This window comes from Hypanus sabinus, chromosome 7 (assembly GCF_030144855.1).
Source record: "Hypanus sabinus isolate sHypSab1 chromosome 7, sHypSab1.hap1, whole genome shotgun sequence".
NCBI lineage: Eukaryota > Metazoa > Chordata > Chondrichthyes > Myliobatiformes > Dasyatidae > Hypanus > Hypanus sabinus.
In genome coordinates, this window is record NC_082712.1 from 77519483 (window position 1) to 77591571 (window position 72089).

The following is a 72089-nucleotide window of genomic DNA, read 5'->3' on the forward strand; positions in this document are numbered from 1 at the left end:
AGTGGTGCATGGAAGCTCAATTTCAACATTTAAGAGAAGTTTGGATAAGTACATGGATGGTAGCGGTATGGAGGGTTGTGGTCCCGGTGCAGGTCGATAGGATAACTGGTTTGTGTTGTGTATTTAAAGCTTCAGTGGTATTTGAGTAATCTTGTATATATATTAGTTGATTAAACATTCCTGTTTAAGTAATTTGTTATAGGTTATATGTATACATAAATTACATACATTATCACGCTACCACGAGATCCATACATGCCTCGCTTAAAGAAGACACAAAGTTAGCCCATATTTTAGACTCCTGTGCCTTCCTTTCATTTAGTTTAATGTTGGCAACAAGGTATTTTTAAAACTAACCCAAGACTGCTACCAGCCTGTTAAAGGGCAGCAAGGCATTCAAACTAAAAAAAACACGGCAAGTTAAAAATGCAGCCCAGCATATGCAGAGGCATTGAGTTTTTAAAAAAGGCTGTAAACAGAAGAATTCAGGGTTCATAAAGAGCAAGTACTGTGTGATAATAATTATTTAAAAAAATCAGAAATCGCTGGCTACATCAGAAAGATTGACGAGTTTGATTACACAGTGGGTAATTGGCTCATATATGCTGAGCTATTGGAAAAGTATTTTGAAGCAAATGAAATGGCCAATGAAAAGTGAGCATCAGTTTTGCTGAGTTCATTGGGTTTAAAGGGCATACAGTTTGCTTCAAAGTTTGACTGCTCCAACGAAACCATCAGAAATTAGATTTGTTGATATCATCAAAGTAATGCAGGAACAACTAGACCCAAAGCCATTGTTGTTACAGAATATTTTAGGTTTCGTAGTGCAATCACAATCACATCCATGTACGCGGGTGAATTGAAGAGAGCATTGTCAATGCTGAGATTGCCTGAGCATTGTCAATGATGCTTTGAGAGATACTTTGTGGAATCTCAAAAGAAAGCTTTCAAAAACAGTTCTTAACTGAAGAACAACTTACGTTCAAGAGTGGCATTGAAATCACCATTTCAACAGAACCCACAGACAAAGACGTAATTGAGTCAGAATATTTGTTCCTTTATTCGAGCAGAATATTTGTTGGAAGTGTCCGATAGGTGGAATGTGGGGATAGTGCTTCCACTAACTGAGGAGCCTATCATCGGGGAATTCCCAGATTGAGGATAGGGTTAGATTGTTCAGGATGGGATGAGGAGACATTTCTCACTCAGGAGGTGGTGATTGTTTGAAATTCTTTTCACCGATGGTGTGGAGACTCAGTCACTGAATTTATTTAGAATGTGTCTAAGTATAAGTGTCTTGTATACCTTTATCATCCTCCTTTGCTCCAAATAGAAAACCAAGCTCGCTAAACTTTTCCTCATAAGACATACTCTTATCCAGGCAGCACCCTGGTAAATCTCCTCTTCAGCCTCTTTAAAGATGAGGCGACCAGAACTGAACACAATATTCCAAGTGTGGTCTAAACGGGGTTTTGATACCTCAATACTTGAGCTCAATCACCCAACTAATGAAGGTCAACACACTATTATGCTTTCTGAACAACCTTATCAACTTGTGTGGCAATTTTGATGGAATCTATGGACAGGGACTCCAAGATCCCTCAGATCCAGATCAGTGATAAGAACCACAGGTTTGATGGGGTGAAGGGCTTGTTTTCGTTCCTGCTCTGATGTTTTCTCATCTCACTGACCCATCTGCCCTATTCCCCCTGGCCTGTTCTTCCCTCTTGCACTCTGCCTCTACCTCCACTCCCTACTCTCTCCCTCCACCTCCCCTCCATCATCACCCTCTCTTCCCTCCTCACTATCTCCAGCTAGCTTCCATCCCTCACCCTTGCACTTCCAACCACCTCCTACCCTCCCACCTCCCCTTTCCCCTCTCAACCCTCAGGCCCTGGAGCCAGTCTGCTGGCTTTGCCTGTCCTTGGATCTGTCAGAATGCAGGGAGTCAGGTGAAGGACCCAGTGCCACACAGTTACAAATGGACCACCAGGAGGGGTAAATATTCCCACCCATTGCCTGCCCCCCCCCCTCACACTTGGAATATTGTGCTCAGTTCTGCTTGCCTCATTAAAAGAAGGATGTGGAGACTTTACAGAGGGTTCAGAGGAGGTTTACCAGGAAACTACCTGGATGGAGAGCGTGACATATGAGGAAAGACTGAGCAAGCTGGGGCTTTCTGTTTGGAGTGAAGGATAATCAGAGACCATATGTAGAGATGTACAAGAGTATGATGGGCATAGACAGAGTGGACTGAGTGTCCAGACAGAGCATCTTTTTCCTGGCAGGACAGGCGCAAAGGCTGTGACCGGAGAACATCCTTTTAAGGTGAGTGGGGAAAGTTTACTGGAGATGTCAGAGGTAAGTTCTTTACACAGAGAATGGTACATATTACTGGGGGTGGCGGTGAAGGCAGATACTTCAGGGGTATGTAATAAACTCTTAGGTAGGCACATGGATGATTGACAAATGGAGGGCTATGTAGGAGGGAAGGGTCAGATCTTCATGGTGTAGGTTTATATAGGTTAGCATAACATGATGGGCCAAAGGGCCTGTACTATGCTGAACTGTTCTATTTTCTGTTTGCTACATTCATGTGGAAGGATACTAATAACTCTGCACCCAGACAGCACAACAGTAACAATCCTTTATTCAAATGATACAAGCATACAAGAGAGAGAGCTCCATTAAAAATTTCCAGTGACTCCACGTACGTTAAGTTTATTCAGCAAGTGCACTGCTGATCCGACCTTTTATGGTTCTGTGAGTGGCCGGAGACACTGCAGCTCCTGCAGGCAAGTATGCTGATAGCAGCTTCCTATCTAACAAGTCTTGTATTGATATCGACTTATTTCCTCTCCCCTCAGTGTGGGTCATACTTGCCTGAGTCTGGCTCATGCCCCTCCACAATGTTCCTATCCATGAACCCATCCAAGTGGCTTTAAAAAGTTGTCACTGTCTCTCCCTCAGGCTTCCCACCATCCACTGTCTAAAAACTTTACCCCTTTGATGTGTTTTCCTCCCCTCACACCTCAGATGTGTGCTCTCGAGTTTGAGACTCTCTTGCCCTGGGAAAATGACTTTCACCCCTTACCTTTATCTCTGCCCCTCAATTTCGTAAATCTCTATAAAGTCACCCCTCAACCTTGTACCCTTCCAAGAGGCAAACCCAGCCTAGCCTTACAAAGGCCTCCATTCCTGCACTGCCTCCTATTGTTATGGCATCTTTCATCAGAGGCACAAGAGAGACTACAGGCGGTTGGAAATCTGGAGAAACACACAAAGGCACTTGAGGAACCCGTGGACAGCCGACGTTTTGGGCCGAGGCCCTTCATCAGGTCTATAGTGCGATGTCTGGAACTGCACACGGTACTCCAGCTGTGCCTGCCCACTGGTTTGCATGACACCGTCATGATGTTCCAGGTCATGTACTCAAGCAGACGTACCAAACACAGCTTCACCCACCCGATCCACCAGTGTCACCACTTTCAAGGAGCAATGACCTTGCAGCCCAGGAGCCCTCTGTACATCGATGCTCCAGGGATCCCTAATAGTTCCTGTGATTAGATGTCCCAAGGTGCACTACCTCACGCTTGCCTGGGTTAAATTTCATCTGCCACTGCTCTGTCCAGCTCTCCGACTGATCTATGCCGTGCTGTACTCTTAGACAACCTTATGTCTAAACCCCCAATTCTCATCCTATCCACAAACAGGCCTGCATCTGATACATGGTTCCTTATTGCTTATCTAGCCTTCATTTTCCTTTGTTAACCATATTTTTCTCAACTATATTTCTGTGAAGGTGACAATATTGTAATCCCATTTGTTGAGTTATATTCTCAGCTCCTCCCCCTACATGTGTCTCTGCACATTCAGTGAAGCCTACCCGCCCTCCCCTGCTTCCCTTCCCATGTCTGTTTTTTTGTCCAACTAAACTGGAAACTGCAGGTAAGCCTACATCGACCACAACATGACTCTGTGCCTAACCAATGCCCCAGGAGTGTGTGATGGGACAGTGTAAAGTGATCTTCAGTCTTGCGTCTCTCTCTCTCTCTCTCTCTCTCTCTCTCTCTCTCTCTCTGCTTAATACCAGGCCCATTTGGGTACTCCTTTGCTTCTGACATTGACACATTCAGTTCCATGCCTTGTGTGATGAATAAATAAACAAACATGAACCATTGACCCCATGACGGGTCAGGAAACCTTAGCCACCGAGAGGAAGGTAACTGTCTCTGAAGGTCTCTTCCTGTTATCCCCTTCAGGGGCTTCGGCCACCCTCCAGCACCCACAGGCCGCCACACTACGCACTGCGCTAATGGGCCTCGTTTCCCGGAAGGCCTCAGTGGTGAAGTAGTACAGGATGGGGTCCAGCACCGCGTTGGAGCTGGCCAGCAGCTGGGAGGCCTGGAAGAGCTGGAGAGCCAGTTCAGATGAGTGGGTGAGCAGTCTGTGGTAGAAACAGAGGAGGGTATGGTAGGGCAGGAAGCAGAAGGTGAAGATGAGCAGGTTGGCCAGGATCATGGCCTGCGCCTTTGGCACCTTCTGTAGCTGCGAACCACTGTTCTTACCTTTCCTCAGTACCCACAGTGCCACCAGAGAGGAGACCAGCAGAAGGCAGAATGGCAGGGCAAAGCCGAGACTGACGGTGACTGCAACTGTGGTCTTCTTGGTAACAGCCTCTAACTGGAGGCAATCCGTGTCCGCGCTGTTGTTTCTGGCAGACTTTAACTTCCAGATGAGGTAAGGCGGAAGACTGGCGCCGATGGAAAAGATCCACACCAGGGCGCTGACCCACGGGGCTGCCCGCTGCAGCTGGCGCATGGGTAAACGGAGGGGGAACAGGGTGGCAATGCACCGGTCCAGGCTGATGCAAGCCAGGAAGAAGATACTGGTGTACATGTTGATGAGGAAGATGAGGAAGCTGAGCTTGCAGATGTTCCTTAGCTTCGGATGGTAGGAGGAGGCAATGTGGAAAGGCAGGAAGCAGACCAGTAGCAGGTCAGCAGTGGCCAAGCTGCGCATGTAGATGGTCGTGCCCGAGCGTAGGCGGATGTGGCAGCTGAAGACCCACAGGGCGCCCGCATTGAACACCAGGCCCAGCACGATGATGATGGCGTAGATCACAGTGAAGGAGGGGTGTGGGATCATGTCGCTCGTCGTGTTTGAAGTGTTCATCCCACTCATTGTCCTGAGAACGGAGTTGAGGGTAAGAAGGGTGGAGGGTGATGGTGAGGTCACATAGACACAGTAGAGATGCACACCCCAATCTGTTTACCAATACCCCATTCTGTATATCGACACCCCAGTCTGGGTACCCAATTCCCAATGTAATTCCCCACTCCCCCATCACTGTACCCACTCCCCTGTCTGTGTACCCACAGCCCAGTCCGTATATCCAAAGACCAGTCTGTGTACCCACACCCTAGCCTGTGTTCCCAATTCCCCAGTACCTGTAGCTACACACAAGTACGTTTCCCAACTCCCCTGTCTGTGTATCCACTCCCCACTCCAGTTTGTGTACTGACACCTGAGTCTATTAATGCATTCCCCAGTCTGTGTATCCACTCCCCAGAATTTGTCCCTGTAACCCAGTTGGTGTACCCACAATCCAGTCTGTGTAACCTCACACCAGTCTGTCTACCCATTCCCCAGTCTCTGTACCCTAACCCCAATCTGTGTACCCTCACTGGGGTCTATGTATCCTTACCCCAGTCTGTGTACCCTCACCCCAGTCTGTCTACCCATTCCCCAGTCTCTGTACTCTTGCTCCAGTCTGTGTACCCTCACCACAGTGTCTGTACCCTTATGCCAGTGTTGGTACCCACACGGCAGTCTGTTAATCCAAACCAGAATGTGTAATAATTCTTCTGTTGGAGTACCAACACCCCAGTCTGTGTACCTCTTCCCTAGTCTTTCTACACACACCATAGTCTGTGCGCCCATTCCCCATTCCCTGTACCCATACCCTAGTCTGTAAACCCACAGACCAGACTGTACCCACTCCCCATTCTCATACCCTCACCCCAGTCGTGGTTCCCATTGCTCAGTCTGTGTAGCCATGGCCCAGACAGTGTACACATGCCCCAGTCTCGGTACCCATTCCCCAGTCTCGTTAAACATTCCCCAGATTGTGTATGCATTCACCAGTCTGTGTAACCACTCCCCAGTCTCAGTACCATTTCTCCAGTCTGTGTACCAATTCAGCTGCCTATGTATCCACTCCTCAGTCTGTGTATCCACACCCATGTGTGTACACACACACACCAATCTGTGTACCCATTCCGCAGTCTGTGTAACCATTCCCAGTCTGGGTTCTGACAGCCCATACTGTGTACCTACTTGGCAGTCTGTGTACTCATTCCCATCTGTGTACGCACACCACAGTCTGTGTACCCATTATTCAGTGTGTGTACACACACCTGAGTCTGTGTACCCAATCACCAGTCTGTGTACCTACACCCCAGTTTGTGTACCCATTCCCCAGTCTGCATACCTATTCTTAAATCTGTGTACCCATTCCCAAATCTGCGTAACCATTCCCCAGTCTGTGTACCCACATGCTAATCTGTGTCCCCACTCCCCAGTCTGTATACTCATTCCCAAATCTGTGTAACCATTCCCCAGTCTATGTACCCATGTCCCACTCTGTGTACCCATTCCCCAGTCTGTGCAACCATTCCCAGTTTGTGTACCCACTTATCAGTCTGTACTAATTTTGCAGTCTGTGCACCCATTATCTAGTGTGTGTACACACCTCCGAATCTGTGTACCCATTCACCAGTCTGTATACCTACATCCCAGTTTGTGTACCCATTCCACAGACTGTGTATCCACAGACAAGACTGCATACTCACTCAGCAGTCTCTGTACCCTCTCGCCAGTCTGTATACCCACTTCACAGTCTTTGTACCCATTCCCAAGTCTGTGTACCCATTCCTCCTTCTGTATACCTATTTCCCAGTCTGTATACCCACTCCCCAATCGGTAAACACATTCTCCAGTCCCTGTACCCACTTCCAAGTCTACCTACCCATTCCACAATCTATGTACCCACACACAATTTGTGTACCCATTTCCCAGACTGTGTAACCATTCCTAGTTTTGTGTACCCACTTATCAGCCTTTTCACACACTCACCAGACTGTGTTCCCATAGCCTGTGTAACCATTCCCCAGTCTGTGTAAACATGACCCCGGTCTGTGTACCTATTACCCAGTGTGTGAACACACACACCAGTCAGTGTACCCAATCACCAGCCTCTGTATCCATTCCCAGTCTCGGTACCCTCACCTGAGTCTATGTACCCACTCTTCGGTCTATATACACATTCCCCAGAGTCAGAATGCTCACCACAGTCTGTGTACCCGTTCCCCAGTCCATACACCCATTTTCCAGTCCCTGAACCCACTTCCAAGTCTGTGTACCCATTTTCCATTCTGTGTACCTACAGCACAGTCAGTGTACCCATTCTCCAGCTCTATATCCATTCCTCAGTCTGTGTACCTACACCCCAGTCTATGTATCCATTCAATAGTCCATATACCCATTCTCCACTCCCAGTATCCACATCCAAGTCTGTGTACCCATTTGCCAGTCTGTGTGCCAACAGCCTACACTGTTTACACATTCCACAGGCTGTGTACCACCAGCCCAGACTGTGTACACACTCAGCAGTCTCGGTACCCTCTCTCAAGTCTGTATACCCACTTTCCAGTCTTTGTACCCATTCCCCAGTTTGTGTACCCATTCCTTATTCTCAGTACCCTCAGCTCAGTCTGTGTACCCAGTCCTAAACCTCTGTAACCATTCCCCAGTCTATGTACCCACTTCCCAGTCTGTGCACCCACTCCTGAGTATGCACTATTCCCCAGTATGTGTACACACACCCTAGTTTATGTTCCCATTCACCAGTCTGTGTACTCGCTCACCATCCTGTGTTCACACATCTCATTTGTGTACCCATTTTCCTGTCTGCATATACACACCCCATCTATGTACCCATTGCCCAGTCTGTTAACTCATTCCCCAGCCTGTGTACACACACCCCAATCCCTATACCTATTACCACTCTGTGCAGCTACGCCCCAGTGTGTTCTGACAGCCTAATCTGTATAGACAATCAGCAGTATGTGTACTCATCTCGTCTGTGTTCCGACAGCCCAAACTGTGTGCCCACTCGGCAGTCTGTGTACTCATTCTCCAGCCTGTGTACGCTCACCATATACCCACTCATCAGTCTGTGTTCCAACAGCCCAGACTGTGTACCCACTTGGCAGACTGTGTACTCATTCCCCAGTCCATATACCCATTCTCCAGTCTCGGTACCCTCTCCCTAGTCTGTATACTCACTTCCCAGTCTTTGTACTCATTCCCCGGTCTGTGTACCTACACCCCAGTCGGTAGACCCAATCCCTGATCTGTGTACTGTACTCATTCTCCAATCTTGGTACCCTCACCTCAGCCTGTGTACCCATTTACCTGTCTGTATACCCATTCCCCAGACTCCCCAACCACTCTCCAGTCTGTGTTGCAACAGCTCAGACTGTGTACTTACTTGGCAGACTATAAACTTATTCCCCAGTCTGTGTACCCATTCCCCCAGTCCCTGTACTCACTCACAAGTCCATGTACCCATTTGCCAGTCTGTGTCCCGACAGCCCTCTGTGTACCCATTCCACAGACTGTGTGCCGACAGCCCAGACTGTGTACACACTCAGCAGTCTCAGTATCCTCTTCTCAGTCCATGTACCCACTTTTCAGTCTTTGTACCCATTCCCCAGACTGTGTACCTATTCCCCTGCCAGTGTACTGATTCCCTAGTCTGTGAACCTATTCCCCAGTTTGTGTACCCATTCCATTGTCTCAGTACCCTCATCTCAGTCTATGTACCCATTCCCCAGTCCGTTTACCCATTCCCCAGTCCCTCTGCTCACTCCCTAGTCTTTGTTCCCATTCTCCTGTCTGTGTACCTATTCCCCAGTCTGTGTACCCATTCCCCAGTCTGTGTACCCATTCCCCAGTCTATGTACCCATTCCCCAGTCTGTGTACCCATTCCCCAGTCCATTTACCCATTCCCCAGTCCCTCTACTCACTCCCTAGTCTTTGTACCCATTCTCCTGTCTGTGTACCCATTCCCCAGTCTGTGTGCCCATTCCCCAGTCTGTGTACCCATTCCCCAGTCTGTGTACCCATTCCCCAGTCCGTTTACCCATTCCCCAGTCTGTGTACCCATTCCGTAGTCCGTTTACCCATTCCACAGTCTGTGTACCCATTCCCCAGTCCATTTACCCATTCCCCAGTCCCTCTACTCACTCCCTAGTCTTTGTACCCATTCTCCTGTCTGTGTACCCATTCCCCAGTCTGTGTGCCCATTCCCCAGTCTGTGTACCCATTCCCCAGTCCGTTTACCCATTCCCCAGTCTGTGTACCCATTCCCAAGTCTGTGTACCCATTCCCCAGTCCGTTTACCCATTCCCCAGTCTGTGTACCCATTCCCTAGTCCGTTTACCCATTCCACAGTCTGTGTACCCATTCCCCAGTCCCTTTACCCATTCCCCAGTCCCTCTACTCACTCCCTAGTCTTTGTACCCATTCTCCTGTCTGAGTACCCATTCCCCAGTCTGTGTGCCCATTCCCCAGTCTGTGTACCCATTCCCCAGTCCGTTTACCCATTCCCCAGTCTGTGTACCCATTCCCCAGTCTGTGTACCCATTCCCCAGTCTGTGTACCCATCCCGCAGTCTGTGTACCCATTCCCAAGTCCGTTTACCCATTCCCCAGTCTGTGTACCCATTCCCCAGTCCGTTTACCCATTCCCCAGTCTGTGTACCCATTCCCCAGTCTGTGTACCCATTCCCCAGTCCGTTTACCCATTCCCCAGTCTGTGTACCCATCCCGCAGCCTGTGTACCCATTCCCCAGTCCGTTTACCCATTCCCCAGTCTGTGTACCCATTCCCCAGTCTGTGTACCCATTCCCCAGTCTGTGTACCCATTCCCCAGTCCGTTTACCCATTCCCCAGTCTGTGTACCCATTCCCCAGTCTGTGTACCCATTCCCCAGTCTGTGTACCCATTCCCCAGTCCGTTTACCCATTCCCCAGTCTGTGTACCCATCCCGCAGTCTGTGTACCCATTCCCCAGTCCGTTTACCCATTCCCCAGTCTGTGTACCCATTCCCCAGTCTGTGTACCCATTCCCCAGTCCGTTTACCCATTCCCCAGTCCGTGTACCCATCCCGCAGTCCGTGTACCCATTCCCCAGTCCGTTTACCCATTCCCCAGTCTGTGTACCCATTCCCCAGTCTGTGTACCCATTCCCCAGTCTGTGTACCCATTCCCCAGTCTGTGTACCCATCCCGCAGTCTGTGTACCCATTCCCCAGTCTGTACCCATTCCCCAGTCTGTGTACCCATTCCCCAGTCCGTTTACCCATTCCCCAGTCTGTGTACCCATCCCGCAGTCTGTGTACCCATTCCCCAGTCCGTTTACCCATTCCCCAGTCTGTGTACCCATTCCCCAGTCTGTGTACCCATTCCCCAGTCTGTGTACCCATCCCGCAGTCTGTGTACCCATTCCCCTGTCTGTGTACCCATTCCCCAGTCTGTGTACCCATCCCGCAGTCTGTGTACCCATTCCCCAGTCTGTGTACCCATTCCCCAGTCCGTTTACCCATTCCCCAGTCTGTGTACCCATTCCCCAGTCCGTTTACCCATTCCCCAGTCTGTGTACCTATTCCCCAGTCTGTGTACCCATTCCCCAGTCTGTGTACCCATTCCACAGTCTGTGTACCCATCACCAGTCTGTGTACCCATTCCCCAGTCTGTGTACCCATCCCGCAGTCTGTGTACCCATTCCCCAGTCTGTGTACCCATCCCGCAGTCTGTGTACCCATTCCCCAGTCCGTTTACCCATTCCCCAGTCTGTGTACCCATTCCCCAGTCTGTGTACCCATTCCCCAGTCCGTTTACCCATTCCCCAGTCTGTGTACCTATTCCCCAGTCTGTGTACCCATTCCCCAGTCTGTGTACCCATTCCACAGTCTGTGTACCCATCACCAGTCTGTGTACCCATTCCCCAGTCTGTGTACCCATCCCGCAGTCTGTGTACCCATTCCCCAGTCTGTGTACCCATCCCGCAGTCTGTGTACCCATTCCCCAGTCCGTTTACCCATTCCCCAGTCTGTGTACCCATTCCCCAGTCTGTGTACCCATTCCACAGTCTGTGTACCCATCACCAGTCTGTGTACCCATTCCCCAGTCTGTGTACCCATCCCGCAGTCTGTGTACCCATTCCCCAGTCTGTGTACCCATCCCGCAGTCTGTGTACCCATTCCCCAGTCTGTGTACCCATTCCCCAGTCCGTTTACCCATTCCCCAGTCTGTGTACCCATTCCCCAGTCCGTTTACCCATTCCCCAGTCTGTGTACCTATTCCCCAGTCTGTGTACCCATTCCCCAGTCTGTGTACCCATTCCACAGTCTGTGTACCCATCACCAGTCTGTGTACCCATTCCCCAGTCTGTGTACCCATCCCGCAGTCTGTGTACCCATTCCCCAGTCTGTGTACCCATCCCGCAGTCTGTGTACCCATTCCCCAGTCTTTGTACCCATTCCCAAGTCCGTTTACCCATTCCCCAGTCTGTGTACCCATTCCCCAGTCTGTGTACCCATTCCCCAGTCCGTTTACCCATTCCCCAGTCTGTATACCCATTCCCCAGTCCATTTACCCATTCCCCAGTCTGTGTACCCATTCCCCAGTCTGTGTACCCATTCCACAGTCTGTGTACCCATCACCAGTCTGTGTACCCATTCCCCAGTCTGTGTACCCATCCCGCAGTCTGTGTACCCATTCCCCAGTCTGTGTACCCATCCCGCAGTCTGTGTACCCATTCCCCAGTCTGTGTACCCATTCCCCAGTCCGTTTACCCATTCCCCAGTCTGTGTACCCATTCCCCAGTCCGTTTACCCATTCCCCAGTCTGTGTACCCATTCCCCAGTCTGTGTACCCATTCCACAGTCTGTGTACCCATTCCCCAGTCTGTGTACCCATCCCGCAGTCTGTGTACCCATCCCGCAGTCTGTGTACCCATTCCCCAGTCTGTGTACCCATTCCCCAGTCTGTGTACCCATCCAGCAGTCTGTGTACCCATTCCCCAGTCTGTGTACCCATTCCCCAGTCTGTGTACCCATTCCCCAGTCTGTGTACCCATCACCAGTCTGTGTACCCATTCCCCAGTCTGTGTACCCATCCCGCAGTCTGTGTACCCATTCCCCAGTCTGTGTACCCATCCCGCAGTCTGTGTACCCATTCCCCAGTCTGTGTACCCATCCCGCAGTCTGTGTACCCATTCCCCAGTCTGTGTACCCATTCCCCAGTCCGTTTACCCATTCCCCAGTCTGTGTACCCATTCCCCAGTCCGTTTACCCATTCCCCAGTCCGTTTACCCATTCCCCAGTCTGTGTACCTATTCCCCAGTCTGTGTACCCATTCCCCAGTCTGTGTACCCATTCCCCAGTCCGTTTACCCATTCCCCAGTCTGTGTACCCATTCCCCAGTCTGTGTACCCATTCCCCAGTCCGTTTACCCATTCCCCAGTCTGTGTACCCATTCCCCAGTCCGTTTACCCATTCCCCAGTCTGTGTACCCATTCCCCAGTCTGTGTACCCATTCCCCAGTCTGTGTACCCATCCCGCAGTCCGTGTACCCATTCCCCAGTCCGTGTACCCATTCCCCAGTCCGTTTACCCATTCCCCAGTCTGTGTACCCATTCCCCAGTCCGTTTACCCATTCCCCAGTCTGTGTACCCATTCCCCAGTCTGTGTACCCATTCCCCAGTCTGTGTACCCATTCCCCAGTCCATTTACCCATTCCCCAGTCTGTGTACCCATTCCCCAGTCTGTGTACCCATTCCCCAGTCTGTGTACCCATCCCGCAGTCTGTGTACTCACATCCCGAAGCCAGGTTACTGGGCTCTCTTGCTGGGTGAATGGAGGCGTGGACGGTGATTGATGGATGCAGCTGGCTCACTGTCTACTTTCTGCTGGGAGGCTGTGTCTCAATCTCTGTGCAAAGGCTGGTGCCTACTAGAAGAGTAATTGCATAGGTTTGAGTGGTAGGCAGGTCACTGCATGGCCAAGAAAGGGAGACAATGGAAAAGTGAGAATCTTAAGGTCCATTAGAGAGGTTGCACAAGATGTATCTGAGACATACTGTAAGTGGACGTTATCAGGGTCACAGTTGCTGAGAGCCGAGCTTGATCATGAATGTGCAGCTTACTGTGCAAGCAGTTCACTCACAGTATCCTCTCTCAGTTATTGATACGTTGAGCCTGTGTTGTTACTGTGACCCTTGACTGTGCAACAGTTAACTGTTGCCTTGCTAACACCGACTGTGGAACAACACAGCACAGGAACAGGCCCTTCAGCCCACCGAGTTGTGCCAATCTAATTAAATTCACGATACCTAATCCCTTTTGCCTGCACATGGTCCATATCCTTTGTTCCTCTGCAGATTCATGTGTCTCTGAATTTAAAAACCTCTATCATATCTGCCTCTACCATCACTCCTTTCAGCCTGTCCATCCGTCTTTGTCAAAAGCTTACCAACAACTTCTCTTTTTAATGTTCAAGTTCAGTTTATTGTCTTTCAACCAAACATATAGCGTCAAACAAAACAATATTTCTCTGGATCAAGGTGCATGACACAGTACATATAACTCACACAGAACACATAAAGTAATATTACCACAAATAAATTTAAAAATAATAAGGTGTATTTACGACACAAGTTAAAAATATATCGCTACTGTCACTTCATATGTGATGAGGCCTGGGAGTTTAGTAGTCTTACGGCCTGGGGAAGAAGCTGTTTCCCATTCTTACAGTTTTTATCCTAATGTTATGGTACCTCCAGTCTGATGGAAGGGGCCAAAAAGGTTGTTGGACAGAGAAGAGGATTATTGACAATGCTAAGTGTCCTGCACAGGCAGTGCTCCTGATAAATATCTCTGACGGGTGGAAGAGAGACACCGATGATCCTCTCAGCAGTCTTCACAATCCCTTGTGGAGACTTGCAGTCGGATGCCTTGCAATTTCATACCAAATGATGGTACAGTTGGTCAGGACACTCGATGGTGCTCCTGTAAAAACTGGTTAGAATGGTTTGGTGGGGGGGGGGGGGGGGTGCCTCAATATCCTCAGGAAGTGGAAGATGCTCCTGTGCTTCCTTGACCAAAGTGATGGTGTTGAGGGCCAAGTGAGAGCACTCCCAGAAATTTGGTGCTCCTAACTTCTCCACAGAGGAGTCGTGTATTTGCAGTGAAGAGTGGCTACACTGCCACTTCTTTCCCTTTTACCCAACCATGTCTCCCCTCTCCCTTCACCCTTCCCACAGTACAAATGCATATCAGGATCAGGTTTATCGTCTCTCGCACAGGTCATGAATTTTTTTTTGTGGCAGCAGTGCAGTACAATACATAAAATTATTGCAGTACTGTGCAAAAGTCTTAGGCACCGTAGCTAAAGTCTAAGACTTTTGCACAATACTAAATGTACTTTGATAATAAATTCAATTTGAACAAACTTGAACTTGGAACTATAGACTTCGACCCCAAGATCTCAAGATCAATGCTCTTAAGGATCCTGCCATCTACTGTGAACTGTCAATTTACACCCAAATCATTGACAAGCAAACACTGTTCATGACGTTCCTGTCCAGTGGGATTATCACACAAATGCACACTTGGACACAGAGAGAAAAAACACATGAAAACACATTCCATTCTTTCTGGTCTCGAGCTCCCCTGTCTCACCTAATCTCACCGGTCTGAACAGTGACTCAAGCAGAATTGTGAACTCCTGACCTGCAGATGGAAACCAAGGGCAGGTTTAGTTTCTGTTTCACTTGGCTTAGCTCTGCTGTCTCACTTGTTGATCTGAACTTCAGTGCTTGCTCCGCACCACTAAGCATGGGCCAGTTCCTTCAGATGTCATTCAAAGTTGAAAGTTCAAAACTCAACGAGACTTTATTATCAAAATACACATGTCACCGTATATAACCCTGAGATTCATTGTCTAGCGGGCATTCACAGTCAGTACGAAGAAACACAATTGTGGCAAAGAAAAAAGCAATCTGCAAAAGACAACAAGTAGTGCGACGCAGAAAGCAAAACAAAACAATAATTAGAAATAACTGAGTACATGTGTCGTAGATTCCTTAAAAGCAAGTCCATAGGTTATGGGAACAGTTCAGTGTTAAGGTGAGTGAAGTTATCTACTCTGGTCCAGGAGCCTGATGGTTAAGAGTTAATAACTGTTCCTGAACTTGGTGGTGTGGCAAGGATGACCAAGTAAGGAAACTTGGATGGTGATGAATTTAGTCAATAAGGAAAAGGAATTGTATATAAGGTTCAGGAAGCTGGAATCAGAGACCTTGAAGAACATAAAGAAGCCAGAAAAGATCTCAGTAACGAACATAGGAAAGCTGTGAGGGAGGTCGTCCTTGGCAAGAGAGACTAAGGAGAATCCCAAAGCATTATATACATACATCATGAGCAAGAGCATAACGAGGGGGAGGGTTGGATCACTCAAAGAAGACATAGATTTATAGAGTACTTTTGCACCAAAACACACCCTGTGGCACATCTAGTCAGTACTAAACTATTATTCTGCCAAGTCCCATTGACCCAAACCTGGACTACATGCTCCACACACCTCCCACCCATGTATGTATCAAACTTCCCTTAAATTTTGCAATCAAACCTGCATCCACCACTTCTGTTGGTAATTTGTTCCATAGTTTCACCATTCTCTGAGTGAAGAAGTTCTTCCTCAGGTCTCCATAAATATTTCACTCTTCGTCTTTACGCCATAACCTCCAGTTCTAGTCTCACCCAGTCTCAGTGGGAAAAGCCTGCTTACACTCCCCTCCCTATCTATACTTATAATTATTATACCTCTATCAAACATCCCTTCGTTCTGCTGCGTTGCAGGGAATAAAGTTCTAACCCATTCAACCTTTTCCTATAACTCAGGTCTTCAACCCCTGGCAACATCCTTGTAAATTTTTCTGTATTCATTCAATCTTACTGATATATTTATTCTAGCAGATGCCCAAAAAATGCGTACAGTACTCTAGATAGATTGTAGCATTCCCTGATAGGCGTTCTCTCTCTGCTGGGCATGGTCCTGGTCTCCTCTCATCCAGAGCTCTTATGGTGTTAACCCTGCCCTTCTGTCAACGGGTGTCAGTGAACCCATAACCAATCACCCAGTGTTAATAATTTAGATACAAAGAGGTGCAAACACTGGTCACCAACACAAGCAAAATAAGCCAACAACAGGAGTGGTCCTGGGCACTCGACAGGCAGACCTTTTCAACCTTTCACCCTCAAACACTGACCCTCTACTCACCCTCCTGGCACTGCCTGGCCCAGTGCAGGATTTTTCTAGCTCCCTTTTCACTGTATCACCAATACCAGTGCTAGTTATAACTGTCCCAACTGTGGGAAATATCCTCTCATCATCCACCCTGTTAACTGCCCTTTGTACATTGTGTACTTTGTCTAGATTACCTCTTGTTCTTCTATATCGGAGATGCTCCCAATCTGTTCAAAGTTTCTGTATCCCTCATCCATGAGTGTACCAATGTGATTCTTGCCTCTACTGTTGATCATTCCTTCAACACAATTCATAATAGCTCAGCTGTGGTCTCACCAACTTATAGTGGCTCTGTTCACCATCCCAGTGACTTGCCGTGTCCACATGTCCACCCAGACGCTTACTAACAGTAAAGAAAGTTATCACAGATTAAAGTCAGTCACAGATCAGTTAAGAAAGTGCGCTTTGGAGTGCCAAATGGAATTCAAAACAGATAAAGGTGAGATGATAAATTTTGGAAAGTCAAACCAATGCAGTACTTACAAAATGGATTTTAGGGCACTGCAGTATAATGGAACAGAAGGACTTAGGAATAAAGTGTATAGTTCGTTGACAGGTAGACAGGGTAGTCAAAAAGGCACTTAGCACACTGATCTTCATCAGGGAGAGTACTGAGTATAGGAAATGGGATGCTATATTACAGTTGTAGAAGTCACTAGTGAGGCTGCAATTAAAGTATTGTGAACGTAGTTTCAACCACCCTATTATAGAACAAGATGGGATTAAACTGGAAGTGAGCAGAAAGGTTTGCAATGATGTTGGCAGGTCTAGAGATCTTGAGGTTAGCCAGGCTACATCTTGATCCCTTGGAATATAGGAAAATGAGGGATGACTTACAGAGGTTTCAAAACCATGAGAGGCATAGGTAAAGTGGGAGAGAACAGTCTTTTCTGCAAGGTACAGAAGTCCAAACTAGGGGGCATAAAGTTAGGGTGAAAATAAAGATTTAAAAGGGACATGGGTGTAAATTTTCAGAGGGTTCAAAGTTCAAAGTAAACTTATTATCGAAGTTTGCATATGTTTCCATAAACTACCTTGAGATTAATTTTCTTGCAGACATTTGCAGGAAAATAAAGAAATACAATAGAATTTATGAAAACTACACATAAGTAAAGACCAACAACCAACCAATGTGCAAAAGAAGGCAATTTATGTAAATTAAAATAATACTGAGAATATAAGTTGTAAAGAGTCCTTGAAAGTGAGTCTGTAGTTCATGGAATCAGTCAGAGCTGTTGGGGAATGAAGTTATCCACAATGGTTCAGGAGCCTAAGGCTTCTTTCTGTAACTCCTGCCCAAAGTTGTAGTGAGAAGAGAACAAGACCAGGATGGCAGGGGTCTTTGATGATGGATGCTGCTTTCTAATGGTAGTGCTCCTTGCAATTATATTCACTAGTGGACAGGGCTTTGCCAGTAATGGACTGGGCTGTCACCCTAACTTCCTGTAGACTTTTCTATTCCTGGGCGTTGGTGTTTCCATTCAGTATGAAACAAGCTGCCAGGTGGAGTAGTTGAGGCCAGTACAATAGTATAATTTAAGGCTGACTTGGATAGGTACATGAAGGGGGGCTTGGAGGGACACAGTATGGGCTGAATGCAGACTAGCTGGGTGCACATCATGGTCGGCATGGTTGAAGGCCTGTAACTGTGTTGTATTGTTCTTTGATTCTGTGGTGAATGACTCAGTAACTCTAAGTAATGAGGTGCTTTCAGAGTTTGGTCATGAAGCACATCAACTTCTGCCTGAGGAGTGACCTGGATCTGCTCCAATTTGCCCACCATCACAACAGGTCCATAGCAGATGCAGTTTCATTCACTCTTCACTCAGCTCTGGAACATCTGGTCAGTGAAGATGCATACATCAGGATGCTCTTCATTGACTACAGCACAGATTGTATACTATCATTTCCTTAACACTAGTCAATACACTCCAAGACCTTGGCCTCGATATGCGCTTGTACAACTGGATCCTTGATTTCCTCACCTGCAAACCCCAATCAGTACAGATTGGCAACGACATCTCCTCCACTGTCACTATCAGCATAGTGTGCTGATCACTATCAGCACACCACAAGGCTGTGTGCTTAGCCCCCTCCTCTACTCGCTTGATACCCATGACTGTGTGGCTATGTACAGCTCCAATGACACTACTTGTTAGCTGAATCAAAGGCAGTGACAAAATGGCATATAGCAGGGAGATTGAAACCATGATTAAGTGGTACCACAACAATTTCTCACTCAACATCAGCAAAACCAAAGAGCTGATTATTGATTATACAAGGAAGAAACTGGAAGGCCATGAGCAAGTTCCCATTGGGGGATCAGAGGTGGAGAGGGTCAGCAACTTTAAATTACTTGGTGTTATCACATTAGAGGATCTGTCCTGGATTCATTATGTAAGTGACATCACAAAAAGGCACGGCAGCATCTCTACTTTCTTAGAAGCTTGAGTAGATCAATGTCACTTAAAACTTGGACACTTTTCTGTAAGATTTCCACACAGAAAGTGTGGAGTGGAGAATATCCTAATTGGTTGTATCACTGACTTCTCCCCATTCCTTTCCAATCCTGAAGAAAGGTCTTGGCCTGAAATGTCGACTGTTTACTCTTTTCCACAGGTGCTGCCTGACCTGCTGAGTTCCTCCAGCATTTTGTGTGTTTTGCTTTGAATTTCCCCTCACCCTGCTTTGTGTAACTGGACCCTGGATTTCCTGTCAGATTGCCAGCAGGTGGTAAGAGTGGGCTCCCTCACCTCTGCCCCTCTGACCCTCAACCCAGGTGCCCTTCAGGGTTACGTCCTTGACCTTCTCTTTTACTCTCTGTATATCCATGGTTATGTCACCACCCACAGCTCCAATCTGCTAATTAAATTTGCTGATGAAACTACATTGATTGGCCTAATTTCAAATAATAATGATGCAGCCTACAGGGAAGAAGTCGTCTCTCTGACAGAGTGATGTCAAGAAAACAACCTCTCCTTCAACGCTGCAGAAACAAAGGAGCTAGTTGTGGACTCCAGGAGGAATGGAGACAGGCTAACCCCTATTGATATCAATGGATCTGGGGCTGAGAGGGTGAACAGCTTTAAGTTTCTCGGCATAAACATCACCGAGGATCAAACGTGATCTGTACATACTGGCTGTGTGGTGAAAAAAGCACAACAACACCTCTTTCACCTCAGACGGTTGAAGATGTTTGTTATGAGTCCTCAAATCCTAAGGGCTTTCTACAGGGGCACAATTGAGAGCATCCTGACTGGCTGCATCACTGGCTGGTCTGGGATCTGCAGCTCCCTTAATCGCAAGACTCTGCAGAGAGTGGTGCGGACAGCCCAGTGCATCTATAGATGTGAACTTACCAAATTCAGGACATTTACAAAGACAGGTGTGTAAAAAGGACCTGAAGGATCATTGAGTCACCCCAACCACAAACTGTTTCAACCAACCAACTGTTCCTACCATCTGGGAAACGGTACCTCAACATAAAAGTCAGGACCAACAGGCTCTGGGACAGCTGCTTCCACCAGGCCATCAGCCTGATTAATTCGTGCTGATAAGTTGTATTTCTATGTTACATTGACTGTCCTGTGGTACGTACTATTTGTTACAAATGACCATAAATTGCACCTTGCACATTTAGACAGATGCATAACTTAAAGATTTTTACCCCTCATGTATATAAGGATGCAAGTAATAAAGTCAATTCAATTCGATCTAGAGATTTTCTTGTGTTTGTAGTTGTATCACAGCCTGGTATGGAAGCTAAAATGGCCAGGAACAGAAATGTCTTCAGAAAGTGGTGGATTTAACCCAGTCTGTCACAGCAAAAGCTCTCCCCACCATTGAGCACATTTACATGGAGCACTGTCACAAGAAAGGAACATCCATCAACAAGGACCCCCACCACCCAGGCTAATCTCTCTTCTCACTATTACCGTCGGGCAACTCTGTGAGCAGGGCTGATAAAGAGACAGATACCATTTCTGCGATTCTTGTTGATTCTGTGTAACCAAATCCTGAAATCAAAGACCCCACCCACCCCGAATATTCCCTCTTCTCCCCTCTCCCACTGGGCAAAGGATTCCAATTCCTGAAAGTATGTACCACCGTTTTCAAGGACAACTACTCTGTTGTTATGACTATTGAATACAATAAAATGGGCTCTTGTCCTCACAGTCTCTGTCATCACAGCCTTGCATCTGACTGTCCATGGATTCTGCATGCTGTCATTGATTTTCCTTGTCCCACCTAGATACACTGATGTGGTGAAATGATTTGTGTGCATGACATGCAAAGCAAAGATGTTCTCTGCTCTTCGGGATGGTGACAATAATAAACCATCACCCCCCTGTCTTACTGCTGTTACCACATGATGAATGAATACCGTCTGTTCTACAGCTGCCCACCTCCCACCTTCCCCCATCACTCCCACCTTTCCGGAGGACACACACACTGTAGGATTTTGCTATGACTGTTTTAGATTTAAGACTTCCACCTCGATCATCGGCACTGCCCTGGGCCAGGGGTTCTCAGCCTGGGCTCCTTGCTTGGTCCATCGCAGAGAAGAGGCGCACTAGACTAAGGAGCCTGCCTAGGGCAGTGTGACTTTAAAGGGTAGGATCGAACCCTTCACCCACTCTCCTTATTCCCATTAAGGAAGGAGAGAGGCTTCCTGTCACCTGTTCCCCAGTGGGCCCTGTCTCGCCCACAGTCTGTTACTGAGGTTAGAGCTGTTTACTGTTTCATGGGACTTCCCTCCGTCGTGGGTACTGAGCTGCAGCCTGCGATATCACCAGAGCCGGTTGCAGGGGAGATGGGAAGCTGAGCGGTAATAGTAAACGCAAATAGGCGAGCAAAGCACTGGATTCAAGTGTCATCCGTCATGTTGTTTCCTCTTTGCCTCGGTTGTTTCAGTCACTCAGAGTCTCTCTCCCTCTCTCTCAAACGCCGCCTTTCTCCCTTCATTTAATCTATGGGTGAGTTTGAATATCTCAGTCACGCACTCTCTCCCTACTCCATTCATTCTCTCCCCTCCCTCCCCTCTCTCCTTCACTCGCTCTGTTCCTTGAATTCACCCTCTATCACTTTCCGTGTGTCTCTCTCTTTCTTTCTCACTACCTGGCTCTCCCTTTCTCTCAATTTTTCCTCTCCCCCTCTCCCTCCCTCTCCTCCTCCCTCACTCTCCCTCTCTTACCCCCTCTCTCTAGATATCCTCTCTATATCCCCTATACTCTCTCTCTCTCTCTCTCTCTCTATCTCTCTCTCTCTCTCTCTCCCCTTTTCTTTCTCACTCTCTCCCTCCTCAGTCGGTCTCCTGGTATATCAGTCCGGTTGGTTCACAACTCATTTCCCCCAGGTTCGTACCCCCTTTACATACTTGCGTGGCAGAAGATCTCCAGAAATTTCAGCCGCCTTCTGTCACTTGCACAGCGCGATGGGTTCAAAACAGGATGCACTTTCAAATTAGAAGCAAGGCATGAAAACGGCCCCACCCACCCCCTCCCCGATAGGACTGTCAGCATCAGGAACGTGGGCAGGGTGAGCGAAACCCACTCATGAAGGAGCGGGGACCTCAAAGTGGAGGGGTAAGAGTGGCGAGCGGAAGGAAAAGCACGGGGAGCGGGATAAGGGGTGTGGGAAGAGAGTCACGGACGGGAGGAGGAGAAGAGGACTGGGGAGAGGAGTTATCGGGGGGAGAGGGGACGGGGGAGAGGAGTTATCGGGGGGAGAGGGGACGGGGGAGAGCAGTACTGGACGAGGAGAGGAGCAGGGAGGGGCTGGATGAGGAGATGGTGGATCAGAGAGAGGAGGGGTAGGGGAGAGAAGGAGGATGGGGAAGGAGGGGGTGTGAGAGGAGGGGTCTGGAGTGAGGAGGGGGGAGGATGGGTCCAGGGAGATGAGGGGGAAGGGGAGAAGAGGGGAGCAGAGTGAGAAGGGATCTCGGGAGATGAGGGGGAAGGGGAGAAGGGGTGGGGAGAAGAGGGGAGCAGAGTGAGAAGGGATCTCGGGAGAAGAGGGATCCAGGGAGCGGAGCACAGACTGGAGGAGGGGTTTGGGGAGAAGGAGGGGATCAGGGAGAGGAGGGTGTAGAAGAGTGGGTTGGTGAGAGGAAGGAGTAGAGGAGGAGGAAGAGGATAGGGAGAGTAGGTATGGAATGGAAGGAGGGGTATTTGAAGAGATAGGTGTTGGGTAGAAGGACAATGAGTGAGAGGGAGACAGGGTGGGAGAGAAGGCAGAATAGGATGGGGAGAGGTGGAAAAAGGCAGAGCAGAGTGTTGGGGAGGAGTGATGGAGAGGGACAGGAGGGGGTAATGGGGAGAAATAAAATGGGAGCAGGGTAGAGTTTTTAGAGCAGAGGAGGAGTGATATGGGTGAGAAGGAATGGGAGAGAGAGGAGGGGTTGACAGGGAGGGGTTGAGACAGGGCAGAATAGAATGTTTGGGGCTGAGGAGGGATGGGGAGAGCAAGGGAAAGGTGGAGTGAGGAAGAGGAGGGATAGGGTGACAGAGGGGCATGGGGAGGGAGAGAAGGGATTGGTGGGCAAGGAGAGGGGAGGGAATGAGAATGGAGAGCAGCAGTTGAGAATGAACAGGACAGGAAATGGGGTTGGGGCTGTGCCATTGCAACAAAGTGGCCACTTGGCCCTTCTTGGAGAACAGCAGGAGGCCATTCAGGTTAGATTTAACATGTGACCTTGATATAGGAAGATGGTGGTCAGACCCAGGGACTCAGCGTGTTTAAGTCAGGAGTGACAGGGCAGGACTGCATGTTAAATAGCTGTGGGAGGGGACAAATAGAGCCCCAATAAACTCAGCAGATGGAGAGGGGCAAAGTGCTGACCAGTTGCTGGCTTTGGGGTTAAATGGCTCAGAACCCAATTCCCTGCTCCTAGTAACATTTACCAATGGCTCCAGGGATCAGGATAGGGAGGGGTGCTGATAGGTTATTCTCTTCGGAGTGAAGCAGCTGAGGGCAGTGTAATGGAGCTGGACAAGACGGGGCAGGAGGAAGGAGGGGGAAGCTCCTGCCACTGGTGAGTTGATCGAGTTTTTGGGACACAGCGTGTGAGGGCAAGGGATCAGTAGCTCCCTCCTGCACCTGCAGAGAAGGAACAACCAGAGACTCTACAACTGACCACCGCCTTCCTCCACCCCCTCTAAGCCCATTCTCCTCCTCTCCTTCATTCCACCTTTCCCTATCATCCAGTCCAACTTGTCTTCCTGAACCACGCATTGCTTCAGGAGGGCAAGTGGTAATAGAGGGATGACCAGCACCTTGGCCATTCCCCTTTTCTACCTTCTCAGAGAAGATTAAGGAGCTTGAAAGCCGGGACAAACAAACTTTTCTTCCCCAGAGCCCCGAAGCAGTCACCTGTCTCACATCCCCTTCCCAGTGGTGTGGTCGTGGTCTCGGACTCTGACTCCACCTCTCTCTGTTATTGTCACTTCAACATTCCTGTTTGTATCACCTCTGACAGCACGGCAGAGTTGGCCCCATCCGGCTGTTTGACACTGGTCGCTGTATCTACTGTTGGATTTGTTACTGCCATGTTGGCTGGTTACTCTGTGAGCTTCACACACCCAGGAAATCTCACTGAGCCCTGGTGTCTATCACAATAAACTGATCTAACCATAAGATTAACTTGTTTTCTCTCTTTCTCAGCAACACATGCAAAATGCTAGAGGTGGTCAGGCAGTATCTGTAAAGAGGAACAAACAGTTGACGCTTCGGGCTGAGACCTTTCATCCTTAGCGACAGGTGAGGTACCAGAGGACAGGTGGATAGCCAATGTTGTCCCACTGTTCAAGAAAAGTTCTGGAAATAACTTGGAAAATGTGTGGCTCTGATGGTTGGGTTCAGATATTCTCCGATCTTGGCAATGTTAACCAAAAAAGTCTCTAAAAATAAATCAGAAAATTATAGCTCAGAGAGCCTAATATCAACAGTGGGAAAGTTATCTGAGGGACCAGATATATGAATATTTGGATAGATAGGGACTGATTAGGGATAGTCAGAATGGCTTTCTAGTTTGTGTCTAACCAACCTTATAAAGTTTTTCAAGTAAGTTACCAGGAAGGTTGATGAAGACAAAGCTGTGGATTTTGTCTACATGGACTTTACTAAGACAGTTGACAAGATCCCACATAGGAGGTTGGTCAAGAAAGTTCAGCTGCTTGGCATTCGAGGTGGGGTAGTAAATTGGTTTAGACATTGGCTTTGTGGGAGAAACCACAGAGCAGTTACAGAGGGTTGTCTGTCTGATTGGAGGCCTGTAACTAGTGAAGAGCCATGGGTATCAGTGCTGAGTTCGTTAGTGTTTGTTATCTATGTCAATGATCCAGATAATAATATGATTACCTACATAGGCAAATTTGCGGATGACACCAAGATTGGGGGTACAGCGGGCAGCAAGGAAGGCTATCGTGGCTTGCAGTGAAATCTGGACCAGCTAGGAAAATGGGCTGAAAAATGGCAGATGGAATTTAATGCAGGTTTTGCACTTTGTTAGGACTGACTAGGGTAGGTCTTACACAGTGAATGGAAGGGAACTGAGGAGTGTGGTAGAACAAAAAGATCTGGGAATACAGGTCCATAATTCATTAAACGTGGTGTCACAGGTACATAGGATCATAAAGAAAGCTTTTGGCACATTGGCCTTCATAAATCAAAGTATAGAGACAGGAGATGAGATGTTATGTTGGAGTTGTATTAGACATTGTTGAGGCCTAACCTGGAGAATTGTGTGCAATTTTGGTCACCGACCTACAGGGAAAATGTAAATAAGTTTGAAAGGGTACACAGAAAATTTACAAGGACGTTTCCAGGTCTGGGAAACATAGAAGATTAAGAAGAGATTTGATAGAGGTATACAAAATTATGAGGACAAATGCAAACAGGCTTTTTCCATTAGAACATTACAGCACAGAAACAGGCCTTTTCAAGTCAAGTCACTTTTATTGTCATTTCAACCATAACTGCTGGTACAGTGCATAGTAAAAATGAGACAACATTTTTCAGGACCATGGTGTTACAGGACACAGTACAAAAAACTAGACTGAACTACGTTATAAAAAAAAACAACACAGAGAAAGCTACACCAGACTACAGACCTACACAGGACTGAATAAAGTGCGCAAAAACAGTACCGGCATTTACAATAAATAATAAACAGGACAATAGGGCAAGGTGTCAGTGCAGACTTAGGGTATTGAGGAGCCTGATAGCTTGGGGGAAGAAACTGTTACATAGTCTGGTTGTGAGAGCCCGAATACTTTGGAGCCTTTTCCCAGACGGCAGGAGGGAGAAGAGATTGAATGAGGGGTGCATGGGGTCCTTCACAATGCTGTTTCCTTTACGGCTGCAGCGTGTAGTGTAAATGTCCGTGATGGCTGGAAGAGAGACCCCAATGATCTTCTCAGCTGACCTCACTATCTGCTGCAGGGTCTTGTGATCCGAGATGGTGCTATTTCTGAACCAGGCAGTGATGCAGCTGCTCAGGATGCTCTCAATACAACTCCTGTAGAATGTGATGAGGATGGGGGGCGGGGGGGGGGAGATGGACTTTCCTCAGCCTTCGCAGAAAGTAGAGATGCTGAGAGATGCTGCTGGGCTTTCTTTGCTATGGAGCTGATGTTGAGAGACCAGGTGAGGTTCTCCATTAGGTGAACACCAAGAAATTTGGTGCTCTTTATGATCTCTACCGAGGAGCCGTCAACGTTCAGCGGGGAGTGGTTGCTCCATTCCCTCCAGAAGTCAACAACCATCTCTTGTTTTGTTCACATTAAGAGACAGGTTGTTGGCTCTGCACCAGGCCCTTCTCTTTTGGCCCTTCTTGGCTGTGCTGAACCATTTTTCTGCCTAGTCCCACTGACCTGCACCTGGGCCATATCCCTCCAAACCCCTCTCATCCATATACCTGTCCAAGTTTTTCTTAAATGTCAAAAGTGAGCCCGCATTCACCACTTCATCTGGCAGCTCATTTCACACTCCCACCACTCTCTGTGTGAAGAATTCCCCCCCCCCCATGTTCCCTTTAAACTTTTCCGCCTTCAACCTTAACCTATGACCTCTGGTTTTTTCGACATTTTAAATATTTCTGCCAGGTCCCCTGCAATTTCAGCACTAGTCTCCTTCAAGGTCCGAGGGATTAATCTACTCTGATTGCCTCAAGACAGCAAGCACCTCCTCCTCTTTAATCTGTATAAGTTCCATGACCTCCCTACTTGTTTGCCTTGTTTCCATAGACTCCATTCCAGTTTCCTTAGTAAATACAGATGCAAAAAACCCATTTAATATCTCTCCCATTTCTTTTGATTCCATACATAGCTGACCACTCTGATCTTCAAGAGGACCAATTTTGTCCCTTACTATCCTTTTGCTCTTAACATACCTGTAGAAGCTCTTAGGATTATCCTTCACCCTGACTGCCAAAGTAACCTCATGTCTTCTTTTAGCCCTCCTGATTTCTTTCATAAGTATTTTCTTACTCTTTTTATACTCCTCGAGCATCTTATTTCCTCCCTGTTACAGATGATACTAAGGTAGGTGGCGTTGTGGATAATGAAATAGGTTTTCAAAGTTTGCAGAGAGATTTAGGCCAGTTAGAAGAGTGGGCTGAACGATTGCAGATGGAGTTTAATGCTGATAAGTGTGAGGTGCTACATTTTGGTAAGAATAATCCAAATAGGACATACATGGTAAATGGTAGGGCATTGAGGAATGCAGTAGAACAGAGTGATCTAGGAATAATGGTGCATAGTTCCCTGAAGGTGGAATCTCATGTGGATAGGGTGGTGAAGAAAGCTTTTGGTATGCTGGCCTTTATAAATGAGAGCATTAAGTATAGGAGTTGGGATGTAATGTTAAAATTGTACAAGGCATTGGTAAGGCCGAATTTGGAGTATTGTGTACAGTTCTGGTCACTGAATTATAGGAAAGATATCAACAAAATAGAGAGAGTACAGAGAAGATTTACTAGAATGTTACCTGGGTTTCAGCACCTAAGTTACAGGGAAAGGCTGAACAAGTTAGGTCTTTATTCTTTGGAGCATAGGAGGTTGAGGGGGGACTTGATAGAGGTATTTAAAATAATGAGGGGGAGAGATTGAGTTGACGTGGATAGGCTTTTTCCATTGAGAGTAGGGGAGATTCAAACAAGAGGACATGAGTTGAGAGTTAGGGGGCATAAGTTTAAGGGTAACACGAGGGGGAATTTCTTTACTCAGAGAGTGGTAGCTGTGTGGAATGAGCTTCCAATAGAAGTGGTAGAGGCAGGTTCAGTATTGTCATTTAAAGTAAAATTGGATAGGTATATGGACAGGAAAGGAATGGAGGGTTATGGGCTCAGTGTGGGCCAGTGGGACTAGGTGACTGTAAGCATCGGCATGGACTAGAAGGGCCGAGAAGGCCTGTTTCCGTGTTGTAATTGTTATATGGTTTATATACATGTTATACATCTCTCTCTTCTTCTTTATCAGAGTTCCAATATCCTTGAAAACCAAGGTTCCTTATGCTTATTCACTTTGCCTTTAATCCTGACAGGAACATACAAACTCCGCACTCTCAGAATTTCTCCTTTGAAGGCCTCCCACTTACCAGTCACATCTTTGCTAGAGAACAACCTGTCCCAATCCACGCTTTTTAGATCCTTTCTCATTTCTGCAAATTTGGCCTTTTTCCAGTTTAGAACTTCAACCTGAGGGCCAGATCTATCTTTATCCATGATCAAGTTGAAACTAATGACATTATGATCATTGAGGTTGGGAGGGACTACAACCAGAGGTCATGGGTTAAAAGTGAAAGGTGAAATGTTTAAAGGGAAAATGAGGGAGAATGTGTTTACTCAGAGGGTTGTGAGAGTGTAGAATGAGCTGCCAGCACAAGCGGTGCATGCAAGCTCGATTTCAACATTTAAGAGAAGTTTGGACAGGTACAAGTATGGTAGGGGTGTGGAGGGCTATGTCCGGGTGAAGGTTGATGGGAGTAAGCAATTTAAATAGTTTTGCACATACTGGATGGGTCATCGGGCCTGCCTTGGTGCTGTATGACTCTATTCACTTTCAGTGACTCTACAGCTCATCTTCTCAGTATTATTTATTTACATATTTGTATAATTTTTATTTGACCGGTTTGTCTTTTTTTACACATTGATTGTCAGTCTCTGTGTGCAGTTTTTATTGATTCTGTAGTGTTTCTTTGTTCCAATGTGAATGGCTGAAAGAAAGCGAATCTCAGGGTAGTATATGGTGGCATATACGGTATGAACTTCAATAATTAATTTACTTTGAACTTTGAATGCCCTGAAAACCATGGTGATGCATATCAACTTCAGGAGAAGCCTATCTCCTCTCCACCCAATCATCATCAGCAAATCTACATTTAGCACCATTTCAGCATCCAGGTTCCAGGGCGTAATTTTTTTCACACAACATCATATCTCCTCTAAAGCCTTCAGAACTTTGCCGTGCTCAGAGATGAAGAAATAATGCACTTCGCCGGGAGCCATTCCCTCTGTTATGCCTGCAGTGCACACCATCCTCTAACTACCCAGCCCCTCCAAAACCCTTGCCTGCTGCTGCCAGGATGCAAGCACGTGCCAACTGCCAAGACCTTTTGTCAATGAAGGAGATTTGCTTCCCCCACATGATGTCCCATGCAATAATGACGCCCAGGAACTTGGATGCTGAGATGGTGCTGATAATGATTGGGTGGAGAGGAGATAGGCTTCTCCTGAAGTTGATATGCATCACCATGGTTTGCAGGGCATTCAAAGTTCAAATCAAATTTATTATTGAAGTGCATACTGTATGTGTGCCCTGAGATTCATTTGCATGCGGGCATTCACATTACAGCTAAGAAATACAATAGAATCACTAAACAGCTGACAAATACCTGGTGTGCAAAAGACAAACTGTACAAATAAAAATAAAATTAACATGTAAATAAATAATGCTGAGAACATGAGCTTTAGAGTCCTTCAAGTGAAAAGAGTCATAGAGTCATAGAAAACTAAGGCACAGAAACAGGCCCTATGGCCCATCTAGTTCATGCTGAACCATTTAATCTGCCTACTCCCATTGACCTCCACAGGGACCACAACCCTCCATACTTCTACCATCCATGTACCTATCCAAACTTCTCCTAAACATTGAAATTGAAACTGCATTCACCATTTGTGCTGGCAACTAGTCCAGGCTGTCACCACCCTCTTAGTGAAGACACTTTCCTTCATGTTCCCTCATACATTTCACCTTAACAACCAGATGACTCTAGTTGTAGTCTCACCCACCCTCAGTGGAAAAAGTCTACTTACATTTACCCTGTCTGTACCACTCATAATTTTGTATTTTTCTATCAAATCTTCCCTTAATCTACATTCTAATGAATTAAGTTCTAACCTATTCAGTCTTTCCTCATAACTCAGGTCCTCTAGTCTCAGCAGCATCCTTGTAAATTTTCACAGTACTCTTTTGATCTTACACCTTTCCTGTAGGTAGGTGACTAAACCTACAAGCAGTGCTTCAAATTAGGCCTCACCAATGTCCAATATAACTTCAACGTAATATCCCACCTCCTGTATATAGTACTTAGATTTATGAAGGCACGTGAGCCAAAAACTCTCTTACAAGCCCTATCTACCTGTGAAGCCACTTTTAATAAATTATGTAGCTGTATTCCCTGATCCCTTTGTTCTACCACATTCCCCAGTACCCAACTGCTCAATGTGTGGAAGACCTACCCTGGTTTTTGCATCTGAAGTGCAACATCTCACACTTGTCTGCATTAAATTGTATTAGCCATTTTTCAGCTGGTCCAGATCCCACTGCAAGCTCTGCTAGTCTTCCTTGCTGTCCAATGCACCCCCAGTCTTGGTGTCATCCAGTTGACCATGTTATCATCCAGATCATTGATGTAGATGACAAAAATCAAAGGATCCAGCACCAGTCCCTGTGGCATTCCCCTAATCACAGACATCCAGTCTGAAAGGCAGCCATCTACTACTGCTCTCTGGCTTCTCCCACAAAGCCAATGTCTAAACAATTTACTACCGCATCTTGGATTCTAGCGACTGAACCTTCTTGACCAACCTCCCATGTGAGATCTTGTCAGCTGTCTTGCTGCAGTCCATGTAGACAACATGCACAGTCTTGCCTTCATCAACTTCTGTGATAATTTCTTTGAAGAACTCAATAAGTTTGGTTAGACGTGACCTGCCATGGATAAAGCCATGCTGACGATCCCTAATCAGTCCATGTCTATCCAAATACTCATCCCTTAGAATACCTTCCAATAACTTTCCATCAGGCACATGAGCCAATAATTTCCTGGTTAGTTCTTAGAGCCTTTTTAAATCAGCAGAACAACATTAGCTATACTCCAATCCTCCGGTAACTTACCTGTCGCTAAGGATGATTTAATTATCCCTACCAAGACCCCAGAAATTTCTACAATTGCCTCCTACAGGATCCAAGCTAACACACTGTCAGCCCTGGGGATTTGTCCAATTGAATTGGGCTTGGTACAGCAAACACCTCCTCTTCTGTAATTTGTGCAGAGTCCATGTCCTCGCTGCTGCTTTGCCTCACTTTATAGACTCACTGTCCATTGTCTGAGTAAATACAGCTGCAAAATATCCTCTATGGTGGTGTCATCTGCAAACTTGTGATTAACTTTAAATGGATCACTCTGCCTTCTTGTTGGATGGTAAATCTGTCAAAAATTAGTTCAATGTCCATTTGTAGAAGCATAGAAACATAGAAAACCTACAGCACAATACAGGCCCTTCAGCCCACAATGCTTTGGTGAACATGTACTTACTTTAGAAATTACCTAGGGTTACCCATAGCCCTCTATTTTTCTAAGCTCCATGTACCTATCCAGGAGTCTCTTAAAAGACCCTATTATTTCTGCCTCCACCACCAGCAGCCCATTCCATGCACTCACCACTCTCCCCGGTATCTCCTCTGTACCTACTTCCAAGCATGTTAAAACTGTGCCCTCTCGTGCTAGCCATTTCAGCCCTGGGAAAAAGCCTCTGACTATCCACACGATCAATGCCTCTCATCATCTTATACACCTCTATCAGGTCACCTTTCATCATCTGCCTCTGTAAGGAGAAAAGGCCGAGTTCACTCAACCTATTCTCATGAGGCATTCTTCCCAATCTAGACAGCATCCTTGTAAATCTCCTCTGTATGCTTTCTAGAGTTTCTACATCCTACCCGTAGTGAGGTGAACAAAACTGAGCACAATACTCCAAGTGGGGTCTGACCAGGGTCCTACATAGATGCAACATTACCTCTCAGCTCTTAAACTCAGTCCCACGGTTGATGAAGGCCAATGCACTGTATGCCTTCTTAATCACAGAGTCAACCTGATTAGCAGCTTTGAGTGTCCTATGGACTCGGACCCCAAGATCCCTCTGATCCTCCACACTGCCAAGAGTCTCACCATTAATACTATATTCTGCCATCATATTTGACCTACCAAAATGAACCACTTCACACTTACCTGGGTTGAACTCCATCTGACACTTTGCAGCCCCGTTTTGCATCCTATCAATGTCCCGCTGTGACCTCTGACAGCCCTCCACACTATCCACAACACCCCCAACCTTTGTGTCATCAGTAAATTTACTAACCCATCCCTCCACTTACTCATCCAGGTCGTTTGTAAAAATCATGAAGAGTAGGGGTCCCAGAACAGATCCCTGAGGCACACCACTGGTCACCAACCTCCATGTAGAATATGACCCGTCTACAACCACTCTTTGCCTTCTGTGGGCAAGCCAATTCTAGATCGTTAAAGCAAAGTCCCCTTGAATCCCATGCCTCCTTACTTTCTCAATAAGCTTTGCATGGGGTACCTTGTCAAATGCCTTGCTGAAATCCATATACACTACATCTATGGCTCTACCTTCATCAACAGGTTTAGTCCCACCCTCAGGAAATTCAATCAGGCTTGTAAGGCACAATCTGCCTTTGACAAAGCCATGCTGACTATTCCTAATCATATTATGCCTCTCCAAATGTTCACAAATCCTGCCACTCAGGATCTTCTCCATCAACTTACCAAACACTGAAGTAAGACTCATTGGTCTATAATTTCCTGGGCTATTCTACTCCCTTTCTTGAATAAGGGAACAACATCCACAACCCTCCAATCCTCCAGAACCTCTCCCATCTCCATTGATGATGCAAAGATCATTGCCAGAAGATCAGCAATCTCACCCCTCACAGTAGCCTGGGGTACATTTCATCTGGTCCAGGAGGCTTATCCAACTTGATGCTTTACAAAAGCTCCAGCACATCCTCTTTCTTAATGTCTATCCCTCTGTTTCAGTTCTCTGCCATCTGTTTAGCTAAACCACCATCTATAGTTGACTTTAGTTAAAAATTTCACTTTCGGACACAAATGATCACTCTTTCATCATCAGCTCCACATTAGGCATCGTTTCAGCATTTTGTTCCTGGGCATCATGATCAGAGTCAGAATCATCGGCATGTCATGAAATTTCTTATCTTTACAGAAGTAGTACAATGAAATACATGATCAATAAATATAGACGTAAAAATTGAATTACTTCAAGTACATATGTCTACTAAATAGTTAAGTTAAAATAACTAGTGCAAAAAATCAAATAAAGTAGTGAGGTAGTGCTCATAGGTTCAATGCCCATTCAGAAATCAGATGACAGAGGGGGAGAAACTGTTCCTGAATCATTGAGTGTGTGCCTTCAGGCACCTGTACCTTCTTCCCAATGGTAACATTGAGAAGAGGGCATGTCCTGGGTGGTTGGGTTCCTTAATGATGGATGCGGCTTTCCTAAAGCACCACTCCTTGAAGATGTTTTGGGTACCTTGGAGGCCAATACCCAATAAGAAGCTGACTAACCTTACAAGTTTCTGCAACTTACTTCAGTCTTGTGCAGTAGACACCCCTCCTCCATGCCAGATGGTGATGCAGCCAGTCAGAACGCTCCCCACAGTATATTTGGAGAAGTTTTTGAGTGCTTTAATTGACAAACCAAATCTCCTCAAACTCCTGATGAAGTATAGCCACTGTCTTGCCTTCTTTGTAGCTGCATCAGTATGTTGCATCCAGGTTAGGGACTCAGAGATACTGACACCCAGTAATTTGCCCATTCTCTCCACTTCTGATCTCTCTTTGAGGACTGGCTCATGTCCCCCCATCTTACCCTTTCTGAAGGACACCCATTATTTGACAGGGAATGGTAGCAGAGTGCTTAGCTCATTGTTTTACAACTCCAGATATAGAATCAGGGTTGATTACTATTGCTGCCTGTCAGGAGTTTGTACATTCTCCCATGGCTGCATGGGCTGCCCCTTGCAGCTCTGGGTTCCTCCCATTGGGCAGAAGGCACAGAAGCCTGAAGCATGCACCTCACCTTTGCTATTTTACATTATTTGTTTAACTTATTCCCAATTTTTATATTTTTTATGTCTTGCATTGTACCGCTGTCACAGATAAACAAATTTCATAATATCTATCAGTGATAATAAACCTGATTTGGGCATAAAATTACTCTGAATTACAAAATTAAAAAGGAGTAATGAGGTGGTTTTCATGGATTGATGGATTTGATGGCCATCCATCATTATGTGATCTCTCCCCTCCCGGTAATCCTATACAATGGAACAGCACATTGGCCCATCTCCTAAACCTAACTTCTTCCCCAGATTGGTCCACAGTCTATCTCCTACACTAGCCTGCACCTGCTTTGTCAGGCTGAATTATCCAGTCTGTTTGAAAGTTCAATCCCTCTGTCATCTTATGTTGCTATGGACTCAAAGCATGGGAACAGGAACCTTCTGCCCAACTGGTCCTTGGCAACCAAGGTGCCCACCAATAAAATCTCATTTGCATATGACCTGTATCCCAGTCAACAGGTCATTCCTATGCCATTCCATTAGCCACTCCCACATGGGAGGAGTTCACACACTGTACAAGCAGGGTTGTCAATGAAGTTCAGTCGAATATCCTGCCAAAAAAGGAGGAAAACAAGAGAGAGAGACAGCGAAAAACAAAGAGAGACAATTCCTTTTTTTATACAAAGTGAGTGAGAGACCGTTAAAAACAAAGGGAAAGACAATTGCAATCTTGGCAATTCTTTTTTATGTTTATGTAAGGAGCATAAGTTATGTGCTATGAGTAAAGTGAAGCAAGTCGCTCAGTTTCTGTGACTGTAATTTCAATGGAGTTTTATAGATAAGAAGTACATTATCAGCAGTTATCATGGGGTGGGGGGGTTTAACTTCCACATAGATTAGATAGATCAAGTTGGTTGAGGCAGTCTTGAGGAGGACTTCATAAAATGCTTCTTTGATTGCTTTCTTGAACAGCATGTTACTGAACCTACAAGGGAGTGTGCTATCTTAGATCTGGTCCTGTGCAATGAGACAGGTAAAATTAGTGATCTTGTTGTTAGGGATCCTTTTGGAAAGAGTGATCACCGTATGATTAAGTTTCTCATACAAATGGAGGGTGCAATAGTTTGATCAAAAACCAGTGTATTATGCCTGAACAATGGAATGTTTAGGAGTTGGCTAGTGCAGCTATATGGTGGGACCGTTCAGGAACAGTGGAAGACTGTCAAGGTGATTTTTCACTGTGCTGAACAAAAGCATATTCCAGTTAAAAGGGTGGGGAGAGCCAGCCTTGGATAACAGGAAATAAAAGAAGGCATCAAACTAAAAGCTCGTGCATATAAAGTTGCTGAGAGTAATGGGAAACTGGAAGATTGGGAAACTTTAAATAGCATCAAAGAACCATTGAGCAAGTGATAAAGAAAGGGAAGATAGATCATGAAAATAAACTAGCACAAAATATAAAAACAGATAGTAAAAGTTTTTATAATTATGTAAAGCAGAAAAGGGTGGCGAAAGTGAACATAGTCCCTTGGAGAACGAGAAAGGGGGATTGATATTGGGTAATGAGGAATGATAGAGCTTTGAATGACTATTTTGTGTCAGTCTTCATGGCAGAGGACATGTTCAACATGTCAAAGAGAGATGTTCTGGATGCGATGATAGGTGGGGACCTTGATACAATAGCTATCTCTAAAGAGATAGTGCTGAGCAAATCTGTGGACCTGAAGATAGATAAGTCCTGATGGAATGCATCCCAGGGTACTGAAAGAAATGGCAGAAGTTATGGTAGAGGCTTTGATGATAATTTACCAAAATTCTCTGGACTCTGGGCAGGTCCCAGTGGATTGGAAGATGGGGAATGTCATGCCACTGTTCAAGAAAGGATGTAGGCAAAAGGCAGGTAATTATAGGCCAGTTAGTTTAACATCTGTAGCTGGGAAAATGCTTGAAGCTATCATTAAAGAAGAAATAGCGAGGCATCTGGAAAGAAATGGATCCATCAGACAGATGCAGCATGGATTCAGCAAAGGCAGGTCCTATTTGACAATCTTACTGGAGTTCTTTGAGGATATAATGAGCGTAGTGGACAGGTGGGAACAGATGGATGTTACTTGGATTTCCAGAAGGCATTCGATAAGCTGCAGCATAAAAGACTTAACCATAAGATAAGGATGCAGAGAGTTGGGGGTGATGTATTAGCATGGATAGAGGATTGGTTAACTAATTGAAAGCAGAGAGTTGGGATACAACATGTGTGTTTCTCTGGTTGGCAATCAGTGGTGAGCGGTGTGCTGCGGGGATTGGTGCTGGGCCCACAGCTGTTCACAATATACATTAACAATCTGGAAGAGGGGACCGAGTGTAGTGTATCTAAGTTTGCTGATGATACGAAATCGAGTGGAAAAGCAAATTGTGCAGAAGATATGGAGTGTCTTCAGAGAGATGTAGATAGGTTCAGTGAGTGGGCAAGGGTCTGGCAGATGGAGTACAATGTTGGTAAATGTGAGGTCATCCACTTTGGAAGGAAAAATGAAAGAGTGGTTTATTATTTAAGCGGTAAACAATTGCAGCATGCTGCTGTGCAGAGGGACTTGGGAGTGCTTGTGCATGAACCACAAAAGGTTGGTTTGCAGGTACAGCAGGTTATCAAGAAGGCAAATGGAATATTGGCCTTCACTGCTAGAGGGATTGAATTTAAGAGCAGGGAGGTTATGCTGTAACTGTGCCGAGGCTGCACCTGGAGTACTGCATGCAGTTCTGGTCTCCTTACTTGAAGAAGGATATACTGACTTTGGAGGCAATGCAGAGGAGATTCACCGCATTGATTCCAGAGATGAGGTGGTTAGACTATGAGGAGAGATAAAGTTGCCTGGGACTGTACTAGCTGGAATTCAGAAGAATGAGAGGAAATCTTATAGAAACATGTAAAATAATGAAAGATAGATGTGAGACTAGAACTAGGGGACATAGCCTCAAGATTCGGGGGAACAGATTTAAGATGGAGATGAGGAGGAACTGTTTTTCCCAGAGAGTGGCGAATCTGTGGAATTCTCTGCCCAATGAAGCAGTGAAGGCTACCTCAGGAAATATATTTAAGTCAAGGATAGATAGACTTTTGCATAGTAGGGAACTAAGGGTTATGGGGAAAAGGCAGGTAGGTGGAGATGAGTCCATGGCCAGATCAGCCATGATCTTATTGAATGGCAGAGCAGACTCGATGGGCCAGATGGCCGACTCCTGCAACTATTTCCTATGTTCTTATGAACATTCCAAGTTCTTGTTTTTTCAAGAAGGGTGGGGGAGGGATGCAGTGTTGTTCCTGTGCCACTCAGTTAGCCACCCCCAAATGGGAGGATTTCACATACTGTACATGCATAGCTATCAGTAAAGTTCAGTTGAATACCCTGCATGCTGGCGTCCTGGCGTGTGCTCTGCACCATCCCTAAATATCGAACACAACATCCATGAACTTATTTAAATGTGTTTTGAATGTTGTTATTGTTGGCACCCATTAGCATCTTGTTCAGAGAGTTCTTGGGTCATGCAGGACAGAAAGAGTTGCTTCAGCTATCAGGTCCATGCCAGCTACTGCACACCAAACCACACTTACTCCATCAGTCTGTAGCCTTCTCTCCCTAGGAGGTTCAAGTGCTGGTCTACCTGTTGTGAGAGTCTCAACTTCCACCATCCCCTCAGGGAGTGCATTCTAGATTCTACCAACCTGTCAACCAGTTGCAGATGACCAGCTCATTAACTAGTAACTCCTCTAACCTGATGTCAAGAATATCGATTTCTCCAGGTAGCTTTTTTTCCTTCCCCTCCACTCTTCTTCTGTTCCCCACTCTAGCCTCTTACCTCTTGTCACCAGCTTATCACCTCCCCCTGGGTCCCCTCCTCCTTCTCTTTCTCCTATGGTCCACTCTCCTCTCCTACCTGATTCCTTATTCTCCAGTGCTTTACCTTTCCCAATCACCTGGCTTCACCTATCACCTTCCAGCTATCCACCTTCCCCCCTCCCACCTTTTTATTCTGGTGTCTCCCCCCTTCCTTCTCATTCCTGAAGAAGAGTTTCAGCCTGAAATATCAACTGTTTGTTCATTTCCATAGATGCTATCTGAGCTCACCGAGTTCCTCCAATATTCTGCATGTTGCAACAAACACTCTCAGCTGGTTCATTCACAAAGGTCCAGGGCAGATCGGGAGGTTGCCTGGCCCTTTGTGTATATGCCTCATTCCACCAAGACCCTCATTTTTCTCCTTGAGTGCTGATTTTGTTTGGTCCAGTTTCCTTCTGTTGTCCTCAGTAGGTGTGAGCTCCAGGTCCGCAGCTTACAGTCTCTTGCTGGGAAACTGACACCTCGTCCTTCACTATTGGGAACTTTTCACTGACCACCCCCCCCCCCAACACACCTTCCATTAACCCCCCCCCCCCCACCACTCTCCAGCCCTTCACCTCGATTCTCCAACCTCCTCATTGAAATCCCTCAACACTGCAGTTAGTCCAGAAACCTCCTCAGATCTCAGAACATTATGTAAGAGCTGGCTACACAGTCCTCAGGACCTGTTTGTAACTTAACCAGAAGTTTAACGGTTTGGCATTACTTCACTGTCATTTTACTCAATACCTGTTAGGAAATCCGATATCCTGCTGCTCTTTCAGAATCAGAATCAGACTTTAATCGCCAAGTACCTGTGCACATACAAGAAATTTACTTCCAGCAGATGTTGTCTCTCTGCTCATAACAATAATCATGATAAATATAAATGAAAATATAGATTATACATACAAGTACATTCAATATCATATCCACTGATAAAAGACTCTTGAATGAAAAGTATGAACACTTGATATTGCAAACTATCTTGCTGTGGCACTTGCATGTTATGATCTACCTAAGGGTATGTCTACAGGGCCAGTGTTCTGTTCTGGGTGGCAGGGGTGGTATTTCCAGGAGACTCCCAGCCTCCCCAGTGGCCACGTCTGCACCAGGTACGTCGAGATGCAGCTCCTTAGAAACCATGCTAGGGAACTGAAGCTGCAGCTCGATGACCTTCGACTTGTTAGGGAGAGTGAGGAGGAGATAGACAGGAGCTACATGGAGGTAGTCGCCCCAGTGCTACAGGAGGCAAATAAATGGGTGACTGTCAAGAGAGGGAAGGGAGAACATCATTTAGTGGAGAGCACCCCATGACCATCCGTCTCAACTGTAAGTTCTCCACTGCCACACGACAGTGAGGATAGGAATAGAATGAGGTGGCAGATAAATGTGTGGCTGAAGAACTGGAGCAGAGACAGGGATTCAGATTTCTGGATCCACAATAAGGAGAATGTGGAGAGGATGTTTCCTGCGGTGGGGGTGTCCAGAACCGGAGGGCACAGTCTTAAAATTGAGAGGTGACCTTTTAGAACAGAAGTAAGGAGGAATATTTTTAACAGAAAGTAGTGAATCTGTGGAATGCTCTGCCACAGATAGCTGTGGAGGCCAAGGCCATCGGTATATTTAAAGCTCCATGATTGAACAAGTCATCAAAAGTTATGGCGAGAAGGCAGGTGTATGGGATTGAGTGGGATCTGAAATCAGCCATGATGGAATAGCCTAATTCTGCTCCTGTGGCTTATAGTCTTACGGTCTACCTGCACTGCACATTCTCTGTAATGATAGCATCACACACAAAATGTTGACGGAACGCAGCAGGCTAGGCAGCTTCTATGGAAGGGAATCCACAATTCATGTTTTGGGCCAATACCTTTCATGGGACTAGAAAGTCAGAGAGCTGAAGCCCAATTATGAAGGTGGGGAGAGGGGAAGATGTACAAGCTGGCAGGGGATCCATTAGACTAGGTGAGGGGGAGATGTGTGGATGGGAATAGCAGATGAGAAAGATACTGTGAGGAGAAGGAATGTACGGAGGAGTAACATCTGAAGTTCCATCTGGATGGTCTTCAACCTAATGGCATTAACAATGATTTCTCTAACTCCTTCTCTCTTTTTCCATTTTGATTACCCTCTTGCACTTACTCTTCTCTCCACCTGTCCATCAACTTTCTGGTACCCTTCCTCTCTGCCCTTCTTCTGTGCCCCACTGCCTCCTCCTATTATATTCTTTCTTCTTCTGCCCTTTACCTCTTCCACCTATCTCCTCCCAGCTTCTTACTTCATCCCTCTTCTCCATGCATCCACCTTCCCTCTCACCTAGTCTCACCTATCACCTGTCAGCTTGAACTCCTCCCCCCTCCTTCAATATTATTCTGCCTTCTGCCACCCCACTCCCCCCTCTTCTTCTTTCCTTTCCAGTCTTCCAGTCCACAGATGCTACCTGACCTGCAGATTTCCTCCAGTATTTTGTGTGTTAGAGTCATAGAAAACTACAGCACAGAAACAGATGCTTTGGCCCACCTAGTCCATACTGAACCATTTAACTTGCCTGGTCCACCTGCACCTGGACCATAGTTCTCCATACTCTTCCCAACCACGTATCTATCCATACGTCTCTTAAATATTAAAGTCAAAAGCACATCCACCACTTCTGCTGGCAGCTCATTCTGCATTCTCACCAGAGAAGTTCCTTTCATATTCCCCTAGAGATTTAACTTTTCACCATTAACCCATGACTTTTAGTTGTAGTCTCAACCAACCTCAGTGGAAAAAGCCTATCTATACCCCTCATAATTATGTAAACCTCTATGAAATCTCCGCTCAGTCTTCTATATTCTAGGGAAAAAAGAGTTCTAACCTATTCAATCGTTCCTTATAACTTAGGTCCTCCAGTCCCAGCAATATCCTTGAAAATTTTGTCTTTATTCTTACAATCTTAAGCACAACTTTCCTATAAGTAGGTGAGCAAAACTGCACACAATACTCCAAATTAAGCCTCACTAGAGTATTATAAAACTTAAGTATTACATCCCATCTCCTGTACTCAATGCTTTGACTTATGAAGGCCAATGTGCCATACACTTTCTTTACAACCCTGTCTATCTGTGATGCCACTTTTAATGGATTATGGACCTGTAATCACACATCTCTTTGATCTCCCACTCAATGTGTAAGACCTACCCTAGTTGGTGCTCTCAAACTTCACAATTGTTTGCATTAAATTTCATCTGCCAAATTTCAACCCATTTTTCCAGTTGGTCCAGATACCCCTTCGTGCTTTGATGATCTTCCTCGCTGTCCACTACATCCTCAATCTTGCTGACATCCATAAATTTGCAGATCTAGTTAAACACAGTATCATCCAGATTGTTGGTAGAGATGACAAACAATAAAAGACCCAGCACTGAACACTGTGGCACACTAGTCACAGGGCTCCAGACAGGGCTGCAACCATCCACAACCACTCTCTGACTTCTCCTGCAAAGCCAGGGTTTAATCCAATTTACTACATCATCTTGAATGCCAAGTGTGTTGCCTTTAAGGCATTTGTTTAGTTTATTATATTTTCGCTTTAGTAATTCGTTTGTTATCGTTTTCTAGTTAAAGTTGTTGAAAGTAAATTCGTTGTCTGTGATATATCGCAGCATGCGATGACGTCACACCCGGTTTCGCCGCGTCTTGTGGGAAAATATCTGTTTGGAGAAACAGGAAGGAGGGGGCTCACATGTGCAGGATCAGCACGAGAAAAGTTTTCTTTCTACACACTAGAAACATTAGTGAAGCAACGCCGTAAGTTCATGAGATAATCGATATGTTGAATTAAAAATGTTAACGCTGATTCTGTTAAAAGTAACGACGGTTGATAAAGTTTATGTTTTTTGTTATTTGAAGAGTTGCGGATAGTTTGTGTTGAAGTGTATTTAAAGCCAGTCGATGGCGTAGGTAGATTCTGACTGTATGTTGCATTTTAATGTCATAGTTGTAGTTTTACTTTTGCAAGTATTTATGATGTAAATGTGATGTAAAGAAGGAAACATATAATGTGTATTGTTTTATCAGCAGTTTTCACCGTACGTTAATGTGGAAGAGTGAACAGCAAATGGTTAATCTTACTGGGACCACCTCATTGATTGGTTTATGCTTGGTGTTTAGTTCAGAGTTCTTTTACACCTGTGCGAGAACACTACAGTGAAAAGGCGGCATTATCAGGTGTTTCAAGTGCTGCAATGACAACTCGATCCAGCATCAAGTCGTTGCCACCCAGCAACAGGGGCAGTAGGGCATCATCAAGTAAGGCTGCCCATGCAAGAACTAAGGCAGCAGTCACCAAGGTGCGAGCGTTGTACACCGAACAAGAAGCAAAATTGAAAAAAGAAGTGGCTGCCAGAGAAGCCAAAAGCCAAATGGAAAAGGTAAGGATAGAGTCAGAGTTAGAAGTGCTGACGCTACACCGAGAAGCAGAAGCTGCCAGGGTGGAAGCAGAGATAATAGAAAGTGCTGAAGAAATGCATGTTCTGGTTGACATAAAATCTACGTCAGAAAAGACCAGATTGGAACGCACAAACAACTATATCCGATCTCAAATGGACTTGAAGATTCGTTCTTCCTCTCCATACGTATATGCTAATGTCCCACCTCATGAGGAGACTCAGAGAGGCCCAATTGCATCACATCCATCCGAGGAAGACAATTTACCCTTGCAACTTGGACGAATTCAAGAATGTAAAGGCTGATGACAAATACTTCTCAAAACCAAACTTACCAGATTTGGTGAGAGGAGAGGCAAAGGCTGAATTCAGAACAGCAAATCCCATAACAAATGTACACCCTCAGTCATATACCCTCCGACATATTCCCCCAGCCAGCATGCCACTTGCAGTTGAACCCATGGCACAGTATTTAGCACGACGAGATCTCGTCACGTCAGGACTATACCAGTTTGACGATAAGCCTGAAAATTACCGTGCATGGTACTCCTCATTCACCAACGCTATCCACGGAGTCCAGCTCGGAGCAACCCAAGAGTTGGATCTTATGGCGAAATGGCTGGGAAAAGAATCATGCAAACAGGTGAGACGCATACGTTCAGTGTACATCAACAACCCCAAGCTAGCCTTATGCAAAGCATGGGAGAGACTTCGGGAGTGCTATGCGGCCACTGAAATTATTGAAACGGCACTATTCCGACGTCTGGAAAATTTTCCTAAGGTGTCAGTCAAGGACCACACTAAGTTAAGAGAGCTCGGAGATTTACTCATGGAGATTCAAGGCGCCAAAGAAGATGGCTATTTAACTGGTCTATCATACCTAGATACTTCATACAGGATTAGACCAATCATGGACAAACTTCCATTTGGGCTGCAGGAAAGGTGGGTGTCTGTTGGCTCAGAGTAAAAGGAAGAGAACGGTGGTCGATTTCCTTCCTTTGAGTATTTCACTAGGTTTCTGTGCAAGGAGGCGAAGAAGTGAAATGACCATAGCTTCATGAGTCCAGGTAGCAGTACAATTCACACCAAGCCAGTCAAATCCACTTTGAATAATTTCAACATTAAGAAACCTGTCTCAGTGCATAAAACTGAAGTCTTTACAACTAACAATGACCCTGGCAAGAATTGTCCATTGCATAACAAACCCCACCCCCTCAAAAATGCAGAACGTTAAGGAAAAAACCCCTTGAAGAGAGGATGGCCCATCTCAAGGAGAAAAAAATATGTTTTAAATGCTGTTCCTCTACCTCTCACCTTGCTAGAGAGTGTACGATCTCTGTGAAGTGCCCGGAATGTAATAGCACTAATCACAATTGGGCCATGCATTCCTGGCCCGTTACCGCAAACCGACAAAGCTCCTTCACCCTCACAACAGGACGGCGGGGAGGGAGAGGCTCACTCCAGGACAACTGTTGTCAGCTCGAGCTGCACAGAAGTTTGTGGTCAAGGTCAGTCAAGCCATTCTTGTTCAAAGATCTGCCTCACTAAGGTGTACCCTAAGGGAGCCAAAGACAAGGCCATCAAAGCCTATGTAATTCTGGATGACCAGAGCAATCGCTCACTAGTCAGACCAGAGTTCTTTGACTTGTTCAACATTGAGAGTAATCAGTTCCCATACTACCTTAGAACTTGCTCAGGCAGTGTGGAAACTTATGGAAGGAAGGCAGAAGGCTTCCAGCTCGAGTCCCTGGATGGTAAAGTTGTTATCTGTCTCCCTCCACTCTTAGAGTGCAATGAAATTTTGAATAACTGCACTGAGATCTCGACGCCAAGTGCAGTGCTACACCAGCCACATTTCCACCACATCGCCAAGCACATCCCAGAACTGGACCCAAAAGCAGAAATACTCCTGCTACTAGGAAGAGATGTTCTCCAGGTGCACAAGGTTAGGCAGCAGGTCAATGGACCACACGATGCCCCCTTTGCCCAACGCCTGGATCTGGGCTGGGTGGTGATAGGAGAGGTGTGCCTTGGCAATGTACACAAACCGACGGTTAACACACTCAAGACCAATGTGCTAGAGAGTGGCCGCCATTCAATTTTTCAACCCTGCACAAGTTTCATGTGTATCAAGGAAGCACGACAAGGCTTTGACAAATGTAAAGTAACCGACAAGACGCTGGGTCAGTCAGTCTTCGCTCAAACTGAGCATGATAATAAACTTGCTCCATCAGCACAAGACACCATTTTCTTAAAAATAATGGACACCAAGGTCTTCAGAGACAAAGCAACCAATTGGGTCGTCCCACTACCTTTCAGAGAACCATGCCAGCGCTTGCTAAACAACAAAGAGCAGGCAATCAAGCTGTTCACATCCTTGCAAAAAACCCTGAAAAGGAAACCTGAGATGCAGCAACAATACGTAGCATTTATGGAGAAGATCTTCGCTAATGGACATGCTGAAGTAGCACCGCCACTGAGGGAAGGCGGGGAGTGCTGGTACCTCCCAACGTTTGGGGTTTACCACCCACAAAAGTCCAATCAGATCAGGGTGGTCTTTGACTCCAGTGCTCAGTGCACTGGTATCTCCCTTAATGACGTGCTCCTTACAGGCCCCGACCTCAATAATACCCTTCTCGGGGTCCTGCTGGAAGGAGAAGGTCGCAATCTTAGCGGACATCCAGCAGATGTTCCATTGCTTCTTAGTACAGGAGGACCATTGCAATTTCCTCCATTTCTTATGGTACAAGGACAATGACATTAACAAGGAAGTCATTGAGTACTGGATGAAAGTCCACGTTTTTGGCAATAGTCCATCACCGGCCGTGGCCATCTATGGGCTGCGAAGAGCCATCAGAGAGGGTGCACAGGAACACGGCGATGACACCGTTAAGTTTGTAGAAAGGTACTTCTATGTCGATGACGGCTCGATATCACTACAGAAAGAAGATGAAGCAATCGATCTGCTCCGACGTACACAAGCTTCACTCGCAGAGTCAAAGCTCCGCTTGCATAAGTTCGCATCTAACTGTCAGGCAGTAATGGAGGCCTTTCCACATGATGACTGTGCTCCAGCAATTAAAGACCTAGATCTAGATGGAGAAACCATACCCACATAAAGGAGTTTGGGTCTCCTTTGGGAGATTACAACTGACACAATCACGTTCTCCGTGCCAACTGTGATCAAGCCATTCACCCGCCGTGGAGTTCCCTCCACTGTCAACAGTGTTTTCGATCCCTTGGGTCTACTGGCACCAGTTATGATCCAGGGAAGAGTACTTCTCAGAGAACTTACCTCTGAGCTCTCTGACTGGAATACCACCCTACCAGAAGACAAGCTAAGCAAATGGGAGGCTTGGAGAGATTCACTTCAAGATCTAAAACAGCTTCATATCTGACGTAGGTACACTGTGACCTCACCCACCGAGGCAGCGCACGCAGAATTGTGTGTTTTTTCGGATGTGTCTACCAAGGCCATCGGTGCTGTGGCTTACTTGAAAGTAGTCGGGAAGGATGGTCAAGTTGAAGTAGGATTTGTAACTGGTAAGGTGAAGCTCACTCCTCAGTCCGAGCCGACAATTCCAAGGCTTGAACTGTGCGCAGCTGTCCTGGCTGTGGAAATGGCGGATCTTATCCAGGACGAGCTAGACCTAGAGCTGGACGATATCAAGTTCTACACAGATAGCAAAGAAGTGCTTGGTTATATTTATAATGAATCAAAACGTTTCAACGTGTACGTTCATAATAGAGTTCAACGTATCCGCCTGTCTTCAAAGCCCGAACAATGGCATTATGTACGTACCGAGGATAACCCTGCAGACCACGCATCGAGATCCTTACCTGCATCCCATCTGGCTCAGACAGCCTGGTTCACCGGACCCCCCTTTCTGTATCAGCCACCAACAGAAAAAACTCAAATGAGTGAGACATTTGAGCTGATCGAACCCGAAAGAGACTTGGAGATTCGGCCGCAAATACAAGCAGGAGTCACCTACCTCAAAGAATCAATATGTACTAATGAATGCTTTCAGCGGTTCTCCACTTTGAATTCTTTAGTGAGAGGACTTGCGTTCCTCATTCACATGGCCAGAATCACTGCCACATTCCCTAGTAGGGATGGACATGGCAGGAAGGTTGAGTTGAAAACTTCTGACCAAGGTGTTGTGAAAACTTACCAAAGGCCAGTTACAGACATCGTTCTACTTCTACCTAAGGACTGATTTAGAGACTGAAGTTTTGAATTATGTTCATTGTGGTCAGACGGGGAGTGTGCTGCCTTTAAGGCATTTGTTTAGTTTATTATATTTTCGCTTTAGTAATTTGTTTTTTACCATTTTCTAGTTAAAGTTAAGATTGTTTAAAGTAAATTCGTTGTCTATGATATATCGCAGCATGCGATGACGTCACACCCGGTTTCGCCGCGTCTTGTGGGAAAATATCTGTTTGGAGAAACGGGAAGGAGGGGGCTCACATGTGCAGGATCAGCACGAGAAAAGTTTTCTTTCTACGCACTAGAAACATTAGTGAAGCAACGCCGTAAGTTCATGAGATAATCGATATGTTGAATTAAAAATGTTAACGCTGATTCTGTTAAAAGTAATGGCAGTTGATAAAGTTTATGTTTTTTGTTATTTAAAGAGTTGCGGATAGTTTGTGTTGAAGTGTATTTAAAGACAGTCGATGGCGTAGGTAGATTCTGACTGTATGTTGTATTTTAATGTCATAGTTGTTGTAGTTTTACTTTTGCAAGTATTTATGATGTAACTGTGATGTCAAGAAGGAAACATATATTTTGTATTGTTTTATCAACAGTTTTCACCATACGTTAATGTGGAAGAGTGAACAGTAAACAGTTAATCTTACTGGGACCACCTCATTGATTGGTTTATGCTTGGTGTTTAGTTCAGAGTTCTTTTACACCTGTGCGAGAACACTACACTGAGTGAGTGAACTCTCTTGACTAACTTCCCATGTAAGACCTTGACAAATGGCTTGCTGCTGTCCATGTAGACAACATCCACTGCCTTGCCTTCATCAACTTTCTTGGTAGCTTTCTCTTAAAACTCTTATAAGATTGGTTCGGCATGACCTACCATGCACAAAGCCATGCTGACTATCCCCAATCAGTCCCTGTCTATCCAAATATTCATGTATCTAGTCTCTTAGAATCGCTTTCAGTAATGTTCCTACTATTGATGTCAGACTCACCAGCCTATAATTTTCTAGTTTATTTTTAGAGCCTTTCTTAAACAACAGAAGAACACTGGCTAGCCTCCAATTCTCTGGTACCTCACTTTTTGGCCACAGGGTCTGAGGAAACACCTTGTCAGGCACTGCGGATTTATCTATCCTAATTTGTCTCAAGACAGCAAACATCTCCTGGTAATCTGTAATCTCTGTAATCTGTACAGGGTCCATGAAGTCGATGCTGCTTTGCCTCACTTGTATAAACTCTCTGTTCATCTCCTGAGTGAATACAGATGCACAATATCCATTTAAGATAGGTGGAAGGTCAGGTAATGTTGAGGAAGCAGGAAGTCTGCAGACAGATCGGGAGAATGGGCACAGAAGTGGCAAATAAAATATAGAGTAAGGAAATGAATGGTCATGCACTTTGGCAGAAGGAATAAAGGTGTGAACTATTTTATAAATGGAGAGAAAATTCTGAGGTGCAAAGGGATTTGGGAGTCCTCATGCAGGATTCTCTTAAGGTTAGCTTGCACGTTGAGTCAGCGATAAGGAAGACAAATGCAAAGTTAGCATTCATTTTGGGAGGAAAGTTAGGATGTAATTTTGAGGCTTTATAAGGCATTGGTCAGACCTGACTTGGAGTATTACAACAAGTTTTGGGCCCCTTATCTAAGAAAGGATGTGCTGGCACTGGAGAGAGGAGGGGTTCACAAGAATGATCCCAGGAATGAAAGGGTTAACATGTGAAGAGCATTTGATGCTTCTGGGCCTGTATTCACTGGAGTTTAGGGGAATGAGGAGGGGCCTCATTGAAACCTATCAAACATTGAAAGAACAGGATAGAGTGGATGTGGAGAGGATGTTTCCTATACTGGGGGAGTCTAGGAGCAGAAGACGCAGCCTCAGTGTTGAAGGACATCCATTTAGAATGGAGATGAGGAAAAATATCTTTAGCAAAGGCGTGGTGAATCTGTGGAATTCTTTGCCATAGGCAGCTGTGCAGGTCAAATCACTGGGTGTATTTAAGGCAGAGTTTAATAGACTCTTGATTAGTAGAGGGAGAAAGCAGGAGAATAGGTTAGGGAGGAACAATAAATTGGTTATGATGGAATGGTGGAGCAGACTCGATGGGCTGAATGGCCTATTTCTGCTCCTACGCCTTAAGGTCTTATGGTCTTCATAAGTGATGAGGTGTGGCTGGTGTCAGGGGGTTCAGTAGCCTCATGTCCTGGGGGAAGAAACTGATCCCCATCCTAACAGTGCTTGTCCTAATGCTATGATACCTCCTGCCTGACAGTAGGGGGTTGGACAGACAGGAGGGATCATTGACAATGGCTATCTCTGATACCTCCCTCCCATTTCTCAATCTCTCTGTCTCCATCTCTGGGTTCCATGCCGAAACATTTACAGTTTGTTCCCTTTCCCAGCTGGTCACTGCCCAGAGATGCTGCTCGACCTTCTTCCATTAGGCAACATGCGAAGCTTCAGGGGCCAGCATTTGCATTTACTTGTGTCTCTGGGAGCATTGATCAGCTGGCTTGCTTCCTCCGTGACTCAGACTACACTAAATGGGGAAAGGGGGAAACATCGAACATTGAACATACATTAGAAGATGAACATAAACCAATACATACAGTACAGGCCCTTTGGCCCACGATGTTGTGTTGGCCTACTTAAACTCCTGCATGATCAATCTACCCTTTCTCTCCTACACAGTCCATAACCCTCCACTTTGCCTACATCTGAGAGTCTCATAAAAGCTTTTATTGTATCAACCTCTACCACCTATGTCCAGCATTGTTCCAGGCACTGAGCACACCCTGCGAAAACGACAATCCTCTGATGTTTCCCCTACACTGTCCTCCACTCACCTTAAATGGATGTCTTCTGATGTTAGATTGTTGTCCTGTGAAAATAGTGCTGGCCGCCCACTCTGCCTCTCTCAATCTTATACACTTTGCCAAACACCTCACAATAATCCATACACACACAGAGGAGATGTTATTGGGTACAGCTGTTCACATGCTCGTTAATGCAAATATCTAATCACTCAATGCATAAAAGCTTGCAGGCATGATCAAGAGGTTCAGTTGCTGTTTAGACCAAACATCAGAATAGAGAAGAAATATGACTCAAATGACTTTGTCCGCGGAATGGACAGGTAGGTACATTTATTACTAAAGTAGGTAGAAATTATACAACCTTGAGATTCATCTGCTTACAGGCAGCCACAAAGCAAGAACTGGAAAGGACAAAATTTTAAAAAAGACCAATACCCAATGCCAGAAAACAAGAAAAAAACACACAAATAATGTAAGCAAAAAGCAAACAACAACATTCCAAACCAAATTGAGTCCACAGTCCTGAATCCTGGAGCAATCAGTGTAGGCCCATAGCCTCGGTCTCAGTTCATCATATAATGAGGCAAATCACCACAAAGCTCGCAGGAACAACTTGTGTGCTAGTCTCACAACCTCAGCACCACTGAGAGAGAAGTAAACATGGCTGAAGAGCAAGCGGAATTGGTCCAACCCTTGTCTCTGGTCCTGACACCTTGCCTTTCTGGTCTATCTGGCCTGGCGGTTAAATCATTCGAACACCAGTTGTGTTATGCCTCGGAGCCAGGCCCTGCCATATTGATACTCTCTGGGCCTAGACCTCACCACCCAGCCCAAGGCTGTTATTGACCTTTCCAAGTCAGCTCTGCACCTAGGACAATCCAGTTTCAACTCCAGTTTAGGTGGACGGGCTTCGAAACTCCTTCACCTCGACTCCTTACAGAATTGCTCGCTCCAACTCCATCTCTGTTAGCGACACCATCTCTGTATCCAAGACTTCTCAAACACGTTATACTCTGACTTTGCAATGCACCAGCATGGCTCATCCCTTGAGTCAGCTTCGCCTTTGCTTGCCACTTCATTGTTAGTTTACCACAATGTTCCTCATAAAAATTTTTGTTAATAATGTCTTAGTCAAATTTCTTGCCTTTTGAACTACCAGTAAGCTGTCACCAGTAGTGCCATCTTAAATTAGTTTGTTGGTGCTGGACATGGTGATTTGAATATCTCAGAAATTGATGTAGAGTTTACGTAGAAAGGTGTGCGAAAAACAGAGTAGAAGTTCTGTGGGTGAAAATGCTTTGTTAATGCTTCGTCAGAGAATAGCCACATTGGGTCATAGTTGATAAAAAGGCAACAGTAACTGAAATAACCTCACATTACAGCAGAAGACCACAAACGCCACATCCGCTGCTCTACTTTCAACAATCTGTTGTGTCACTTCCTTAAAGAATGTAATCAGGCTTGTGAGGCATGTCCTGCCCCTGATAAAGCATCAGCTTCCCCTCATAAGATTATGCTGACTATCACTAATCGGATTGTGCTTCTCCAAGTACTCAATAACCCTGTCCCTAAGAATGCTCCCCAATAGTTTGCCCACCACCCATTCACTGGTGAGTAATTTACAGGATCGCCCCAACAGAACAACATCTACTATCTTCCAAACCCCAGTAGCACTCCTGCGGCCAGGGAGAATGCAGAGACTGAGTAGTGATGAGGCACAAGGAAGAGATGAGGCCAAGTGAAGCAAGTGGGCAGGAACAGGATGGATAGACTACAATGCTGAGAAATGCAAAGCAATGCATTTTGTACAAGAGTCAGAATGATGTAACAAATAGTGAGGGTCTGGTGGTGTTGATGCCTATTGCTTTGTAGAGTCAATGAGAACTAAGAATGGGATTGGGAGGGACCAGGTTCAGGAGCTCCATCAGATTTTGGATAATTTCACTCACCTCAACTCTGAATGAGCCCACATCCTATGTACTCTACAATAGATATTATAACACAGATACTAGGCCCTTTAGCCCATCTAGTCCATGCCAACCAGTCCGGAGCCCACCTTCTGGGTCTTGCTCCGGTCCACGGATTTTGGACTCCGGGCCTTGCAGCCAGCCCTCCTGTCACACGGAGCCATTGGATCATCTTGGCTTAAGGAGGTACACCTGTTGCCTATTAGGGTGCAGGTGTTTATAAGGGGCTGGGGGACTGAGCCTAGTTGTGGGGTTGTCCTGCTGGCTCTGAATCATGTCTGTATATGCTCTATCTGGTTGGTCTTGTTACCCTGCTTCTCTCCTGTGTGCTGGTCCTGCTGTTCTGCCTTATTCTCCTTGCTTGTGCTGCCATGCTGTTGGTTGCCTTTCCCAAATTACCTGTGTTTCATGGTAGTCCTGCTGTTCACCCTGGACCCAGCTTCTTTCTGATCCCCTGCCTCTGTTGGGCAGGGCTGGCTGGACTGCCACTGCCTGGTGAGGGTTCTACCCCTTCCACCTATCTGACTTTTCCTACCTGTTGCCTCTGTTGGGCAGGTCTGGCTGGACTGCTGCCGCCTGGTGGGGGTTCTGCCCCTTCCTACCCATTGCCTCTGTTGGGCAGGTCTGGCTGGACTGCTGCTGCCTGGTGGGGGTTTCTGCCCTTTCCACCTATTGCTCCCTAAGGGTTGTGCCCTGCCCCTGCCCAGGTGTCTGTGACTGGCCCAAGCCTCTGTGCCTGCCTGGGAGGTGGCCCTGCCTGGGATCCATGTGGCCTGCCATGAGGGATCCTTCTGCCTGCCTCGTCTGGACTCTGGGATCCTTCTGCCTGCCTCGTCTGGACTCTGGGATCCTTCTGCCTGCCTCGTCTGGACTCTGGGATCCTCCTGCCTTACCCCTCACATGCCATGGCATCCCCATCCTGTCCTAGCCCTAGTACTTCAGTGTCTGTGTCCTGCATTTGGATCCAATCCTGCCCCCTGTTCCTGACACAAACCATTTCAGAAATTGTCGATCCTTTGGAATCTCCTGTCCATTCCCATCGACCTGCACCCAGACCATAGCCTTCCATGTTCCCATCCATTCAACTCCCCCTAAATGTTGAAATTGAGCTCATATGTACCACTTGTGCTAGCAGCTCATTACACACTCTCACCACCCTCTGAGTGATGGAGTTTCCCCTCATGTTCCCCTTAATTTTTTTTCCTTTTGCTCTTAACCCATGACCTCTTGTTGTAGCCCCATCCAACCCCAGTGGAAAAGAGCCTGCTTGCATTTACCCTGTCTATATTCCTCATAATTTGCACACCTCTACCAAATCTCCCCTCAATCTTCTACGTTCCATGGAATAAAGTCCTAACCTACTCAGTCTTTCCTTATAACATGGGTCCTCTAGTCCCAGCTACATCCTTGTAAACTTTCTCTGTACACTTTCAACCTTGTTTACATCTTCCCTGTAGATAGGTGACCAAACCTGCACACAATACTCAAAATTAGGCCTCACTAATGTCTCATGCAACTTCAATGTAACATCCCATCTCATATACTCAGCACTTTGATTTATGAAGGCTGATGTGACAAAAGCTTTCTGTATGATCCTATCTACCTGTGACAGCTCTTCCAATGAATTATGGACCTACATTTCCAGATCTGTTTGTTCTACGGCAGTCTTCAGTGCCCTACCACTCAATGAGTAAGACCTATCCTGGTTGGTCCTACCGAAGTGCAAAACCTTGTACTTCTCTGCATTAAATTCCATCTGCCATTTTTCAGTGCATTTTCCAGCTGGTCCAGATCCTGCAGCAAACTATGGTAGTCTTCCTCACTGTCCCAGTCTTGATGTAATCTGCTAATTGGCCGTTCGGGTTAACCACATTATCATCCAGATCATTGATATGGATGACAAATAACATGTTCTCAGTATTATTTATTTACTTTCCTTTCTATTTGCTTAGCGTGTCTTTTTTTGCACATTGGTTGTTTGTTGGTCTTTGATTGTCGATTTTCATTTATTCTGTTGTATTTCCTGCGAATGTCTGCATGAAAATAAATGACAAGGAAGTATATGGAGACACATACCTACTTTGATAATAAATCTACTTTGAAACGGTATTCAGGATCTGTGTAAAGAGTTATTATTGGAGTGGTATGAGGACTGTGTGAGACTGCACCTGGAATATTGTGTACAGTGTGCTTTCATGTATACGTGAGATTACGGGTCATTGCGACAAGCTGAGGAGAACGGATCAAGACTCCCCGTGCATGGACTCAGCTCACAGAGTTCGGGATCACTTTCGGAGAAGGCCCAATGCATGGAGACACTTCAGGCGATGGGTGGGGGTGGGTGAAAGGTGTGTGTCTTTACAAGTGTGGGAGTGACTCACAGATACATGCACCTATCCCCTTACCCGCACTCTGTGTGTCAGTGGCAGAGAGTCACAGATTCATATAACACAGGAAAAGCCCTTCAGCCCATCTAAACCATGGTGTCCATTGTCATGTACCCCTCAGGTTCATATTTTCCGTGGACTATCACCTTAAAATGTCGGGAGAATGAGACTGGCTTTTGGACACTGTTTGAGTTGTTATAGAGAGGGAGAGGGACAAAGCCTGCCTTGAAATGGTGTTTATACGAACTCTAAAGCTTGTTTTGAATATATAAGGACACTGCCTGCTTGGGAGTTCTTACAGAGAGAGAGCAACGAGCAGCTCGTGGGTTGTCGTGGTGACCGAGGGCAGCGTTATTTGATGGATGGCTGGTGTTCAGCATGCTTGGATAAATACAAGGTCAGCTGGTTGTTAGAGACACGCCAGAGACACAAGGAAGACACTGACACTGGCTGAGCTTTGTGTGCCCACGACAAAGGTGGGCTCTTTGCTCACAGTGTGGACAAAGGGGTAACTGGTGTATTTAACCCTTGCCTGGGTTGATAGCGGCACCATGTGAAAACCAGCATTCGTGGTTGTGTGGTCACAGTCAGTGACTTTGATAAGTTTCGGGAGCAGGAGGACAACATGGAAGATTTGACGGCATCGGCACTGGGAAAACAAAACATCTCCCTCTCTCTTCAACTCTACTCAACTCAAACTCCAGAACTGAACTGAACTTCACCCATCATTGTAAGACTGCATCATTTATCACCTGAGCTGAAGAAGTTTGGGGGAACTTTATTCACTCACTTATAATTGCACATTCTCTGCTAACCTGTTTGCCTTATCTTACTTTATATTACTTTATCATGTGGTTACTAATAAAATAGTGTTTATAATGGAAGAATTGGACTCCAGCTGCGTCCATTTCTGCTGGTCCTTTTTAACCCGTTATGAGGTACGTAGCACCATGAAATAAGCTTTGGGGGGGGGGGGGGGGGGTGTGTGTGTGTGTGTGTGTGTGTGTGTGTGTGTGTGTGTGTGTGTGTGTGTGTGTGTGTGTGACAGACACTTGGTCTGAAGAACCGTCTCTGAAAAGTATGATCAAGCACGGGGATGGTGGCAGTGGTCCAGAGGGACAGGCACACACAGGGGCAGTTGAGCAGCCAGTTTCACTGACTCAGGAAGTGTGGGTTATCTACTGATCCAGCACGGGGAGATACAAGCTGAATCTCAAGCACCGCTTTCTCGAATCCTACACTAATCCTATGTGTTTTCTAGCATTCCCAACAACTTCCCATCCTCTTCCATCCCTCACACCCCCAGGAGGGGCAATTTATATCAGTCAATTAGCCTATCACAGTGACGGACACTCCCTCCTCAGTGGACTCGCCCTTGATGTGTATCTGTGTTTCCCTTGTGTCCCTAGCCTTGTGTGTGTCCTCTGATCATCCACATTCTTCCGTGTGTGTGGCCCTTCATAACTCCCCACTGTCACACAGAAGCAGGCCCATCAGTCCACACCTCCTACATGCCCAACAACTCCCCTGATTCTTAGTGCAAAAAAAGTGTACAGCACAGTTACAGGCTGTTCAGCCCACAATGTGTTTGTCTAAAAGCCTGTATCACATCTGATTCCAGACCTAACCAGTTCCCCTCTACCACCACTCTCCTCCATCTAGCGGAATTAGTTCTTACTCTCAATAATTTCACCTTTGGCTCCTCCCACTTCCTCCAAACCAAAGGTAACCCTAACCCTAACCTGGACTATTCCTCTTCCCACCCTGTCTCTAGCAAAAATGCCATCCCCTTCTCACAATTCCTCCATCTCCGCCACATCTGCTCTCAGGATGAGGCTTTTCATTCCAGGATGAAGGAGATTATCTCCCTTTTTTAAACAAAGGGGCTTCCCTTCCTCCACTATCAACTCTGCCCTCATACACATCTCTCCCATTTCATGCACATCTGCTCTCACCCCAACCGCCCGCCACCTCACTTGGGATAGGGTTCCCCTTGTCCTCACCTACCACCCCACCAGCCTCCAGGTCCAAAGTATAATTCTCCATAACTTCCACCAACTCCAACGGGATCCCACTACCAAACACATCTTTCCCTCCCCACCCCCTTCTGCTCTCTGCAGGGATCGCTCCCTACGCGACTCCCTTGTCTATTCATCCTCCCATCCCTTCCCACCGATCTCCCTCCTGGCACTTATCCTTGCAAGCGGAACAAGTGCTACACCTGCCCTTACACTTCCTCCCTCACCACCATTCTGGGCCCCAGACAGTCCTTCCAGGTGAGGCGACACTTCACCTGGGAGTCGGCTGGTGTGGTACACTGTGTCCGGTGCTCTCGGTGTGGCCTTTTATATATTGGTGAGACCCGACACAGACTGGGAGACCGTTTTGCTGAACACCTACGCTCTGTCTGCCAGAGAAAGCAGGATCTCCCAGTGGCCACACATTTTAATTCCACATCCCATTCCCATTCTGATATGTCTATCCATGGCCTCCTCTATTGTCAAAATGAATCCAAACTCAGGTTGGAGGAACAACACCTTATATATCGGCTGGGTAGCCTGCAACCTGATGGCATGAACATTGACTTCTCTAATTTCCGTTAATGTCCCTCCTCCACTTCTTACCCCACCCTTTCTCTATTTATTTATTTATTTATTTGTTTGTTTGTTTGTTTGTTTGTTTGTTTGTTTGTTTGTCCATTTATCTATCTATCTATCTATCTATTTATTTATCTATCTATCTTCCCCCCACTCCTTTTTTTCTCTCTCTGCTCCTCTCACAATTACTCCTTACCTGCTCTCCATCTCCCTCTGGTGCTCCCTTCCCCCTTTCTTTCTCCCTAGGCCTCCCGTCCCATGATCCTTTCCCTTCTCCAGCTCTGTATCCCTTTTGCCAATCAACTTTTCAGCTCTCAGCTTCATCCCACCCCCTCCGGTCTACTATCATTTTGCATTTCTCCACCCCCCCCCCCCCCCACTTTCAAATCTCTTACTACCTTTCCTTTCAGTTAGTCCTGACGAAGGGTCTTGGCCCGAAATGTCGACAGTGCTTCTCCCTATAGATGCTGCCTGGCCTGCTGCGTTCCATCAGTATTTTGTGTGTGTTGCTTGAATTTCCAGCATCTGCAGATTTTGTTGTGTTTGTGCTTCCACCATCAACTTTGGCAGCCTGTTTCAGACACAAACCACTCACTGTGAGAAAAAAACTTGATGCACACATCTCCTTTAAACTTGCCCCTCTCACCATAAATGCTGTGCCTCTGGTATTAGATATTTCACCTTGGGAACAAGACTGCTACCTCTGCCTCTGAAAATTCCATCAGACCAGACCTCCCCTTGGCTTCTGCCACCGGAGAAAACAGCCAAAGTCTGTCCAAACTTGGGAATGAGATTCCCGGGTGGTATGTTGCCTCTTGCATGCCAGGATCCGGGCTATTTCTGATCAAGTCCTCAGCATGATAAAGCTGTATCCTCTGGTATTAGACTGAGTGGCTAATACCTATGCCTCGCAGAATCATACAAGCTCTATCAGATCTCCCCCGAGCCTCTGCCACTCCAGAGAAAACAACACAAGTTTGTTCAAACTCTTCTGAAAGTATATGCCTTCGAACCCAGGCTGGATCCCGGTGAACTCCTCTATAACTCCCACGTCCTGGTAATGGGAGGGGAGGGGTGCGGTGACCAGAAGTATGCACTAAGTGTGACCTGACCCAGAGTTTTCTACAGCTGCAACATAACCTTCTTATTCTTATACTCAATGCACTGGCCTGTGAGGTCAAGTATGTCATTCACCTTCTTCACCATGCCATCGACTTGTGTCGATGAGGTCCTCCTGTAAACCATTCCCTGCCACCAATCATCACAGACAGAGAATTTACCCTAACCACTTGACAAACCAGCACTAATCTCATAATCACCAGAAAATCTGCAGTTGATGGAAATTCAAGCACCGCACACAAAATGCGGGTAGAGTGCAGCAAGCCAGGCAGCATCTATACGAAGAGGTACAGTCGACGTTTTGGGCCGAGACCCATCGTCAGGAATAACTGGAAGAAGAGATTTGAAAGTGGGAGGGGGAGGGGAGATCTGAAATGATAGGAGAAGACCGGAGGAGGAGGGATGAAACTGAGAGCTGGAAAGGTGATTGGCAAAAGGGAGAGGGGAGAAGGGAGAGGATCATGGGATGGGAGGCCTAGGGAGAAAGAAAGGGGCAGGGGAGCACCAGAGGGAGATGGAGAGCAGGCAAAATGTTCATTTTCTGCACATTCATGTGCCTATCAAAGAACCTCTTATACACCTCTGTCTCCACCACTACACATTCCAAACATCTACCACTCTGTGTGAAAAACCTTGTCTCATATATCTTCTTTGAAATGATCCCCTCTCACCTGAAATACATGCACTCTGGCATTAGACGTCTTGATCCTGGGAAAAGCTGTCCGCTCTAGCTTTGCTCCTCATGACTTTCTAATCCTCTTTCAGATCTCCCCTCAGCCTCCACCGCTCCAGAAGAACAACCCAAGTTTGTCCAACCTCTCCTTGGCCTCTAAACCAGGCAGCATCTCGGTAAACTTCCCCTGCAGTCTCTCTAAAATCTCCACATCCTTCCCATAATGAGGAAATGGGAACTGAATGCAATACTGTTAACTAGAGTTTTTAAAAACTGCAGCATAACTTCCTGACTCTTTAACTTGATGCCTCAACTAATGATGCCAAACATGCCACATGCCTTCATTACCGTGCTATTAACCTCTACAGCCACTTTCAGAAAACTATGGACTTGGACCCCAAGATCCCTCTGAACATCAACACCATTAAGGGTTCTGCCATTAACTGCATACTTCCCCTTTAAGTTTAATTTCTCAAAGTGCAACACCTCACACTTTCCTGGATTAAACCACCTATTTCTCCAGAAGTATCTTCAACTGATCTAAATTTCATTGTATCCATTGGCAACCTTCTACACTATCTCCAATGCCAGCAATCTTCATATCATCTGCAAACTTAATAACCTATGCATATATGTTTTCATTTTTTTCCACCTATCAAATGCATCAGAGGTTCTAGTATGGATCCCTGTGGAACACCATGAGTCACAGACCTCCACCATCCTCTGCCTTCTAGAGGCAAGCTTATTTTGAATCGAAGAGCAAAGTCACTGTGGATCACATGCAATTTAATTTTCTGGATGAGCCTCCCATGAATGACCTCCTCAAATGCCTTACATATGACAACATCCACAGCCCTACCTTCCTCACCTCCTCGAAAAATTCTATCAAGCCATGACTTTCCCTGCACACATTCCCCAAATAGGCCATGGATTTTCTGAATACTCATAAATCCATCAGTAAGAATAATCTCCAGTAGTTCCCTACTATTGATCCAAGACTTTCCATCTATAGTTTCCAAGATGACTCCTGCTTTCCATTAGTTTCCGTGGAAAACCATGGCCTGATTAGGAAGAACCAGCATGGCAAGTCATTCTTACTAACGTAGCATCCGTGCCTCCAATTTACCCCCATTCGCCTAGGGTGAACCGCTGTCGCCCCGCCAACAGTGCAAAACTTTGGTGTAAATACAGTGTAATGGCCCCCAGTACACATTGGCAACACAAATATCAGACAATACACCAAAGGCGAGTAAATAATTGCAACTTTATAGTTATTTCCTAGTGATGGGTTAGTGAAACAGGTAACCTAAAGGCGCCAAATCAGTAAGTTTATCAGTTTGTGTACATACTATTTTAATACGTTGGAGCTCACACCTCTGATACCATCCACAATGACCTTCCGAGCCTTCGGCCACTGTCCGAACCACCAATGTCCAGTATCCATTGCCGAGGAACCACTGTCCACACCTCACACGTCCATCCTCCTTGCTCATCTCCTGAAAAAAAACCGCGAACTCCCGCTCAGCTTACACATTCAAGATAGCATAACAATTCTCCATTGGTTAGCTCCCCCCTTATCTGCAGTTATAACCCAAACATTCCAGACACAGAAACCCATTCCAGCATTAAGTAACATTACAGAGAAGCTATTTCATTTTAACAATACAGAGAAGCCATCTTGTTAGCCTGAACAGTTAACACCACAGTTAATAGTACTGAGAGCCCTACACTAACTTGACTGAGATCTTTAATGAGGTGATGAGGGTGATTGATGAAGGGAGAGCTGTGGATACTGGCTACATGGATTTTAGAAAGTCACTTGACAAGGTTCCTCGTGGGAGGCTCATCCAGAAGATTAAAATGCAAGGGATCGGTGGTGAATCAGCTGTTTGGATTCAGAACTGGTCTGCTCATAAAAGACAGAATAGTGGTCAAAGGAGATATGCGATTAGTGGTGTTCCATGGGGACTTCTGCAGTTCATGTAGTAAATAAATGACCTGGATGAGAATGTAGATAAGTGGCAGATGATACAAAAATTAGTGGTGCAGCGGATAGTGTAGACTGGTGATATAGATCAGATGCAGATATGGACGGAAGCAGAGCAGGTGGAGTTTAACCAGCCAAATGTGAAGAGTGCAGGTCAGATGCAAAGAGACAACACACTGTCAAGGGCAAGACCCCTAACAGTGTTGATGAGCAGAGGAATCTAAGAGTCCAAGTTCATTACTCTCTGAAAATGGCGACACAGGTCATTTGCCTTTATTGGTCAAGGCACTGAGTTCAAAAATCATAAAGTTATGTTGCAGCTTTATACAAGTCCAGTTAGGCCGCATCTGGAGTATTGCATAAAGTTCTGGTTGCCCCACTACAGAAAGGATTTGGAGAGGTTTACCAGGATGTTGCCTGAATTAGAGGGCTTGTACTATAACGAGAGGTTGGACAAACTTGGGCTGTTTTTTTTTGGAGTGGCAGAGGCAGAGGGGAGATCTGATAGAGGTTTGTGAGATTATGAGAGACACAGAGAGAGGAGACAGAAAATATCTTTAATATGAGAAATTCTTCAAGTGCTGGAGGAACTCAGCGGGTCAGTCAGCAGCTGTGGAAATGAATAAATAGTCGATGCTTTGGACCAAAACCCTTCCTCAGGACTGGAAAGGAAGAGGGAAGATGCCAAAAATGGCGATAACATTTCTCCAAGGGTTGACGTGTCTAATACCAGAGGGCATGTATTTAAGCAGAGAGGGGGTAATTTCAAAGGACAAGTTTTTTACCCTGCTGGTGTCCTTGTCTGCGTACGTCTAGGGAATACACACTCCAGTCACACCAAACCTGTGAGATTGAGGTGCTTCTCCCATCTCAAACCCCGGTTTGTGTGGATGCTGTGTAATTTGCAACCCTGTTACAACTCAGTGCCAAGAAACAGCAAACAGCACACTGCATGCTACTAAAGGAATTATATCTATGAATCTCAACTAAAGGGTTAATAAAGAAAAAACAAGAAGGGCCTATTATAATTAGACAGTCAAATGTGCACCAGTTGGAGCTGAATTCACCTGTCCTCAGTCGCTCTCACCGCCCGGCTCCATCAAATCACGATCTCCCCACCGGGACATAACCTACGGCCAGTTCTCTCGTCATCTCCCACCAAAGACCCAGCTCACCCATATCTCCAACCTTGACCCAAACATGGCTTCTACAGAAAGCAGAGAACCCTTTCCCAGGGCGTTGCACACAGAAAGTCCTGGGTGCCTGGAGTGTGCTGCCTGGTGTAGTGGCGGAGGCAGAAGCATCAGAGACTTTTAGGTGATGTTCAGACAGACACATGAATGTGAGGGAAATGGGAGGATACGGGCATTATGTAGGCAGAAGAGTGTAGTTTTGTTGGCCATTTGATTACTAATTTAATTGGATTGGCACAACATTGTGGGCCGAATGGACTGTTCCTGTGCTGTACTGTTCTCTACGGTGGGAAACTTTGTCACATGGTGTGAGCAGAATCATCTGCAGCTTAATGTGAAAAAGACTAAGGAGCTGGTGGTGGACCTGAGGAGGCCTAAGGCACCGGTGACCCTTGTTTCCATCCAAGGGGTCAGTGTGGACATGGTGGAGGATTACAGGTACCTGGGGATACAAATTGACAATAAACTGGACTGGTCAAAGAACACTGAGGCTGTCTACAAGAAGAGTCAGAGCCGTCTCTACTTCCTGAGGAGACTGAGGTCCTTTAACATCTGCTGGAAGATGCTGAGAATGTTCTACGAGTCTGTGGTGGCCAGTACTATCATGTTTGCTGTTGTGTGCTGGGGCAGCAGGCTGAGGGTAGCAGACACCAACAGAATCAACAAACTCATTCGTAAGGCCGGTGATGTTGTGGGGGTGGAACTGGACTCTCTGACGGTGGTGTCTGAAAAGAGGATGCTGTCCAAGTTGCATGCCATCTTGGACAATGTCTCCCATCCACTCCATAATGTACTGGTTAGGCACAGGAGTACATTCAGCCAGAGACTCATTCCACCGAGATGCAACACTGAGTGGCATAGAAAGTCATTCCTGCCTGTGGCCATCAAACTTTACAACTCCTCCCTTGGAGTGTCAGACACCCTGAGCCAATAGGCTGGTCCTGGACTTACTTCCACTTGGCATGATTAACATTATTACTTAATTATTTATGGGTTTTATATTGCTGTATTTCTACACTATTCCTGGTTGGTGCGACTGTAACGAAACCCAATTTCCCTTGGAATCAATAAAGTCTGTCTGTCTGTCTGTGTTCTTTCCTTTCTTAACAATGGAACAACATTTGTATTGCTTCTTCCTCATCCCCTCTCTTCACTCCTCTGGGTCCTTCACACAAACCCAGACCCTTCTCCTGTCACTCCCCCCCCCCCCCCCAACCCCTAACAAGTTTCATTGCAATAGCGACCAGCCCCAGAAGGGCGGCACAGTAACATTGTGGTCAGCACAGCGCTTTACAGTACCAGTGACCTGGGTTCAATTCCCGCCGCCGCCGTCTGCAAGGAGTTTCTACTCCCCGTGCGCTCAGGTTTCTTTCCACAGTCCCGTTGGTCGTTGTAAATTGCCCCGTTTTAGGCTCGGATTGAAACGGGGGACTGCTGGGCTGCACGCCTCGAGGGGCCGTGTTCAGTTCCCGAGCGAAGGTTCCTGCATCCAGTACTGACCTGCACCATAACGGGGCTGGGACTGAGCTTCACAGTTTCCAGAGCCACCCTCTGCCTGACCTTTCCTGCTTTTGTGAAACCGAATCGCTGGTGGAATGGCCTCTTCCTGTTAAATACATGGGGCTGAATTCCCTTTTTAAATATACAAAGGTTAAATCAAATGATTACAGCATCGCAACCAAACGCGATTATAAAACACGCTGTTACACTGTTAAATTAAAATACAATTAGCACTATCCACAACACACTTAGTCGTGGACACGGTGTGTTTCCCTCTCCAAGGACACCCGGGCATAGATGTAATCCCGGAAGAGAAGGCAGGCAATAGGCTTGGACAGAACCCCCTTAACCCGTGAATGGCCTCCTTGGCCAGGCCCAGGAGATCTCCCGAGCGACCAAGGTCACTCCGCACGGGGTGACTGAGGGGCAGGAGTGCAGGGCTTGAGGAGCAGCCCCTTCAGACGGTCAGAGGCTGCAACACTCCACATACAGGTGATACACGGAATCCTTCCGGTGGCAGATACGACGGATGATTTAGGACTCAGCGAAACGACTCTGCATCTGGGACACAGTTCTTCACTTTTCACTCGTAGGCACACGATGTGAGGGACTCCTGCGTAAATAGACCTGAATATCTTCCTGACCTCTTATATCAGACTATGGGCCAAGCACCCTTCTCCGTATCCGGTAAAAACAACGTTTAACTGCATTCCATACTTAAGTACAACGCGGTAGGACACAAGGAAACAGAATGCAGAACAGAGTTTTGCAGATAGAGAGAAAGTGCCCCGTAGACAAACAATAAGGTGTTAGGGCCACGACGAGATAGATTGGGAGATAAACAGGTTGTCTTTTAGCATATGGCCGATCCGTTCAAGAATCTGAAAAGGGCAGGAACAGAAGCTGCCCTTGAGCCTGGTGGTATGATTTCAGTTTTTTTTAATCTTCTACCGGGGGGGGGGGGTAGAGAGAGAATGTCTGGGGTGGTGATGATGATGGGGGGAGGGTGATTATTTCCCCAGGCAGCGGCAAGTGCGGACGGACATGTGCAACAGACACTCTGAGTTGAACGGTATCCTCCTGTCGAAGGATAGCAGTCTCGAGGGGCCGAATGGCTTCCTCTCGGCCTGTGTAGCAGGCTCCCACTGAGCTGCGTGGCCTCTCCCTGTGCCGCATGCCAGTCTCGAAGGGCTGAGTGGTCTTCTCCAGTTGCAGTGCCGCCTGTTTAAGGAGCTGGGGCCGGGGAATTCAGCGGCTCCCCTCGCCCACGAATCCAGTGCAGGGTCGGGCTGCGCGGTGCGGCCAGCCGGGGAGGCTCTGCGCCGGAGCTTTCCAACACCGTCCCCTGGTGGGCCGCGGCGCCACCACCGTCACGGCGTCCCGATTACCGTGTCAGAGAGAGACGCGGTACAGCTTCGAGTGGCTCTGTCGGCTGTGGTTCTCAGTGGTGCCAACTGAAGATTACATCAAGGATCAACATTACTCCCCATAAACACTTACATGGACGGGTATTATGAAATTGCTGCGGTCACGCAGCAAAATCAAACTTCAACTATAAATAACTACGTATATAAAAATAAAGTGAGAAGTCAAAGTCGGGATCTGGAATAAAATGTGCATAGATACACAAATACCATCATGTATTTACAATGAAAACAATATTATAAACAGTGGTTTAAAGTGTATGCAGTGCTTACAGAGGTGGGGTAATAGATGGGGGGGTTGGGGATAATTAGAATGGTGGATCTGAGTAAATGACTGGCAGAGGAAACTTTTAAGATGGCATGAAGGTTCTGTTTTAGTAGCTCTATACCACTTTCCAGGAGGGAGCTTTTGGAAAAGGGAGTTTGCAGGATGAATTAAGAAGTATTAGAGAACAAAGCAGTGAGATGTGTGTGTGTGTGTGTGTAAGGGAACTTAATTACCATAAGATTTAGGAACAGAATTAGGCCATTTGACCTATCAAGCCTGCTCTACCATTTTATCATGGCAGGTCCATTTCCCTCTCAACCCATTCTCTTGCCTTCCCCCATAACCTTTCATGCCCTGACTTAACAAGAATCTATCAGCCTCCTTATTAAATACACCCAATGACCTGATCTCCACAACCACCTGTGGTAACCTGTGGCTAGATGGGAGATGCCAGAGAGTAGTGGTGGATAATTGTTTATCGGGATGGAGGCCAGTGACTAGCGGGGTGCCTCAGGGATCTGTTTTGGGCCCAATGTTGTTTGTAATATACATAAATGATCTGGATGATGGGGTGGTAAATTGGATTAGTAAGTATGCCGATGATACTAAGGTAGGAGGTGTTGTGGATAATGAGGTGGATTTTCAAAGCTTGCAGGGAGATTTATGCCGGTTAGAAGAATGGGCTGAACGTTGGCAGATGGAGTTTAATGCTGAGAAGTGTGAGGTTCTACATTTTGGCAGGAATAATCCAAATAGAACATACAGAGTAAATGGTAGGGCATTGAGGAATGCAGAGGAACAGAGAGATCTAGGAATAACTGTGCATAGTTCCCTGAAGGTGGAGTCTCATGTAGATAGGGTGGTGAAGAGGGCTTTTGGAATGCTGGCCTTTATAAATCAAAGCATTGAGTACAGAAGTTGGGATGTAATGCTAAAGTTGTACGAGGCATTGGTAAGGCCAAATTTGGAATATTGTGTGCAGTTCTGGTCACCGAATTATAGGAAAGATATCAATAAATTAGAGAGAGTGCAGAGACGATTTACTAGGATGTTACCTGGGTTTCAGCAATTAAGTTACAGAGAAAGGTTGAACAAGTTAAGTTTCTATTCATTGGAGCGTAGAAGGTTGAGGGGGGATTTGATCGAGGTATTTAAAATTTTGAGAGGGATAGATAGAGTTGACGTGAACAGGTTGTTTCCATTGAGAATAGGGGAGATTCAAACTAGAGGACATGATTTGAGAGTTAGGGGGCAGAAGTTTAAGGGAAACACGAGGGGGTATTTCTTTACTCAAAGAGTGATAGCTGTGTGGAATGAGCTTCCTGTAGAAGTAGTAGAGGCCAGTTCAGTTGTGTCATTTAAGGTAAAATTGGATAGGTATATGGACAGGAAAGGAGTGGAGGGTTATGGGCTGAGTGCGGGTAGGTGGGACTAGGTGAGATTAAGAGTTCGGCACGGACTAGGAGGGCCAAGATGGCCTGTTTCTGTGCTGTGATTGTTATATGGTTATATGGTAACAAATTCCACAGATTCACCACCCTCTGGCTAAAGAAATTCCTCCTCATCTCCATTCTAACTAAACATCCCCCTATTCTGAAGTTGGGCCCTCTGATCCTAGACTTCCCCTTTATAGGAGACATCCTCTCCCCATATACTCTATCTAGATCTTTTAACATTCAATAGGTTTTAATGAAATCCCCCCCCCCCACTCTTCTAAATTCCAGTACATACAGGCCCAAAGCCATTAAAAATGCTCCTCATATCATAAGCCTTTCAATCTCGGAATCATTTTCATGAACCTCATTTGAACCTTCTCTAATGTAAGCCCAAAAATGCTCACAATACTCCAAGTGAGGCCTCACTAGTGGCTTATAAAGCCTCAACATTATATCCTTGCTTTTATATTCTAGTTCTTTTGAAATGAATGCTAAAATTGCATTTGCCTTCCTCTCCATCAACTCAATCTGCAAATTAACCTTTAGGGAATCCTGCATAAGGACTCCCAAGTCCCCTTGCACCTCAGATTTGTGAATTTTCTCCCCCTTCAGAAAACAGTCAATGCTTTTACTTCTTCTACCAAGTTGCATGACCATACTCTTCCTGACACTGTATTCTATCTATCACTCCTTTGCCCATTCTCCTAATCTGTCTAAGTCCTCCTGCTTCCTCAACACTACCAGCCCCTCCACCTCTCTCTTTGTACCATCCATAAACATGGCCACAAAGCCATCAATACTGCCATCCAGATCATTGACATACATTACATAAAGAAGCAGTCCCAATGTCGAACTCATGGAACACCGCTAGCCATAATCAGCCAATCAGAAAAGGCTCCTTTTATTCCAACTCTTTGCTACCTGCCAATTAACCCATGTTCTATCTATGCTGGTATCTTTCCTGCAATACCATGGGTTTTTACCTTGCGAAACAATCTTGCGTGTGGTACTTTGTCAAAGGCCTTTGAAAAATCCTAGTACTGTATACAACATCCACCAATGTCCTTTCTCTTTTTTTATTTCCTCAAAAAATTCCAACATATTTGTCAGGCAAGATTTTTCCTTAAGGAAACCATGCTGACTTTGGCCATTATATCATGCATCTCAAGAACCCTGAAACTCCATCCTTAAAAATCAACTCTAACATCTTCCCAACCACTGAGGTCAGTCTAATTGGCCTATAATTTCCTTTCTTCTTCCTCCCTTCTTTCTTAAAGAGTAGAGTAACACTTGCAATTTTCAAAATACAAAATGAAAGAAAAAAATTAATAATAACAATACATAAATAAGCAATAAATATGGAGAACATGGAGTCCATAGCTTGTGGGATCAGTTCAGTGATGGTACAAGTGAAGTTATTCTCTCTGGTTCAAGAGCCTGATGGTTGAGGGGTAATAACTGTTTCCGAACCTGATGATGTGAGTTCTGAGGCTCCTGTACCTCCTTCCTTCTTCACATTGATGAAGATAGAGCAGTAGATGTATATGAATTTCAGAAGGCATTTAATTAGGTTCCCCATGCAAGGCTCATTCAGAAAGTAAGGAGGCATGGGATCCAAGGAGACCATCCAGAATTGGCTTGCCCACAGAAGGCAAAGGGTGGTTGTAGATGGTTTGTCTTCTGCGTGGAGGTCGGTGACCAGTGGAGTTTCGCAGGGATCTGTTCTGGGACCGCTTCTCTTTGTGATTTTTAAAAATGACCTAGCTGAAGAAGTAGAGGGGGTGGGTTAGTAAATTTGCTGATGACACAGAAGTTGGGGGTGTTGTGGTTAGTCTGGAGAGTTGTCAGAGATTACAGAGGACCATCGATAGGATGCAGGCTGGGCTGAGAAGTGGTAGATGGAGTTCAACATGGATAAGTGTGAGGTGGTTCATTTTGGTAGGTGAAATATGAAGACAGGATATATTATTAATGGTAAGACTCTTGGCAGTGTGGAAGATCAGAGGGATCTTGGGGTCCATAGGACACTCAAAGCAGCTATGTAGGTAAACAGTGTTGGTAAGAAGGTGCATGGTTTGGTGGCATTCGTCAACCATGGGATGGAGTTCAAGAGCCATGAGGTAACGTTACAGCTATTTCAGACCTTGGTCAGACCCCACTTGGAGTACTGTGCTCAGTTCTGGTCACTTCACTACAGGAAGGATGTGAATATTATAGAGAGAGTGCGGAGGAGATGTACAAGGATGTTGCCTGGATTTGAGAGCATGCTTTATGAGAACAGGTTGAATGAACTTGACCTTTTCTCCTTGGAGTGATGGAGGATGAGAGGTGACCTGATAGAGGTGTATAAGATGATGAGAGGCATTGATCATGGGGATAGCCAGAGGCTTTTTCCCAAAACCTGAAATGAGGGGGCATGGTTTAAGGTGCTTGTAAGTAGGTACAGGAGGGGATGGCAGGGGTAAGTTTTTCACACACAGAGTGGTGGAATACACTGTCAGCAACTGTGGTAGAGATGGATACAATAGGGTCTTTTAAGAGATCCTTAGGTAGGTACATGGAGCTCAGAAAAATAGAGGGTTATGCGGTAGGGAAATTCTAGGCAATCTTTAGAGTCGGTTACATGGCCGACACATTATGGGCCAAAGGGCCTGTAATTGCTGTAGATTTCTATGTTCTATGTTCCTATTGATGGCAGCAGCGAGAAGAGATCATGGGCTGGATGGTGGGGGCACTTGATGATTGTTGCTGCTTTCCGACAAGAACATTTCACATCAATGTGCTCAGTGGAGGGGAGGGCTTTACCGATGAAGATCTGTGTAGTATCCAGTGCTTTTTGTAGCCTTTCTGTATGAGAGAATTAGTGTTCCCATACCAAGCCCCGATGCAACTGGCCAATATACTTTACACCTCGCAGCTGTAGAAGTCTGGCAAAGTTTTAGACGTCTTGCTGAATATCCACAGACTCCTAAGGCAGCCGTGGCACTGCCGTGCTTTCTTCACGTTTGCGACTTGCGTGCTGGGCCCAGGCAGATGATCTGTAATGGTAACAGCGAAGAATTTACAGTTGTTGAGGACTTGCACAGTCCTTCATAGGACTTTTGAAGTTCCAACAGATGTACTTTGGTGAGACAGGGCCAGCATTTGATTGTTTGGGACCCCAGAGAGGTGCACATAGACAAGCAGCACGTTCACTTGTGAGTGTGCTTGAGTGTTTTAACAACGTTTGAAACTTTGGCACAACAGTTCTCTGTATAAGCGAATACAAAAGCCATTATGAGTTCAGTGGCAAAGAAGTGGGAGATCACCAAGTACAGTATGTAATCTTGGGTTCTAGGTATAGACTGCTTTTTAATCCTTCCATTATCTTTTGATGAGTGTGGGAATGAGTGTGGAAATATTTGAGGAAGATGTTATACATAGACACACCTGTCAGGATGGCAGCTATTGAGGTCAGACAATAGCGGGTCACGAATGCAAAGACACACACCAGCCAGCCCCTGGCCCTGATAAGCAATGTTCACAGATCCTTCGCCCTTGAGACGAAGCAGGGCATTCTGTCTGAGCTGCCCTGCTTGTGGGGGTGCAGGATTCAGGTACCAGCTTGAATTGAATTGCCTTTATTTCTTACATCCATCACATACGAGGAGTAAAAATCTTTATGTTACGTCTCCATCTAAATGTTCAATGTGCAATCATAGTAATTTATAATAAATAGAATAGTCGATGTAAGATAGAATACACTCAAGCCAGCGTGAGTAAATCAGTCTGATAGCCTGGTGGAAGAATCTGTTGGTCCTGGCTTTTATGCTGCAGATGGTACCGTTTCCCAGATGGTAGCAGCTGGAATAGATTGTGGTTGGGTTGGCTTGGGACCCCAATGATCCTACAGGCCCTTTTTACACACCTGTCCTTGTAAATGTCCTGAATTGTGGGAAGTTCACAACTACAAATGCACTGGGCTGTCCACACCACTCTCTGCAGAATCCTGCGATTAAGGGAGGTACAGTTCCCATATCAGGCAGTGCTGCAGCCAGTCAGGATGCTCTCAATTGTGTCCCTGTGAAAAGTTTTTAGGATTTGGGGGACCCATACCGGATTTCCTCAGCTGTCTGAGGAGAAAATGGTGCTGTTGTGCTTTTCTCACCACACGGCTGGTTTGTACAGACCACATGACGTTCTCGGTGATGTGGATGCCGAGGAACTTAAAGCTGTTTACCCTGTCAGCCCCAGATCCATTGATGTCAATAGGGGTTAGCCCATCTCCATTCCTCCTGGAGTCCACAACCAGCTCCTTTGTTTTTGTGACATTGAGGGAGAGGTTGTTTTCTTGACACCACTGTGTCAGGATGATGACTTCTTCCCTGTAGGCCACCTCGTTAGTTTTTGAGGTAAGGCCAATCAATGTAGTGTCGTCGACAAATTTAATTAGCAGATTGGAGCTGTGGGTGGCGACACAGTCATGGGTATACGGGTAGTAAAGGAGGGGTCTCAGTACACAGCCCTGAGGGGCTCCTGTGTTGAGAGTCAGAGGGGTGGAGGTGTTGACAGGAAGACCAGGATCCAGCTGCACAAGGCAGGGTCAAGGCCAAGATCTCTGAGCTTCCTGTCGAGCCTGGATGGAATTATAGTGTTGAACTGTAGTCCAAGAACAGCATTCTCACATCAGCATCCTTCTTCTCCAGATGTGTAAGGTCGGTACGAAGAGCAATGGCTATTGTGTCATCTGTCGGTCGGTTGTGTTGGAAGGTGAATTGTAGGGGGTCCATTGTGGGTGGTAGCAAGTTGCAGATGTAATCCTTGAACCAGCCTCTCAAAGCATTTGCTTATTATTGAAGTGAGCCTTGCAACTGTACATTTGTTGGAAATATCTGCGTACCTCAGCCTCAGAGATGACCAGGTTGTAGCGGAGGCTTTCCTCGGAGGCTCAGAGTTAGCGACATCGAACCGAGTGTAAAAGCGATTGAGCTCATCTGGGAGAGAGGCCGCAATGTTTATGGAAGGATGTTCATGAGAATGGTCCCAGGAATGAAAGGGTTAATGTATACGGAGCATTTGATGGTTCTGGACCTGTGCTCACCAGAGTTTATAAGAATGAATAGGGATTTTATTGAAACAAACTGAATATTGAAAGATCAACAAAGCGAGGACACGATGAGAATGTTTCACACAGTGGGGGAGTCTCAGACCGGAGGGAGCTGTCTGAGAATACAAGGACAGAGATGAGGGGGAATTTCTTTAGAAAGGGGGTTGTGAATCTGTAGAGTTCGTTGATACAGATGGCTGTAGAGGCCACTCATTGGGCCTCTTAAACCAGAGGTTGATTCGTCTGAGCATCAAACATTATTGGGAGAAGGAGGGCAAATGGGGCTCAATGCGATAATAAATCAGCCATGATGGAATGGCGGAGCAAACTCAATGGACCAAATAACATAATACTGCTCCCACGTCTTCTGGTCTATGGTCTAAGCCCTAACATACCCGCTTCTTGGCTTCTGGACAAATAACTCCCACGAAAGCCAAACATTGAGGAGGGCTTATTAGGGCACTGAGAAAGCTCCTCACTTAGGATCCCACTTCCGTTTACATACTGCCATGTTGGTATGTGGGTCAATAGCTAGATCTATCATCCCTAACAAACAAGAGAAGATCTGCAGATGCTGGCTTTTCCAGTCCATACGTGGATCCATATCTACACCTTAAAATCTACACCCATCGCCCTTCCCTGCCTTTCCAGTCCATACATGCATCCATATCTACACCCATCGCCCTTCCCTGCCTTTCCAGTCCATACATGCATCCATATCTACACCCATCGCCCTTCCTTGCCTTTCCAGTCCATACATGCATCCATATCTACACCCATCGCCCTTCCTTGCCTTTCCAGTCCATACATGCATCCATATCTACACCCATCGCCCTTCCTTGCCTTTCCAGTCCATACATGCATCCATATCTACAGCCATCGCCCTTCCCTGCCTTTCCAGTCCATACATGCATCCATATCTACACCCATCGCCCTTCCTTGCCTTTCCAGTCCATACATGCATCCATATCTACAGCCATCGCCCTTCCTTGGCTTTCTGCTAGACTCTAGCATGGATGGCAAGAAAAGGTTCCAGGCTTTTGGTCACATCCTCTTCTTGGACACATTTGTCTTCTCAATTTAAGATAGCCTTTAAAATTCGGCCTTGTTGTTCACGACACTTTATTTATTGCCTCTGTCTCTGCTGGCCCACTGCAGGACTCAGCACATCTTCGCCCACTCAGTGGAGCGGTCAGTAGTTTTTGTGTGATTATTGACTACAGGATGGCGGTGGTGAAGGTCAGTAACTTTATATTCTTCGGCTTTATCGTACCAGAGAATCTCAAATTTCA

At 46.1% G+C, this 72089-nt stretch overlaps 1 protein-coding gene across 4 annotated transcripts; it reads right to left on the reverse strand.

The window, feature by feature from the left end:
• Positions 1-2363: 2363 nt before the first annotated feature.
• LOC132396888 (lysophosphatidic acid receptor 6-like) lies at positions 2364-58040 on the reverse strand. Of its 4 annotated transcripts, none has more exons than XM_059974927.1 (3): positions 57902-58040; positions 12946-13080; positions 2364-5188 (listed from the first exon to the last, which is right to left on the reverse strand). In XM_059974927.1, coding segments are annotated over exons 2-3 (996 nt in total). In that variant the 5' UTR covers positions 12948-13080; positions 57902-58040; the 3' UTR covers positions 2364-4194. The 4 variants fall into 4 exon arrangements, with proteins under 4 accessions (XP_059830910.1, XP_059830909.1, XP_059830913.1 ...); XM_059974926.1 differs by lacking the exon at positions 57902-58040 and adding an exon at positions 21812-21894; XM_059974930.1 differs by lacking the exon at positions 57902-58040 and adding an exon at positions 16711-16758.
• Positions 58041-72089: the final 14049 nt, after the last annotated feature.